Genomic DNA, 72,089 nt, shown 5'->3' on the forward strand with positions numbered 1-72,089 from the left:
ACGTGACCAAAGTAAATAGAAGAACTAGTGTCTCACTGATATAGCTGCAAGGTATTTAAATGTCATCATCTGGCTGAAGTTCACACCTATCAGTCTGAATATTAAACCTACTGATTACCTCTTTGCGTATTTGCAATGGAATAAATAACATGCAGTTGAACTGGTTCAGAGTACAGGGCAATCTGCTCCTTTAAGGGCCAGAGGGGCCAGGGATCAGCCAGCCCTATTCCAGGAAGAAGCATAGCAGGCAAGTGCTGGGAATCAGGTGATTGGTGTGACACCCTGAGACCCCAATATTCACCACTGTCATGTAATTAGGACATGTTTTGTACAAAGTATGCCTTGTGAGGTATCATTCTAAAAGTCTTGATCTGATAGACTCAGGTTTCAGAGTAGCAGCCGTGTTAGTCTGTATCCGCAAAAAGAACAGGAGTACTTGTGGCACCTTAGAGACTAACCAATTTATTTGAGCATAAGGTTTCGTGGGCTACAGCCCACTTCATCAGATGCATAGAATGGAACACACAGAAAGAAGATATTTATACATACAGAGAACATGAAAAGGTGGAAGTAGCCATACCAACTGTAAGAGGCCAATCAATTGAGATGAGCTATCATCAGCAGGAGGGGAAAAAAAACCTTTGAAGTGATAATCGAGATTACCTATAGAAGGTGTGAGGATACTTAACATGGGGAAATAGATTCAATTCGTGTCATGACCCAACCATTCCCAGACTCTGTTTAGACCTAAGTTAATTGTATCTAATTTGCATATTAATTCAAGTTGAGCAGTCTCTCTTTGGAGTCTGTTTTTGAAGTTTTTTTGTTGCAAAATTGCCACCTTCAAGTCTGTCACTGAGTGGTTAGAGAGGTTGAAGTGTTCTCCCACTGGTTTTTGAATGTTATGATTCCTGATGTCAGATTTGTGTCCATTTATTCTTTTGCGTAGAGAGTGTCCGGTTTGGCCAATGTATATGGCAGAGGGACATTGCTGGCACATGATGGCATATATCATATTGGTAGATGTGCAGGTGAACGAGCCCCTGATGGTGTGGCTGATGTGATTAGGTCCTATGATGGTGTCACCTGAATAGAATAGTCTCTAAGGTGCCACAAGTACTCCTGTTCTTTTATTAATATCTCATTGGATTGTATGTCTTATTGTCATATGTGAAGTTATGAAGTTTGACTATGTATGTGTTACTGAAACATGTTGTGAGGTTGAAAACACCCACAAGCAGCCTTGCAGGTACAACAGTAAAAAGGCCAAACAATGTTAATGGCTTATTGAGGAAATGCACACAAGCACAAGGATTACCCTAGGAACTGTGTACAATAGAAACCTCTCAGAGATAGCACTGCACAATGGAGACTGTTTGACCCAGGTCACAGCAAAAGAGCTTTCCAGCAAGTGGGAAGAAGATATAAAAGGGGGACAGTGACATCTTGAGGATACCTCACTCTCCCTGCAACAACACACCTGGAAATACCTGAGGGGCAAGGACTGAACTGTGGGAAGTGATGGTCCCAGGCTAGCAGGATCTTTAATCTGTGTATGAAAACCTGGGAAAACCAGGGCAACTTATGCCTTAAGAATCTGCTAGACTGTTTATCACTCAGGGTAAGAATTTGCAAATTTATATCCTATGTATCTAGTGTGTTAAGCTCAGTTTGCGTTTCTTGTTTATTTACTAAGATAATCTGCTTTGATCTGTTTGCTATCACTTGTAGTCACTTAAAAATCTATCCTTTGTAGTTAATAAACTTGTTTTGTTCTCTCTAAACCAGTTTGTGAAATTCATAACTGGGGGCAAAAAGCTGTGCATAGATTCCTCCACATTGAGGGAAGGAGCAAATTTCATGAGCTTATGCTGTACAGTTTTCTGTGCAGTGCAAGACAGTACAATTTTGGGTTTGCACCCCAGAGGGGGTGTGCACTTTAGTGCTGTGCAATCCCCTAACTCAGTGCTTTTCAAACCATGGGTCGCGGCATGTAAGGCGCTGGGTCACCTTGCTCTGGTTAGCACCGCCAACCAGGACGTAAAAAGTCCCGTCGGCGGTGCTGCACAGCTGCGGCAGGCTAGTTCCTACCTGTTCTGACACCGCGCTGTGCCCCGGAAGCGGCCAGCAGCGGGTCTGGCTTCTAGGCAGGGGGGCCACGGGGCTCCGCGTGCTGCTCCCGCCCTGAGCACTGGCTCCACACTCCGGCCAATGGGAGGTGGGAGGCGGTGCCTACAGGCAAGACTCGCGCAGACCCGCTTGCATGTTTCCACCAGAGGGCTGTGACCTGAAGCGGATGCCATGGTTCTTGGACCAACATACTTCCAGGAGCAGAAGTGACTGTGTGAGAGACACCACTAGATGAGGGCGCATTGGCTAGCAGAGCTAATCCCTGGGACAGCCAGCAGGAGGCACTGCAGTGGTGAGTGAACCATGTCACACAGCACTTAACATATTTGCAGGGCCGGCTCCAGGCACCAGCTGAGCAAGCTGGTGCTTGGGGCGGCAGATTGTTGGAGGTGGCATTCTGCCCAATCCTAGGGCGGCACGGCCGCTTTTTTGTTGTTGTTGTTCTTGTTCCGCTCCGGCCGCCCTGTAGGGGGCGGCAGCGCAGAGAACCAGAGCGCCCTGCAGGGCAGTCCTCTTCCTTCCCTCCCCGCCGACCGGAGCGGAGCCCTCGCAGCAGGAGGCGGCGCAGCGGGAGGGGCCGCGTGGCAGCGCCCCTGCTGTAGCCCTGGCCGCCCCCTTCTCTCTCTCTCCCACCCGCTCCCTACCCCTCCCCCCCCCCCCCGCCGGTCCCCCTGCACCCACGCTCCGGCCGTGCCGCAGGGTTTTTTTTGTTTGTTTTGGGTTTTTTTGCTTTGCCGTTCTGGCCGCCCCGTTTTTTGTTGTTTTTTTTTTGCTTGGGGCGGCCAAAAAGCCAGAGCCGGCCCTGCATATTTGAAGATGGTTATCAGGTCCTCTCTCTTTCTTCTTTTCTTAATAAGAGCTCAGGTACTGTGGTGATGGATGGTAATATTAAAAACTCTAAAGTAGAAAAACTCTAAATTGTTTACATTAGTAAGTGCTATCATATACCTTGAACTCAAATCAACAGACTATGAGTTAAGGTTAGATAACAAGCACAATATTATTTCTTGTCTCATTTTTATAGCAAAATCCTTTCAGAGCACCACAAGATCCTTGGTTCTTAGCTGCAAGCAAAACTTGGCAACTTGTCATCTGTCTCAGTCAGAGATGTGAAGTTAATCACCTTTGCATTTATTCATGCTGCAAAATATCCTAGAACCATGGCCTTTATGAGATTAAACTTTGTACTTTCCCAGCATTTCCATGAAAAACCTGAACATTGCCTACCAAGTCTTCGGGCAAAATGTAGCGGAAAATTCCCGTAAGCTTTTGAGTAGCTGGTGTGTGTTTTTTTGTTTTTGTTTTTTTAATAAACTTATTACAAGAAACTTTCCCTCTTACTTAATCTGAATTATCTTAATAACTTTCAGACTTGTTTTATAGCCTCTTGTATTTCTCCATTTTAAGAGGTGAGGCTAAGGAAGATTGAACCATTTGTCTGACATAAAACTCTACCAAATACTGCCTTAAACTTTTGTTGTTTGGTATGGTTTGATCCACACTGTTGAAATTTCTCAATTCCCCTGAGGACAAATGCACAAAACAACCTAATTTTCAGCTCTGGGTAGAGTAGCAAATTGATCACATACATGTATCTACTGAAAATACACAAAAATATTTCCTGTTTCACTAGCTCTGAAGATATTGAAAGCATGAAAATAAGAGATTCCACGTTAGCCTACATAACAGACTATACTGAGGCTAAAGAGGAAGTTGGGTCGCCTACAGTTTTTGTACTGTAATCACTCCTATTTAAATTGATCACTGTTTAACATGACCTGGTATTTGATTATGATCCAAATAATTATTTTGTACAAAAAAACCTCTAATTAAAATAGTCACTGTAGACCAGTATTATCTGAATCACTAGTTACAGAAGTTACCATTAATAAGAAGGAGGTTTAACATACTAAATAAAGTCAAGGAGGACCCATGGTAATGAAAGAGGGCTTAACTTGAAATTAGATGGTTTGCCACTGCTGCTGTTTTTTATTTATAAACAAAGCTCTACTGTGTTTTGCAAGCTGTGATGTGCCTCCTGGTGGTCATATGAATAATAGCCACTAATTTTGGCTTAAGTGTTTATAAGGGACTTTAAATCAAAAGTCCCAATATGTAAAACATTGGATCTCTCTTTCAGAAACAGTGGAAAACAGAAGGGAAATCTTTTTATATCAGTTTATCTGAGAGAGATTATAGAAGTAAACAATTTTGCCTTTTTGTTGTGTCTAAGAAAAAAATAAAAACGCATTTTGCTTTGACTTTTGATCTGTTTCACCAAGAGCGTAAAGGAAGCTGACATAACTTACTATGGCGTGGAGAAGCTGAAGGTCAAAAGGGGTGAAGTCACAAGATAAGCATTGTCCAGGTTCAACACAGAGAACTTGGGCAGAGAGAAAAAGGCACATTGGCCTCTTAAGAATTGTAAGTGTCAGGTTGCAAATCTTGACAAGCTCTGGTCTGGTGCTGACACCCATATCATCCAAGGCTGTAATTTAACATATATCTAAAACTGCAGAAGGTGATAGTGTAATATAAAGATTTTATTGACGTTCATTTGGGATGGCACATTAGTAACAAGTGAGTGACAGGGTGCAGGTCATTTAAAGAAGGGCCGATGCAACATTTACACACTCTATCTAGGTACGTATGTGATGCTCCTCCTCACTGTGCTAGCTGAGCTCATCTGTGGCATCGAAGTGCCTACCCACATTGTATCATCACACATTCGGTATAGGGCTTGGAAATATTCAGATACAGCAGTGGTGGGGGGCCATAGAAGTAGCTAGACAGAGTGTATAAATGTTTTGTCTCCATGGTTTGAAAAAGGTGGTGGTTTTTTGTTTTTTTTTGGTATTTTTGGTATCCCTCTGCTCATAAAGCCCCAGTGCTTTAATTATTGTGGGCCAGATTGCCCCCTCCCAGGGGAAATCCCACAGGAGGGAGTTCCAGGGAAGAAAATCTCTGAGGATCCCTCCACTGAACTTCTTTCATATTGGGAATGATCCTACGCCCGTGGAAGTCATTGGAAGTCTTTCCATTGAATTAAGTGGGCTTTGGATCATACCCATTGTGTTGTGGGAGGGCAGAATTTGCCAGTGGAAATACAGCTCAGTCCCCTTTCCACAGATGGAGGATCCCCTCCACATATATATCTGGGGCAAGATCCCTTCCCTTGCCCCTCTGCTTTGTTAGTCCAGCCTTAAAGGGCTAACGAGACCTAAAGAAACCCCTACAAATGACCTAATAACTCTTCTAGGCCTAAAAATATGTTGACTTTAAATTTTTCAACATTAGAAACAAGTGCTGTGTGTTATGTTGAAAAGTTAGGACTATCCCCTTTCCAGTGGCATAGGATTTCTGTTTCCAAATCAGTCCTGCACCAGTAATTGGCTCAATGTCTTACAGCTTTCTGAATATTGTTTGTCCAGTGTAATTTGGACATGGAGGCAGGTGAGAGGCAACAGGAATTCCACATTTGCCAGAGAAAAGTTCCCTCCTTTCTCTCAATCTTTAAAAAATAAAATGGAGGTTGTTTTGAAAGGCCTCACCTTCTTGGAATGTCAGAAGTAGTCTAATTAGTGGGTAGAACACAGGTGCAAAAGTCATAGGTGCATGAATATGTGCCTGGGTCTACACGATTGCATACTGTGGTCAAGATTTTTAAAAAGCACTAATGATTTTGGGTGCCTCAACTGGGAGAGTGGGAGGGGAATGTCCAACTCTGAGACATCTTAAAGAGGCTGAATTGTCTGAAACTGTTGAGCACCTGCCCTCTAAAAGCCTCTCAAGCTGAGCACCCAAAAATTAAGTCCTCCAAAGTCACTCATTAACTTTGAAAATCTTGGCAAATATATTACACACCAAACACTACATTAAAAGGAACATTAAGGTTGCCAAGTCAAGCACTCAAGCTAGGAAATGCCAGAATTAAGTTCCTGTGCAACCTTTTTTCAGTCCCTTTGTGTATAGCTACTAACGACGGCCGTGTCCAGAGATCTCTCAACAAACTTATCTGTCTGGCTCAGCTTGTACATTGAGAAAAGCTTGCCTTGAGCCAGGGCAGCCACCCCCATTTTCCAAATGAGTTTTCTCCAGTTACATGTGTATATAATGGGGTTTGAATTGCTTTTTTTCCCTCTGGGATAGCCTATTTAGGATATCAAGATCCTTAATGATGATTAGTAGTTGCCTTTCAAGAGCTCATCCTCCTCATAGATATTGCACCTCACATCTATCTATATTTCTCTGACCTAGCTACTTTCTGTTGTGTTCCATGAAATAAGTAGATTGGAATTTTCCCCAATACAACTCCCTCAACTCATTTTATGTTATGAACTATTAAAGACAAGGTCCAGCTATTAAAGCTTGTGCCACCTATGGTTAGATACCCACCATTTTCCATTCTGAGACCCTATTTTCAGCTGCTTATAACTTTTTGCCAAACTTTAACAGTACAGGATGAAATTTTCCATGCTGGGTGTCAGCTTCAGGCTTTTTTTTTTTTTTTAATTTTCAGCCAGAATGGTTCAGCAATTGCTGAGAATGAGGTTAGAGAAAAATACATTGTTTTGCCCATGTTAAAATGGTGTTACAGCTGTTTCATTGAGAAGATCTAGTGCCTCCATGCTTCATAGCTAGGGTGACCATACAGCAAGGGTGAAAAATCGGGACAGGGGGTGGGGTGGGTGGGGGTAATAGGCACCTATATAAGACAAAGCCCCAAATATCGGGACTGCAGCAACTGAGGACTTTTCCTGCAATTGTTCCTCCTGATGACCAGAGGATGCTGTGGAACCAGGCACAGGAACTGAGAGCAAGGAGACTGTCTATGCTGGCTTCTCAGTGCTTCCCCAGCTGGTGCCCAGGTAGCGGGGAGGCAGTCCACGTGGAATGCAGAGGGGGAGAAGCTGACCCTAGGGGTGACAAGGTGAAAATAGTTATAATGGAAAGTGATGGCCCGATTTAACTACAGGCATCACTACCTGCTCCTCCTTGTAACAGTTTGCTGAACTCTGCTATAACAACATTTATCTTCCAAGTTTGACAAGCGTCTTATTAAAGTCACCACCGATGAGTTCTCCCTCTTCTCCTCAGTCATGCAGGAAAATGGCCTCACAAAGCTGTGCCACCATGTATTTACAGCAAGAAGCTATGATGGGGGCAGAGAACAATTTACGCATACTTCCAAGGTTTGTGTTTTCAATGTTCTTTAAGTTTTGGGCAGTTGGAATTGACTTCTTGATTGACTTACAGCAGTGTTTCCCAAACTTGGGACGCCGCTTGTGTAGGGAAAGCCCCTGGCGGGCCGGGCCGGTTTGTTTACCTGTCATGTCCGCAGGTTCGGCCGATCGTGGCTGCAGTTCACTGCTCCAGGCCAATGGGAGCTGCTGGAAGCGGCAGCCAGTATGTCCCTTGGCCCGCGCCGCTTCCAGCAGTTCCCATTGGCCAGGAGCGGCGAACCGCGGCCAGTGGGAGCCGCGATCGACCGAACCTGCGGACGCGGCAGGTAAGCAAACCAGCCCAGGGGCTTTACCCTACACAAGCGGTGTCCTAAGTTTGGGAAACACTGACTTACAGTAATGTAGTGGTACTAGGAGACTGTATTAAGCATTGTGGCAGCTGTGATGAAGCAGAAGAAACTACAGTTATTTTAACACAGTGATTACCCCAGAAAAATGTTTAAACATTTTCATTTCTCCCAAAGGTTATCCATTTATAAGCATGATTCTTGTTTCACACAGTATGACTGGGGGGAAAAAAAAAAAAGAACTTCACTTACTGAGAATTAGGTCTTCATGTATTTGAACCAATAAGCTGGCTCAGCAAAGCCCACAAGCTGCCTTGTAATTAACTGAGCTCCAAAGATTGTGGATCAATCATTTAGATTGCCAGTTCAGCAAAGTTGCAAACTAGGGAATAATGAGGTTTAAGTTCTTGATGTGCCAAGGTAAAATAGTTCTTGCTTGAATTGGGGAAGGGAAGAATAGAGAAACTATTGATCATTCATACTGAGAAACACCATTTAAACCTGACAGGAGCATTTTTTTTTTTAATAATTAGGCCAGCTGGGGAGGAGATGGAGTGGTTAGCAGACCTCGAAGCGAGCCCGGCTTTGAGCTAGTGTAACAGTTGGGAGATTCTGTTACATATGCTTGCAATTCTAGCCTCAAGGTATCAGGGAAGGTAGAATGAGTTCTCTGAAGCATTTTATCTGATTCCAGATAAAAGTTCAAGGACTTGTTTTGCCCCCAGACATCAGGATGCTTCTGCACCAGGTCACGCTGGACAATACTGCCTTGTGTGTAGCTGTAATGGATTTTCAGATACCCACTTTGACTCCAGCAAGGGATATGGAGCTATCCAGTGTGAAGCAAGTCAAAAGCACCTCATTTTCTTTGTAGCACAAAAAGGGCCTCCACTGTTACCTTCTCACAAGAAATGGGCATATTTTTATTAGGGCCAGATGCTGATCTCTTACTTGACTGGGGCTTATGAGATCTGGGTTCTATTCCTAGGTCTGCCACTGGCCCGCTAGGTTTCTGTGTCTGTTTTCCCATCTATAAGAAAGTGATAATGATTTACTGATAAATGCTTTATAAGAGATGTTGTTGTTAATCTGACTACTACCTTAGTCCAGAAGTACTCCCCTTTAATGAAATGAGTTACTCTGCACTTTTAATTTAATTTGCAGAGTAGGTGATTTTATAATTCCAGGAAGGAGGTTCAGAATTTAGCCTTTAGATGTTGAAATGCTCCTCAAAGCTCAGATTTTGGTATGTGCCAATAATAGGGTGGCCTGCCCCTTTAAGGCCTGGAGCCAGCCAGCACTATCCAGTTAGTCCTGCCTGCCACACCTAGAATGGAGTTGTGGGGTGTAATTAGTAGAACCTGCTGGGTATGGAGGTCCTGATTGTCCCATGTAGAACCTCAGGAAACTGCAGAAGGGTGGTGAGAGAGAGGTTTTAGCAGAAGCTTGCTAAGACAGGCAATGGCTGCTGGCAGTGAATAGGCTCGAGTAAGAAGCCTTGAGTCTTCAGGGAGAAGGCTCCAGGAAGGGAAGGACTGAGAGTTCCCCCTGTCCCGCTGAGACAGACTGAACGAGATTTCTGAACTTTATTTTGGGAATGATTTTACTATTTTAATAAATCCAACCCCAAGGAGGAGTGTTGCTGAACCAGAAAAGAGTTGTTTTGGTGGGTTAATTGAGAGAGCCCTGGAAAGGGGGAAACTGAAGCAGGGGGCTGTTTGGCAGGACTGCCCTGAAGCCATGAGGTAGGGGGTGTTTGGGAGGTGGCCACCAGCTGACAGTTGTGTGCTCACCTTTAAACTGCCAGTGCAAACAATGAGGAAGCCACTGAAAAAAAAATTCTGCCTTTGTTTAATCTTGTTCTCTTTCCTGGGGAAGAAGAGATGCCTACAGAATCTTACCCCCTCTAGAGAAAGGATCTGAAGCACTTGGTCTTGGCAGAATCAGTGCTGCCAATTTTGAGTAAAATCACAGGTTCTTGAGGCAAAGGCACCACTGAAGGAAGAAGAATTGACACCTGGCTGATGAGGTGGTGCATTATCAGCATCCACAGTCTTCAAAATGAGTAGCACTGGCAAAGTGCTGCACTGAGGGAGAGCACAAGCAAAACTACCTTGGATCTCCAAAGGGATGCTTGCGTGAGGAAGCCCAATGAAGAAGAGAAATAGAGAACAGAAGCCAGGGAGATGGCACAACAAGTCATAAGCAGCACATGGGCCAAATTCATTCTTTGTTTAAATCCTTTAATGTTTTGGGCTCTACAAATTTAAAACCAGATAAATAATTTGCTTTTTCTGTTCCCCCAGAGAAGGTGATGGGCCATATTCTGCTCTCAATTACAGTTGTGTAAATCCAAAACAACTCAACTGAAGTCAATTAAATTACTCCAGATTTACACCATAACTGAGAGCAGAATTTGGTCAATAAGGACTTAATTGACTGCACACTGGATCTTTCCATTGGCTTCAGTGTACCTGGTTCAAGCCTTAAGTCTTTGCCTGCAACAATCTTGCCACTAAAGAGAGAGAATTTCTTAACATGACATAACTTTTGCTTTTCTCAGTAGGCTGGTGTAACTTGTCAGCTGCTCAACAGGGCTCTTCTTAATACAGATGTGGCTTGGAACTGTCACCTGCTGTGCTGAAACTACCTCTGAGCTGGTTTTCTTTGTCAGCTTGGGACTCCAGAACCCTGCCTTGTTGAGCCAGACATGCTAGCCTGCTGCAACACAGACCCAGGGTCTGAACCACGTCCCCAAAGTTGCAAATTTAACTGAAAACAGCTCTGCAAGTACTCCTCTCTCCAGCATCCAGATACCCAGTTCCCAAATAAATCAGTTTTACTCTGTATAAACCTTATACAGGGTAAACTCATAAATTGTCTGCCCTCTATAACATTGATAGAGAGATATGCACAGCTGTTTGCTCCCCCAGGTATTAATCACTTACTCTGGGTTAATTAATGACCAAAAGTAATGTTATTAAGTATAAAAAGTAGGATTTAAGTGGTTTCAAGTAATAACAGGCAGAACAAAGTAAGTTACCAAGCAAAATAAAACAAAACATGCATGTCTAAGCCTAATACATTAAGAAACTGAATACAGGTAAATCTCACCCTCAGATGTTCCAATAAGCTTCTTTCACAGACTAGACTCCTTCTTAGTCTGGGGCCTGGGCCCAATCCTTTCCCCTAGTACAGTCCTTGTTAGTTCCAGCTCAAGTGATAACTAGGGGATTTGTCATGACTGGCAGCTCCCTTTGTTCTGTTCCACCCCCTTTTATAGCTTTGGCACAAGGTGGGAATCTTTTGTCTCTCTAGATCCCCACCCCTCCTTCCAAATGGGATAGCACCAGGTTTAAGATGGATTCCAGTTCAGGTGACATGATCACATGTCACTGTAAGACCTCCTTCTTCATTACCTAGTAGCTGGGAGATGCATACACAGGAAGGCTTGCAGGTAAACAAACCCATTCACAGTTCATTAATTCTGAAGTGCCCTTAATGGCTTCCACTTAACGTGTTTGCATCAGTAATACAAGTTTATATCTTCTTCTCCTAATTCCAGACATAGAAATAATGCATGCAAACAAATAGGATGAACACACTCAGTAGATCATAAGCTTTGTAATGATACCTTACAAGAGACCTTTTGCATGAAGCATATTCCAGTTACATTATATTCACACTCCTTAGCATATTTCCATAAAACATATGGAGTGCAATGTCACAACAGGATTGGGTTCCCCTACCCTTTCTGTCTTGTTCGTCACTTTTTACTTTGCCCTTACACATTTCTGAACTGCAGCATGAAGTCCTGATTTGAAGTAAATTTCAAACTCGCTGCATACCACCTCCTTTCCTTGCAAGCTGATTTTAAAAAGGGGGTGAAGAATGGGACTGAATAAAGAGGTATGATCTTAAGCATAATCCTCCCCATGCTAACGAGTTGCATGGCTGTGTTCCCCACTTTAGTCTTGACTGTTGCTACTATACAGGAGTAACTTGGCAGCCACTCAGCAGCATTCTAATTTAATGCAGGACCAGGTACCCTGGTGCTATTCTACTTTATGCTTGTGCAAATCCCTTGGTCTCAGTGAGTTACTACTATGTAAATTGGATTAATGCAATGGCATAGCAGGGCCCCTGTTTTTAATCATTATGCTTTAAAGGGCAGCACTGAACACTTGTTCTATCAGGATCAAGCCCCAAATGGGTCTGAATAGAATAACTTCCACCAATTTGGCATTCACTGAGTGTGCAGATGAGAACTACTTACATGCCAAGGGCAGAAGGTGAAGGTGAAAAGCAACTATCACGAGGGTGTAAAATAAAACCGGGACTTTACTTTAATTTATGACTCTCCTGTGTTTAACCTTCCCCCTGGGCATACATTTAGCAGTGGTGGAATGAGTGTAACTCCATTGTTTTGAGGGGATCTTACATCAGGACTTTGGTCCCCTTGGAATACTAAAGCAGGGATCTACTTTGCTACTTATTCCTGTTTTATGACCATAGAAGACTAGGGTTGGAAGAGACCTCAGGAGGTCATCTAGTCCCACTGCTCAAAGCAGGACCAACCCCAACTGAATCACCAGTTGACACATGACATTTAGTTTACATAAAATGACCAGATTTTCAAAATCAAAACCAGGGACACTTTTGTGGTGACATTTTTTCAGGGTTGCAAAAGACTCACCTCCACCCAAAACAGCACTTAAAAAAAAAAAAAAGTGCTGTGATGGCTTCTGAAGCTGGCAGTCTTCCGGGCATATTTCTCAGAGTAACTTAATGTTGTAAATAAGTTTATCATCAAACACTAAACAAGTGTCATTAACGTTCACTTTGAGCAAAAGAAGAGCTTTGCTAGTGTCTAAACTCACTTGCCTTTTCTTCTCACTTCAATCACTCTTCATCACACTGAAGGGCTTATTCCATGGGACTGTTTGTTTCTGGTAAACACAGAACAAACTCTGCTTGGTGCAACAATATTTCTTGCACAAACCCTTTTTTAAATTATATAAAACTCTTCAATCTTTTGAATGATGAAATGGAAACAGTAGGACATTTCAGGCAGCACAAAAGAAGTTCTAAGGATATTGGGACATTATATGAAGAACCAGAACTGTTGTGTGGTATGTGTGGTTTCTTTTTGTTTTTTTTGTTTTTGTTTTTAAAGGTGCATAGTCTCTTTACATTTACATTTATGCTGAATTCAGCCTAAGGAATGCAATTCTGATATCCACTTCAGTCCACATGAGTCTACCCCTAATTCTCATTTACACTAAGGCCCCTTTGTACTTCCCTGGCTGGCAGTGAAAAGTGGCCTTATACGTGTAAACCTAATTGTAATTTATACCCCCATTCAAGGCCCTTTAAACTGCCAGAGAGATGCAAGGAGACCTTAATATAAATAAGAATCAGAACCTCCATATACCAATGGGCTGAAGTTGTCAAGATGCAGGATTTCTCTATTCTTGCCAATATTCCAGCAACATTTCTAGAGAATGGGTGATTCTAATGCATGCATATCTACAAGCGTTAAAGGGTACCAGATATTGTAAAAAGAGACACTGCCAAGACACAAGTCTTTACTTTCTTGTCTTACTGACACACCTTTAGATTGTTCATAGTGAAAGAAAGTTGCAAACCTAACTTACTTTTCATCCAATGGGAATTGAGGGCCTGAAGCACTTTGCACGGTCAGATTCCATATTACAGGTGAGGTTGGGATTTGGATGCTGAGGAATCATTTCAGTACTTCAGTCTAATCCTCCCTGCTGAGTAAAAGGGAGTTCCGAAGGGACCATGGGGGAGAGGCTGGAGAAAGAATCTGACTTTTCTCTAAAGTTTCCACACAATCAGATTTTTAGTGATTTTGAACTTGGCGCTGTAGCTTAGTGAACTTGAACACAATGGCATTGAGCTAGTATATAAAATGCTGGAGGCTGAAACTGACTGGAGGCTACGTGGGCTAAAAGTACTATTGTAAACGGAAGTCAGGAGGAGTGGAGGGTGTTCAGGATTATGCCCATAAACTTTACTGAAGTTCTCACGCTACCTGTAACATCTTTGTACAATGTCGTAAGCCTGTGTTCACCATGACCATGCTTGTCATGCCCTGTGTTCAGTTTTATGTCTGCTGAACAAAATTAAGTAGATGTAAAATAACATGCGTCTGACGAAGTGGGTATTCGCCCACGAAAGCTCATGCTCCAATACATCTGTTAGTCTTAAAGGTGCCACAGGACTCTCTGTTGCTTTTTACAGAGCCAGACTTACACGGCTACCCCTCTGATACGTAAAATAACTCTGACACCTACCTTTGCTAAGCAGCTCAGCCAATGTCAAAATACACTGCTGTATTTATTTTCTATTGAAGCAGATTTGCTACTAGCCATGGAATGTAAGTGTAAATTTGTAAAAAGGCTGCAGTTTAAACCAGCTATATTGATGATCACAGATTTATGGATTGTTTCTGATGCATTTGTACAGTGCCTAGCACATTGAGCACCCCTTCTGAACTAAGGGCTTAGGGCACCTCCAGAATGTAAAGAAGAATAATAGAAATCTTGTCTTGACCATTTCCTGTAAAAGCTGAGAGACAGTTAGGCAAAGAAAATAAAACATTTGCTAGCAGGAGACACTAATTCTATATGGACAGCAGATCTAGAAAACTTATCTAGAGAATGAATCATAAATTGCCTAATATTTGCCTTTCATCTCAAGTGCTAAATCATCTGTATTGTATTTCAAGGTTATCTCATATTGACCAAGTGAAATCAGTGGGAGTAGTCACCTGAGTATGGAGTGGATAATAGGGCCCATAATAAAATAGAAGAAATTTCTCTGTCTTTTGTGGCCAATGTTCACTTTAGAACTGGTATTGTCTAAAAGCCTCAGACAAGATGCTGTCATAGTGCTTATATCTGCATGTCCATCATGTGGATGGAAGTCCATCCACCTGAAGGACCACTGAGTCTTCATCTTTCACACTTTTAAGTTCCTCAGTGATCTTAATGAAGTACCATAAAATTACTATTGTGTTTATCTTCACTGTAAGGAAGTCAAAGAGCAGATTTTTCTTTCTGGAGCTTCGTAATGTGATGTGTGTACTTCTGGACAACTTGTCATTTAATTATTGCAAGTGTCTGACAAATGCACAAAGAATGCTAGAAAATAATGTCAAGACACATTAAAAAGTGTAATGACTGAGACGTGTATGGGCTGGTGCTAGGAGTGCAGTGAGTATTGATGAGATGTGGAATAACTTTCAATTTCCAGCTAAAATTTTTAATTTAATGGACTCAGTGGCAAAGTTAATGCACAAGCTTTTTACATCAGAAGTATGGGTCAAGTATGACATAGGTGGCTTTGTCTTTCAATAAAAATGCATTACTTACCTTAGTTCAGGTACAGTCATTGATTGAAGAATATTTAGGTTTCTGGTAAGGCTGTTAGTTATGCCTAAGTATCTGGCTGATCGGGATAGTGTGATAGAAAATGTGGGGATTTTTTGGGGGGGCGGGAGGGGGCGTAAATGTGTTCCCTTTCCTGATCAGCTTTATCTTTAGTACTTTGTGACTAGAACCAGTGCTAGGAAGGTTGCATGTGGCACCCCTTACAAAGGATGCCTAAGCACTCTACCTTTAACCACATGGTGGCAGAATTCAGAGCCTATACTTGTGCATCAGTGCCTCTCAGCGTAACAAGTAATGTAGCAGATCATAACACATTTGCCTACCAATGTCAAAGAGAGGATAGGCATCTGTATGTTCTATTCCTTTAGTAAAAATCATGATTTTCCTCTTGTTCGTTTAAAAAAAAAAATCCTTTCAAAAATCTGTCCTCTGATCCTTAAAGGACAATTTAACCTTGTTCAAGGCACCGGAAGCTGAGAAAGTTGGTAGCCTTAGTTGCCGTGGTGATTCTCAGCTATACCTTTATGCAGTGTTCCTTGTCACAAGAGCTAGTAGCTCTCCGTATATCTTGGGAGATCAGCATGTAGCTGGCTGCAGCATAAATCTGAATTCACCTGTCTGATGCTATACAAAAAGCATTACGGATATGTCTACACTGTTCCGTAGTGTGAATTAATGCTGACTAGTGCGGCTGTAGTTCAGGAGAGATAAGATCAGCTAAAATATGATTGCGCCCCATAAGCTGTATGTAGTGGAAACCCTCTGCACACACATTCCTCCTCTCCTATAACACAGTGGCTCTCAAACTTTTTTTTACTGGTGACCCCTTTTACATAGCAAGCCCCTGAGTGTGACCCCCCCCCCTTATAAATTAAAAACACTTTTTAATATATTTAACACCATTATAAATGCTGGAGGCAAAGCAGGGTTTGGGGTGGAGGTTGACAGCTCGTGACCCCCCACGTAATAACCTCGTGACCCCCTGAGGAGTCCCAACCCCCAGTTTGAGAACCCCTGCTATAAAAGGATATGGGGGAAAGGTCATCTGCCTGCTTGGCACTGTCCTCTCTTCCCCCTGGCCCTATGGTGCTGCCTGAGGGAAGGGGGCAGAGACTGTGTGAAGAGTGAGTTGGTTGAGAGTCCAATTGTTTGGTTCACAGAGGGCTCAGATTTGAACTAGCCATTGCACTGTTATCCAAGGACTCTCTGCATTATTATATAGCGTGTGGCGAGTGGAGTTGGGGAGTGAACTTGCAGGCTCTTCTACAGCTCGGGGGCCAGAGTAGCTGCTGCAGAGCTTTTGTGCAGGTGCCCTGTGGCCTTGGAGGAGGATTCTATCTCCCCCGCACCCACCTTTTGGTGGGGTACGAGAATTTTCCTATCTGAGCTATTATGCAGTACCCCACAACAACATATTTGGGGTTTGTTTTTTTCATTTAAAACAAAGGAGATATTTACTGCTGTCCAAGAAACGACATTTTAAAACCGACTTACAGTAACTGTCACAGCTTTAAAAAGTAAATCATTTCACCAAACCAAAGAGGAATGAACACTGTTAAGCTAAATTTGCTAAAAGATTGCCCAAGACTATACTTGTTGTTGAAAATATTAGGCCCCATTTGAATCTGACTGTTTTTACATTAGTTTAACTCCAATTACTTCACTTACAGCTCTGAATTATAACCGCTGGGTACACTTTTTAAAATCCATCTCTGTTAGTGACTGTGATAAGTGTGCATTTCTCTTTTTAATTATTTCTATCCTCTGGCTACTTCTCACTTGGCTCAAGGAGTTCCTCACAGGTGTTGTCTGCAGGTAAAAGCTGTTTGTTCATTTTCATAAATGTCAGTCAGGACTCACATTAGTTGCTCTGTAATGTGGTCTACCCTACAGAGTTAGGTCCACTTAAGGCAGTTTACGTCAAACTAATTATTTCAATTATCAGGGGGTAGCCATGTTAGTCTGTATCTACAAAAACAACAAGGAGTCTGGTGGCACCTTAAAGACTAACAGATTTATTTGGGCATAAGTTTTCATGGGTAAAAACCTCACTTCTTCAGATGCATAGAGTGAAAGTTACAGATGCAGGCATTATATACTGACACATGGAGAGCAGGGAGTTACTTCGCAAGGGGAGAACCAGTGTTGACAGGGCCAATTCAATCAGGGTGGATGTAGTCCACTCCCAATAATAGATGAGGAGGTGTCAATTCCAGGAGAGGAAAAGCTGCTTCTGTAATGAGCCAGCCACTCCCAGTCCCTATTCAAGCCCAGATTAATGGTGTTAAATTTGCAAATGAATTTTAGTTCTGCTGTTTCTCTTTGAAGTCTGTTTCTGAAGTTTTTTTGTTCAATGATAGTGACTTTTAAATCTGTAATAGAATGACCAGGGAGATTGAAGTGTTCACTTACTGGCTTTTGTATGTTACCATTCCTGATGTCCGATCTGTGTCCATTTATTCTTTTGCGGAGGGACTGTCCGGTTTGGCCAATGTACATGGCAGAGGGGCTCCCAGCCGGAGTGAGGGAGTGAGGGACCGTCCGCTGAATTGCCGCCGAATAGCTGGACGTGCTGCCCCTCTCCGGAGTGGATGCCCCAAGCAGCTGCTTGACAAGCTGGTGCCTGGAGCCGGCCCTGCAAGGCTGGTAGGCTCCCAACCATGAAATTGAGCCTCGCAGTGGGCTCACAGTGCGCTTCCCCGCCCCCCCCCCCCCCCGCTGTCAGTTGGGCACTGGGCACACAGCTGGAGTCCCTAGCCCCCACCCCGGGTGATAGCCCCAGCTGTGAGCCCAGTGCTGGGCTCAACTCAGGGGCGGCTCCAGGCACCAGCGCACCAAGCGCGTGACTGGGGCGGCAAGGCGCGGGGGGCAGCCTGCCGGTCTCTGTGGGGGCGGCAGTCAGGAAGCCTTCGGCGGCTTGCCTGCGGGAGGTCCGTCGGTCCCGCGGCTTTGGCGTACCCGCCGCCGAATTGCCGCCAAAGCCGCGGGACCGACGGACCTCCCGCAGGCATGCTGCTGAATCCGCATGACCAGCGGATCGCCCGCAGGTGCGCCACCGAAACCCGCCTGACTGCCGTGCTTGGGGCAGCAAAATACATAGAGCCAGCCCTGGCTCAACTTCACAGTAGGGAGCCTACCAGCCTTTTTTGTCAATTTCATACCTTCAGCTGTTGGCCCCAGTGCCTCCCTGAGCCTGAGGCAGCAGTGAAATTGACAAGAAAGGCTGGTAGGCTCCCTGCTGTGAACCCTGCACTGGTCTCACAGCTCAAGCTGTGACGTTGGGGCAGGTGGGGGGCTCCAGCTGTGAGCCCGGCTAGCGCCCAAAGCTCTCAGCTCCCTGCAGAGCTAGCCAGCTGGAGCCAGGCTGACACCAAGGCTGTTGGCTCCCCGCTCAGCTAATCAGCTGGGAGTGAGAAACTGAGAGTCTAGGTGGCAGCCGGGCTCAGGGAACTGAGAGCCCAGGCTCTCAGCCTCTTCCCTCCCCACTGCCCCTCTTAAGTCAATGCAAACGCTCCTGGTGAGGACACGCACCAACAAAGAGTACTGTGGACATGAAAAACTACTGTATGTCAATTTAAATTAAGTCAACTTAAGTTTGTAGTGTAGACATTGACTCAGACAATTACAGTTGTGTCGGATCATCTATACTGTATCATATCTATATTCTGCCTTTATTATTGCTTCTGAATGTCACTCGTTTATTACTGAGGATGCACTCCAAGTGCATTAGTGCTAGGGAGCACCATATTACAATAAATTAGAGAATAACCCTTGTATTTTCAGATGAGATGTTATTTTATTCCAAATTCCTTAGTGTTCTCCACCCACTTGTTATGAACCAATATTTTTTGCTTTTCCCCTTGTTACTTGAAGCTTTGCATCAATCAGCTACCTGCTAACAGCCTTACATTCATCAGGCAGGCTGTTTACATCAGTAGCCTAATTCATTTATTGCCATATAGAACTCAAATTTATTCTTGCTTTTATTAACCATAGATCAGCTAAGTCTTAAATCTTCAAAGCTGTTGTCCTTTTAAAGATACAACTATGACCATTTCGGTAAGGTAGCATAACACAAAGTACCAACTGGTGAGATTAAACAATACTGTATTTGGGACATTTTACAGATTAAGACCCAATTTGACCTACCGCTATACCTTTTCCTCCTGTATCTGTTTGCAAAGTCCAGGTAACTAACTTTTTCATTTGTAAGTTTTCTTTAAAATAAAATAACCAAAATAGCTGAAATAACCTTACAGTAACAAATCAGTGTGTGCAATGGAGCAATACATTATCTGTTGCATAGATGTTCTATGGTCTTCTGCTGGATGTAATGTCAGAAGTACTCAGGGATTATGTTGTCGTTTAGTGGTTGGCCAACAAAGGGGATTTAAGCCTTAAAGGTAAACTTCAAATGTGAACTGATTATTGCCTGAGTCTGTGACTGAACGATGCCCCTGACTGCACAGAGCCAACAAGGGAGACCTATTTATACAGTATCAGTGGGAATTCTGCACATGGACTGAGGGCAGTGTGTGGACTTCAGCTATGGCCACAGTATAAGACCCATAGACTTTTTCCCAAAGTTCCAGTCACTTCCAAACATTACATACTTAGTAAAAATATTAAAGGGTTCTAGTTTACTAGTCAGATTGTATTTTCCAAATAGCTGAATTAAATAGTTTTGAAAATTAATGTTTCACGTTGCAAGCATTTGAGTAGATAGGGATGAATTATTTTCAAAGTACTGAACAAGAGGAATGGGGATATTTCTTTCTTTAACAAGAAAAATAAGGAAAATATGAGTATTTAGATCCCAGTCCTGCAAAGACATATGCGTATGCTTGGCTTTCAATAAGTGAGTCATCCCACTGAAGTACTTTCAAGTATGTGAGTAGTTTCATTAAAGTTAACCACGCACAATCATTGCTGGACTGGGGCCTTATTTACCATGGAAGACCTTGTAAATAGCTGTTGATGAGAAGCCAGTGAGAATATACTTCTCTGCAGCTGCAATAGGGGCACAAATTATCAGCATATGATACAGAAGAAAAAATGTCAGATTTCATCCTAGTTACTATTTACTGCACAATGACCATTTACTTAAGTATTACTGCAAACATCAATGCAGTATCTTGCAGCTCCTCACTGCGCTATATCCTTGGACAAGTCATGTATACTGTTAAAGATGTTTGCTTCAAAAAGAAAAGAGGGGAGCAACATTTTTGTAGCGTGTTCCATAAATGTCAGTGAAGACGTAAATATGTCAACCACATGTTCTTTGATTGTGATGTGCCTTTGAAGCCACACTAGTCACTGCTAGTTTGACACAGCATAAGTGGCATGCCACAAAAAGCAAGTATGTACTATGCCATTATCTTTAATGACATGCATACAACCTGCTAATTAATGCTGTCAACCTCACTCAGATTTAGATCCCAAAATGGAAAAGAACCCAAAAATATCAAGTAAAACTGGCAGGGTATAAAATTGGATTAGGAAAGCTAAAGATGATGATGAGAGGATTGCCTTAGAAATTAACAAACAGTGTGGGTATTTTTAAATGCGTTTTGGTGCTTATGATAAGTTCCGAATTGACGTCTCTAGTGAATGAAGTCTTCTATTTATCCCCAGGACAGCTATAGAAGAGGCAGTAGAAATTCAAGTTTGCTCACAATGCGCCACTAATGTACCTCCATTCTAACCTAGAATCAACATTTCTAATGATGATAGTATGTCTATGACATAGGCAGGCAGGTCTCCTTGTCCATTCAATCTTGGCTTTTAGGTTGAAGCTATCAATACAGATGTCAGTTATTTATTTCATTGATTTCTATAGCTCAATGCCCGCTGTGTAATATCGTGAACTGGAATAAGACCATCAGTTCATTTCACCTACAGCATGGAAAAGAAATCAGCTGGCAATGATTTTCCCTCACTACCACCATTGGCCAGGTTTGAACCAGTGACTAAGAAATAATATTTTACTATGAAATTATTATTATTGTTATATGTATTCATTATGTTAAGTGTCACCAATGTAGTTGGAGCTGTGCAGGATACAAAATGAAACAGTCCCTGCCCTACACAGCTTCTGGTCTAATGGAGAGACATACAGAAGATGGGATACACTGGAAGACCAAGGGGTGTTGACGTAGGGCAAGATGCTGCTCTCAGTTACAGCAATGTAAATAAGCATTGACTTCTATGGAGATATTCTGGATTTATATCAGTGGCACTGAAAGTTACCCATAGTATTTTTTATAACCTACTACCAAGTTCCCTATGCCGCTCACTTTGTTATGATAAGCAATTCTTTACATGGATAAGGGCTGGGGTGGGGGCAGAAGCGATGAAAGAATCTATTAAATGTTAAAAAGATAGTCAAACTTACAGACAAGATAACTGAAAAATTAATGTCTACGCTACCCGCCGGATTGGCGGACAGCGATCGATCCAGCAGGGATCAATTTATCGCGTCTAGTCTAGATGCAATAAATCGACCCCGGAGCCCTCTCTCGTCGCACCACGAAAGGCGCAAGCAGAGTTAACGGGGGAGTGCAGCAGTTGACTCACCGTGGTGAAGACACCATGGTAAGTCGATCTAAGTACGTCGACTTCAGCTACGTTATTCACGTAGCTGAAGTTGCGTAACTTAAATCAATTCCCCCCCCCCCCCGCCCCTGCAGTGTAGACCAGGCTAAGAGAAAAGAGGCGTATGTTGCCAAAAGTGCAAATATTCTGACAGAGAGCAAGACAAAGGCATTAGCAGTTGCACTAGAACAGGATTGGTACAAGTTAGAATCAGTAAAGACAGACCAAGCTCCTTTGCCAGACAGGCTTCACTAAGAATCCTGAAGGAGATTGCGGAAAAGAAGATGAGATAAATGAGGGATTTTTAATAGCTCTCTGGAAGGAGGGCCATTACTGAAAGAGTGCAGTTAAGCAAATATAGGCTTCAGCTTTTAAAAAAAGGACTAGGATGGAGCCAGGAAATTATAGAGCAGTTTGATCTCAGAGGTAGGCAAGATCCAAAAGATATTGTGAAGAGATGAGATCACAAGGAATGCAGACAGGGTAAAGTGAGTAGTGGACATAATCTACTTGGATTTCAAAAAGGCATTTGACACAACTGCACAGTAGACTAATGCATAACGCTGGCAAGCATGACATACAAGGTGCTGTGCTTGCATGAATAATGAAAGTGGAGTACTACAAACTGATATGGAGGCTGTAGTCTTGTAGGTAATAACTTAAGGAGGGGTCAGAATTTCTTGACATGTAGCCTGCAAAGTCATTACTGATTTAGGCTATAAATCACTGCTATCTTAAGATGGTTGCCCTCTTCTGAAGACGTATTGGGGCAGATTTTGCTCTGTCACACTGGTGAAGTCAATGGAGTTGCTCCAGATTTACACTGAAATAACTGAGAATGGAATCTGGCCCACAATGCTGCCTTAAGTCACTGATCGTTGACTAGCTGGCATGCTGTAGAATTCTTGCCATTTCCTATATTCATTTTAGAGCGAACCACTCTGGCTTTTGTGTTTGGTTTTTAACCGCATTGCACCAGTTTTCTACATCCATCCTTATTATCCCATGGACGGAAATGCTGATAATACATAGAGTTCTTAGTGTGTACAGAAGGTAATGTGACAATTTGGTGTGAAATTCTACTCTCTCACTGGTGTAAATCTAGAAGAGCTCTATTGATTTTGTTAGTGTTACTGTGGATTTACACCAGTATAACTTCAAGAAGAATTTAGCCCTCCTTTTGTTTTACTAAATACTATGTGGGCCACATTCTGCTCTCATTTACACTGAGATGCAAATCCAATGAAGACACAATGGAGTTAAACCAGCATAGGTGCTGGAACTAGGTGGGGGGTGGGGTGCTGCACCCCCTGGCTTGAAATGGTTTCCATTATATACAGAGTTTAAAGTTGGGTTCAATGGCTCTCAGCACCCCCACTATACAAATTGTTCCAGCACCCCTGTACACGGGTGCTGGATCTAAATCTAGATTTAAGCATGCTAAAGACCTACATTGACTTTACAGCAGCAAGGATTCTGGCCCAATGTAGCTGCACCAATTAACAGAGAATTTGGCCCATGTGGCTCCGTAACTGCCAATCCAATACTTGGCCAACAGGAAGGCCCATGCCCTTTACAAATTGAGCTGCATGATATTGGAATCCTCTGGGATGTTATAAGACTCCGTTTGAAACCGTCAAGGCCGATAATTATGGCAAATATCAGTGACTGCTACAGTACAGTGGTTAAAAACTCTCGCTCCTCTCGGAGAGGGGAGTTGAAATGGTAAGATAAAATTGCCACTGGCACTTGTGGTGTTACTTCAGTTGGCTGAGTTTGTCATTACTGTGTGTGAGATTGACAGTAAACTGTCAGTTTGTGATGAACAAAAGATAATGATAGAGGATTAAGTTCAATTCCACAGACTTGCCACCTGATTGTGATATTATACGCACTGGGCTGTAACATCAATGGAAGAATCAGAGAGGAAGCTGATTACTAGAGACCTAATTCTGTAAAGACTATCCATGTTTCCACATCATAAAATCTCATGGAAGGAGAGGGGAACTGTATTGTCTGCTGTTTGTGCAGTCCTGCTGCAAGGGCATTTGGAGAACAACCCAAACTTTTAAATACTGAAATGGGGGTGAGTCCAAGATAAACTGGTGTTACCAAGAGCAGAATTTGGCCCTATGTCTGTCATTGCCGGTGACATATGTGCAGACAGGCACAGCTGTATGGGATGTGGTCATTTATTTTGTGAAGCACAGAGGTGTTTGAATTTATTTTTTGAATCTGCTGGGAGCACTAGTGTTTCAGAGTGAGACAGTTACATTAGATCTTATTTGCATTAGACACACTACCAAAATCCTTACTTAGCAACACATTGTCTGGCTTAAGAAAAAACACTTCGTCTCAGCTGTTTACCTTTCTGACAGCAGTACTCAAGTGTCAAATCTCACCCATTCCTTTCCATGCTGCCATGAGGAGAATGGCAGATGATATCTGAAACAGGCCGGAACATCTTTATGCCTGCTTCTGTGGTCTGAGTGTGTCCCAAGATCCTTGCAAGTCTTGGCATTGCTGATCTTTGGGCACAAAGCCCATGTCTGCAGGCCCCACTGATTATGAATATAAAGGAGGATCTCAGCTTTCATTTTTTAAGTAAGTTCCTACTCCTTTTTCTTGCAAAGATAACTTTGAAGATATGCATTGTTATAAAGCAATGTAAATGAACTACAGTTGCTAAGAGGCTCTTGGGTGGGAATGAGGAAACAGATCAAATGCTCCTTCTTCCATGTTCCACTTACTGCTGATATTAAAGATGGATTCTTACTCCCCACCCCCAATCCGATCCAGGGACAGCACTCTGGTAGATAATCTCAGCACCTTCCTCTTTCCCAGCAGTTGGAGGTAGGGGTTGGCTTCTCACTGGGTTGGTGTTCCCCTCAATCTTACACTATACTCCCTGGCTGGTAGATGTAATTCTCTAGCTACTAGTTGTCCGCTAAAATTCCTAAGCCCTATGTGAGAGTAGATGGAGAGGAGAAGATGGGTGTGAGTTGTTAGGTGGAGAGAGGAGGAAAGTCATGGGAAAGTTAGAAAAGAGAACCATGGTGGGACAAGAGTGGAGAGACCTAAAATCTAGGGCAAGCAGTAGAGAACACAAGCAAGGGAGAGAAAGATGAACAAGTGTATGGGAGAGAGAAGAAACAGATGCTGAGACAGCACAGGAAGACACACACGGATCTACTTTTTTCTTGTAAACAACATTCCTATGCCACTCTTCATTCCTCTCTATCATTTGCTGTTGCTTCCATTTGCTCTATGGTAGAGAGATTAACTATTCTGCCCTCTGTGCTAAGGGTTCTTCTTAAGATTTCTTTTGGGTTCCCTCTTTTCTCACATCAGTTGGTTTCCACTTGATAGCTTCATGTGGGAGTCTGTATGTTGCCATCCAGAGTACATGCCCCAAATGTGTCCAGTGCTTCTTTTGAGTCTGGTGGAAATGATCTGTTGGTTGATGATTTCTCAGATTTCTTTGGTGATGAAATCTTTCCACCTAATGCCCAGAATCTTTCATAGGCACTTATTAGAAGGTATCTAGTTTACTAACACTTTAATAGAATTCCAGCTCTCACAGCCATGTGTTAGCACCGAGATTACATTTGAATAAAAAAAATTGTTTTGTTCTCGTGCTGTTTATATTTGATTTCTATATGTTGTGTTCAGTGAATGCTGTGGATGCCTTTCCTATCCTTGATGTCACTTCTTTCTTGAGATCTCCATTGGCAAATATGGTGCTGCCAAGGTAGGCAAACTGTTCTACTTCCTTGATTTTTTTCCCCCTTCTACTGTGATGTTACTGCTTGACATCTGGGTTTGAAGGATGTTTTAGCATAAATAATTGAGCCTCGCCTGGTCTGCTGTTTTTGCCAAGTTGTCGGTGTTCATTTGTAACTTTTCAGGGGGTGTTGCTCAGTAGCGCAATGTCACCAGCAAAGTCTGGGGATTTCCCACATACTAATGCTGTACCAGTATTTGCATTGCTAATACACTTCTTCATTATCCAGTCTAAAGCAATACCAAACAACAAGTGGAGTGAAACCAGAGAGGGTAAGAAGGTCTAAGAAAAGCAACAGATGTCATAAGTCACATTTAAAATATAGACTTTTCAGAAAGTTGATTGACAGTTATATACTGTACACAATGGGAGGGGTATATGGCCTTGTGGGAGGGGACATATCCTTCTTGCCAGCATGAAAGATGCCTTAAATAGGCAGGTAGATGAGAAGCTATTTTTCTAACCCTATAGTTTACTCTTCACAGAATCCTTAAGCTGATCATGTAAACAGTGGCATAATAACGGTGGACATGAATGGGTCATGTCTGCAGGTATGGGAGGGATGGAATTGTTTCACATGCTAAGACTGACTCTTTATGTAAGGATTTCCATGAGTTCACAAGCCTGAAACACACCCTGCAGACATTTCCATGAGGAATAAAGGCCAGCTTAGAAGTAAGGTGTCCGTCTGTCTTCATTCATGCCTGTGCACTTCAATGACTTCAGCAAGGGGACAGAAGTGTAACTGAGGGTGAATTTGGCCCCATGACAGCAATATTTTGAGAAGAGTATGGTGGAGGTGCAAGAAACAGCTGCTGCTGAGTTTAGTTCCTTAAGTCTAGATGATCCAGGACTGTGGACCCACTTGAGCAGTAGCCTGAGGGACTTCCTTGTACTGCATGGGCCACAGCAAGTGAAAAACTTCATGTTCCCCAAAGACAATGAAAATAGAAGTTTCCATCCAACACATTACTGGCGTGAAATCCCCAAAGGTGACAAAGTGGAGAGGCCATGGCTTATGTACTCAAAAACGCAGAATGCTGCATGCTGTTTTTGTTGCAAACTCTTCCAGTCTAATGTTCCAGCCACATTGGGTTCTACAGGAACAACGGACTGGAAAAATCTGGCTAGAAATCTGGCATGCCATGAGAAGGCAGCAAATCACCAGAGAGCATTCCATAGGTGGAAAGAGCTTGAGCTGAGACTAAGGTTAAAGGCCACCATAGATGATCAGCATCAAGAGAAGATTGCATCAGAGTCTCTTTACTGGCAAAATGTTCTGAAAAGTCTCATTGCCATTGTGAGAATGCTTGCTACCCAAAACCTAGCACTGTGTGGCACTTCAGATCAGCTGTATGTGCCAAACAATGGAAACATTCTTAAAATTGTGGAGCTGATGGCTGAGTTTGATGCTGTACTCCAGGAGCATCTAAGAAGAATCACCACCCAAGAAATGTACACACACCACTACCTTGGAAAAACAATTCAAAATGAGATCATACAGTTACTGGCAACAAAAGTCAAACAGAAGATTGTGGCAGATCTGAAGTCAGCAAGATATTACTCTGTAATTCTGCACTGCACACCCGACATCAGCCATACGGAACAAATGACTTTAATGGTGCATTTTGTAACAACAACAGAACCTAGCGAAAATGTTCCTGCAATGGTGACTGTCAGAGAGCATTTTCTAGAATTTATTGACATTGATGATACTACAGGAGCTGGTATGACAAATGTGCTTCTTAAAAAGCTGGAAGATACGGGAATATACAATACGATAGCTGACATGAGAGGTCAGGGCTACGATAATGGTGCCAACATGAGAGGAAAGAACAGAGAAGTGCAGACACGGATCCGAGAGTTAAACCCTCGAGCTTTTTTTGTCCCAGTTCTCATTCATTGAACTTGGTGGTCAGTGATGCAGCATCAGCTTCTAGTGAGGCTGCTGAATTTTTTAATATAATTCAAAGCATCTATGTATTTTTCTCTGCATCAAGTCCTTGATGGCAAATTTTGAAGCAACATCTGGGAACATCCTCTCTGACACTGAAACCACTGAGTGCCACATGATGGGAAAGTCGAGTGGAGGCGATAAAGCCTATCAAACACCAAATTGGGAAGATAGATGATGCCATAGTTGCCATTATGGAGGATAATGCTACGACAGGAACTGTTCGTGGGAGAACAGTGGCAGAGGGAAATGGAATCACCAGAAACATACATAACTTCAAATTTCTGTGTGGCTTAGTATTGTGGCATGACATACTGTTTGAAATAAATGTTGTAAGCAAGAGATTCCAAGGTGTTGGCCTTGATATATCTGTAGCAATGGAACAACTGGACAAAGCAAAGTCATACCTACAGTCTTACCGGTCAGATGAGGGATTTCAAAATGTTCTGAAGAGTGCACAGAAGTTGGCAGAGGAACTTCACACTGAAGCTCTTTCCCACCCATTCAAGAATACAAGAGTCACCGAAGAAGAAGACATTTTGATTACGAGGCACGGGATAATCCCATAAAAGACCCCAATCAACAATTCAAAGTTGAATGCTTTAACCAGGTGCTAGATTGTGCAATACAGTCAGTTGAACGTTTCATGCAGCTCAAGTAACACAGCAGTATGTTTGGGATGTTGTATGATATTCCAAAACTCCTCACTATACCTGAAGAAGACCTACACCAGCAATGCAGGGCACTAGACACAGTGTTGACATTGATGACATGTGCGATATTGATGCGAGTGATTTAGGTGATGAACTGAAAGCCCTTTCAAGATACATTTCAGCAGGATCAACTCCAAAGGCTGTTCTGGAATATATGTGCACAAATGAGATGACCACCCTCTTTCCAAATGCTTTTGTTGCTCCGCGCATACTTCTAACACTTCCTGTAATGGTTGCTAGTGGAGAACGCAGCTTCTCCAAGCTGACGTTAATAAAAACACAGCTACGCTCCACAATGACACAGGAGAGGCTGGTCGGCCTTACAACCATCTCAATAGAGCATGAGCTGGCCCAGACTGTGGACCTTCAGGAAGCAGTTCAAATATTTGCAACCAAGAAGGCACAGAAAGCACCACTTTGATTATCCAAACAGATAAAAATGCCAGTGTTTACTATGCAGACAAGAAAAGTTACATTTGCTGTTCAGGCGTTTGAAAGTTAAGTGTTACTTAAAATTTTTGAACAAGGCATTTTAAGTTGTTAGTTCTCCTTTATTGGGGTAGGTAGCAGAGCAGTACCATGAGAGGAGTAGAATAGGAAGAAGGCAGAATTGAGACCTTTCAAAGTTTTGGCCCAAGCGAGGGGGTATGGAGGCATCATTTGAGCTCCCGCCTCAGGTGCCAAAATGTTGTGGCCCGGCCCTGAGGGTTATGTGTTGAAGGGAAGTGTAATGGGTTGTGCTCACCACTGTGGCACCTCCTGATGGTTGCTCAAGAATTAGCTCTGTCCATCAGCAGGGCACCCTTTTCTTGTGGTGTTTCACTTTCCGTCACTGCTTCTCCACCATCTCTGCTGTCTGTGGGGACCCACATCTCTCCCGGACCACGGCATCCTCTTCAGGGCACAGGTCCTCCAGCTGTGCCCCAACTCCACTGCCTCCCCACCCCCCTTCCGGGGGAACCGGCAGTCCTTTGCCCAGCCTCTTGCCTCAGTGGCAAATTGCAGCCCCTAGTCCAGCCCCTTGCTCAGGGACAAACTGCAGTCCTTTGGCTGGCCACTTCCCTCAGCGGCCAATGGGGCAAAGGGAGGGCCCAGGCCTGCCTGCTACTCTGGGCCCCGACCCAGGGACCCTATAGCTGGCAGCCGCTCACTGCCTCTCCTTCCCCTCTGCCACTACCTGCTTTCCCTGGGCCACTTCCCCGTAGCCTGGGCACCTACTCGGTCCCTGTATCAAGGCCACAATCTGGGAGCCAGCCAGGCTGGAGCTCTGCTTGCTCCCGTGACCTTGCCCAGCACAGCTCTGTCCCAGGTACTTCTCTTAGGCTTTGTCTTCACTACCCGCCAATCCGGCGGGTAGCAATCGGTTTTTCGGGGATCGACTTACCGCGTCTAGTCAAGACGCGGTAAAATCGATCCCTGATCGCTCTGCCGTCGACTCCGGAAATCCACCTCGGCAGGAGGCGGCAGCAGAGTCGGCGGCAGCGCGGCAGCGGTCGACTTTCCCGCGTCCTCACCGCTAGGTAAGCCGACCTAAAATACGCAACTTCAGCTACGGTATTCACGTAGCTGAAGTTGCGTATCTTAGATCGGAACCCCGCTGCAGTGTAGACCTAGCCTTACAGGCAGCTAGTTCTTCTCCCTCAAGCTCCAGGAAGAGGTTGCGCTCCTCTTTGCCCTGCAGCCCTTCTTATAGAGCCCAGCCTGGCCCTGATTGGCTGGGTTCTGCGCAGCTGCTCCAAGAGCTGCTATTAACAACCCTTTGCCAACCAGTGAGGGGCAGCTGCCCCCATCACAGGAAGGATTTGCTTGTAAGCATACAGTATATTTTCAAAATCCTACACAAGGATTTTGATGAACAAAGCATATTCAAATAGGGTGTCATTCTGCATGGTTAGTATTGTGTGACTAATTGAGCATCTTGCAAAATGAAACTAGAAAGTGGGTGGGAAGAGCAACCATCTAAGCATAGAAATTAAATTATTAAAAAAAAAAGTTGGGCAACTTTAAACAATATAAATCAATGATTGTAAGAACATATTGACTGTATAATTAAACAAAATTTGGCAGGAATGCCTCTAATTACCCATGCTCATTACCTTCTTAAAATGCTTTTGGATGGGAGTTTGGATTAGAGTAAGAAAGACCCCCTTCAGCATATTGTTTAGGAAGCAGCGGAACTATTTCAGACTACAATGAAGACCAAATTTTAGCTGAACGTATGACCAAAAGAATATTTTGATTTGACAGTTTCTCAGGAGTAGCTATATTTTAACTAAAGTGGCAAAATAATGTGTGATAATTCAAACTAGTTAATAACACACAACCTCACAAATCATGGGCCAAATGCTGAACTCAGTTACATGCATGTAAGCCCATTGGTTGCACTGAGGCTGCACTGGTGTAACTGGGGCAGATATTTGTCCAACTATTCAGAGTGAAGGCCTGATTCTCCACTTTCTTACACAAGTGACTACACCCAGGGCAAAATGCTACCATTCTGGTCCTGGGAGCATTACACACACTTTGATTTCACTCTGCACAGGTGTAAATGATTACATAAGGTGCAAGACAGTGGAAAATAAGGCCCTAAATACATACCATTTATTCTGTCCTCTTGTATAGGATCATATCTTCATCAGGTATAGTTCAGCATCACTCTGCTTTGGCTTCAGTGTGCTGGTTTACATCAGTTGATGATCTGGTCTGAGATCTTTCATTACCTGATCACACAAATCTAGGCAATGTGATGTATTGTTTGGCAAATAATACGTTGCATTTGGGTCCCAGCAAAATGTAATGAGCAGAAGAGCCCCTGGGCCTGCATGGAGCCCCACAGAAGTTAACAGGGACTGTACAGGTACAGCAGTTCGGGCTATGTGGACCAAGTTGCAGGATTGGGGCTTTTAATTGACACTAAAAAAAAAATGAGGGAGAAAGATAAGAGAGACTAAAACATAATTCAATCAAAAAGGAACATTTTGGAGAAAGTTATGAATGGATGAAAAGAAGGCTTTTAGACTAGAATGGCCATCTCAGTCTTAACTACAGGGCTTCTCATGCCAATATCCTTTTAAACTGAGTGGACAAAAGCCCTTGTTTTAGTTAAGATTCCAGGATACAGTCAAGATAGTAAAAGGAAAGTGATCTAAATATAGAGACTTTTCCTGTTCTTGGACTACTAGATACACAACATCAAATTTCAAATAACGCAGCCTCTAGTAACCTAGACCTAGAGAGCAACTCTGCTGTTTTGGTATGTTAACAAACTTTAATAAGTCTACAGGTCTTTTCAGACACTGTTGTGGTCATTTGATTTCAGGGGGATTGGTCTCCTGAGAGTGTCACAGAGAAACTTGGATAAATCTCTCTGCCCACAGTGATAGCTGATTCTGAGAGAAAGAACTGAAAACAAGTAAATGACACTTACAGGTGTCTCTCTCATATCTAGGGAATTTGTCACTGGCAACTAAAAATTACACAGCAATCACAATATTCATGTTGTCATAATTCAAATGAGAGAGAGCTCACCTGAAAACTAAATAAAAAGAAGGATTTTCTACAGGAACAAAAATGTGATTAGCAATATTTTGAATTCTCATTCATAGAATATGTCTTGCTTTTCATTCTTCTGTCAGTGATTAAGGCCTAGACCCAGTGTCCAACAAAGTCCATTTATGTCAGTGGTTGAATTTGTTGCAATAAATTTCTGGATTTTGAAATCCACAAAATAGAAAAACAAATCCCCATATGACTGCTTTCAGTTTTAAATGTCTGTACATTATAAGCACTTTATACTGTTACCTTTTTAAAAAAATTAAGTGTCCAAAACTGAGTATATACAATTATTGTCCTATAATCACCTCATTCTTAAATATAACCAAATGGTTGGAGAATCCAAGCATAAATTACACAGTCCTTGTAAATCCTGTTGACTTCAGAGGGAGTTCTGTGGGTCCTGCAGCTTCACTCAGACAGAAGCTGGTATGATTGACTTTTGTTTATGTAAACACCGGCAAAGGCACCCATTGGTGGAAAAATTGCAATGGGGGAGGAATTTGAGAGGGTACAAACTAGCTCAATCTCCTCCCTGCTGAAGGGTCCCAAGAGACTGATGGCATCATCCAGGGAGGGGATGTGGGCAGTGATTTGGGCCACCCCTTAGGAAGTGTTGCAGTGGTATCCTGACTGCAACTTAAAGCAGCCTGCCCACCCTTCCACATGAATTTCTTCTGGGTTGCAGGAGGAGTAACTTGTACAATGAGGTGTAATTTATGCACCTAGTGCCAGCTTAAGTGCAAGTGGCCCACGAGTTCAATGTAAGCAGGATCTGGCCCAATGTGAGTGAGTCTGAAACGGTATTATTTAAACAAACTGATCAAATGACCTATCGATTTTGTCCTGGTATGTACTATGTATACCAAAGAAGGCAATCCTATCAGTCTTGTATTGCCATGCTGTGTGTTCCAGCTCACAAGCCATCTCTCTGTCCAGGCTTCTTACTTTTAGAATTTTTTCTTTTCCAATTTAGAATCTGTAAAAATTTTAAGAAAAACTGCAGGATTTACACTACTCTGTTCAAGGATGAATAACGTCACTCCATGTACTTATTCATCGGTTCTCAAACTGTGGGTTGGGACCCCAAAGTGGATCGCAACCCCATTTTAATGGGGTCGCCACGGCTGGCATTAGACTTGCTGGGTCCTGGGGCCCAAGCCCATGGGCTTTAGCCTTGGGTAGTGGGGATCAGGTTTCAGGCCTCCTGCCTGGGGTGGTGGGGCTTGGGCTTTGGCCCCCCTGTCCAGGGCAGTGGGGCTCAGGCAGGCTCAGGCTTCAGTCCTCCCTCCTGGGCTAGTGTAGTCATTTTTGCTGTCAGAAGGGGGTTGTGGTGCAATGAAGTTTGAGAACCCCTGGGTTAGATTTTCAAAGGCTTCTAGGTGCCTGGTGCATAAGTGCCATTTAAACCTTTGAAAATCTACCCTGATCCAAAAAAAAAAAAAAATGGGGGAGGGGAAAGAGAGGTTGTGAACATTTTGTCAATTGTCCGGTTTTCATTGAAATTTGAAATTTCAATGAATTTTTTGTCAAAATTTCAAAATTAATAAACCTTTGACCAGCTTCAACTGTAGTAGTTACAGGCCAGGTGCTCCCCTCTGCTGAACAGTGCTGAGAAGAGGAAAGGGGCAGGAAAACTAGAGTGGACAGGAGACAGAAATAGCAGAAGGAAATTGGAGGTAGTAACTGTTGCATGTTCACTCCTCCGGCCAAGCATGTAGAAGTGCCTCCACAAAAACAGTTTGTAGATAGGGCTCCACAGGAAGTCAAGGCACATGGGTATGGTCCTCCCTAGCTGCGGCCCCGACTCTAAGAAGGAGTAGCTGCTACTCATGGTATAGGTCACATATACATATTTGCAAGAGAAAAAGTCCATGGATGTTGCATGTTGCTCAGAGTAACATGAAGTTCCGCTCTATGCATTTGGAGGGAATAGGTGTCTGCAGGCAGAGGCAGGAGGACCAAGGGTGCACAGGTCTAGAATGAGACAGATTGTCATGGAAAGAGGTGACCCTAATCATCATAGTTTGGGGACAGAATTTTCTATGGATCATTAGCCTGTGACCACACAATCTAACTCTCAAGGTGGTGGCTTACTCCTCCCGGCTAAGAGTGCTGATCCAGCCCCCACTGAAGTCAGTGGCAAAGCCTCTATTGATTTCAATGGGTGAAGGATTGGGCTTTTAGATAAGAATCTGTTGGGTAAATCATTAATGCTCCCTCACCCATCACCCATTGTATGTTTCATTGTGAAAGGGAAGCATTTGGCCCTAGGGTGGGGAACACAGATAAAAATAGGTACTTTCTTTCATTTTTGCACCAAAAATGAAAGAAACAAGCTGGCTGTCAGAAAAATGTTTCTTGCAGTGTTGCAGATGATCTCTCCTATTTGACTGCACACTGCTTTCTCTGTTCAGAAATGAACAAGTGCCTCATTTTACATTTGATTGAGTGGCTTGATGAAGAGAACATTTCCAGGAGTAGATGGGGAAAAGACATCATGATTATTTTAATCTACAACAGCATTAATGACGATGACAAACGAAATGGTAAGCACAAATTAAACAGAGTGAATGTGTTTGTTCTTGTGCTGGTACAAACTTGGACATGAGGGAGAATGTATCACCCTCCCTTTTTTCATCAGTGGAAAGCTGCATCTCAGGGTGAAAAATGATATTTACAAGGTGCTATTTTCCTGCATTATTTGTCTGCAATACTCCATATTCATTTTCCCTTCTCCCAATCACAACACTATGCTTTTGAAACTGTTGGCTGGGAGAATACCACCTATGGCATTTGTGTTAGTGTTACTCAACAGCGCTAATATCTCCCCTTCCTCCTTCATTGCCCCATTACTCATGAAAAAGCTGCCAGAAAGCTAATCAGAACATATTTCTGCACCCTTCTGACCTGTACAGAGGAAAGTCACACACGGCTTGGTTGTGATAGCATTGAGTAGCTTTCTTTCGTTGTATCTGAGCACCTACTGTAATGAGAGATTTCACGCTGAATGTTCTGAGATACCTTGCAACACCTTAAATAGAGGCTTGCAGAAAAACCTTGGAATGGGTTTAAATATCAGAGCAATTTTTACCTTTCCCAATTGACATAATTAAGGTGGTGACAATGTCAGGACACTTTGACTTGCATAAAACAGTAGTTAGTTTTAAGATTGACTTTAATTAAGTAGAAATTAATGATAGTTCAAAATTAGGAAATCTAACATGGAAGATCAAAATGGTGGAGACGGGGATGATAGTGGAAAGTTCTAGATGGCGTCAGGGGGAGGAGCTTAGAAAGGTCTAGAATCCAAGATGGCATCAGGGAGGAGCTTTTCCTATCTAAAAATAGGAATGATGTCAGGGGGAGGAGCTAGACAGGAAGTACAAATATGCTAATAAAAAGGGGAAGCTGATTTGGCTGAGCAAGGCTAATAAATTATGTTAATAAGCAGACCTTGAGAGAGCAACTAGTATATATGGCTGACAACCAGTAGGCTTATGTGTGGGATTTTGGGGGTTTGTGAAGATCAGAAGCTTCAACAAGCAGCAAGAACAGCAGCCAGGACAACTGCAGCAGCATCCTAAGAAGATTCTGGAGCAGCAGCAGAACTTTGAGGTTGCCTTGGCAACGGCCCTCAGAACAGCTACCTGCAGAAGCAGCAGCAGTAGTAGACCTTCCAGAGGGCAGCGGCTTTAGAACCTATTAGCTACAGAAGCCTCTAAGGCAGCAGAAACCAAGGCTTCTGAGACAATCATCACTGCAGCTTCCATAACAACCAAGCAACTACCTGCAGGCAGCAACCGCCACTACCTGGGGTAGCAGCAGCAGCTGCAGTTGAATGCGCCACCCTTATCTTCAGCTTGTGTAACGTCTTATTGACAAAACAGAAGGCCCATCAGATGTAACAGAGGGAATTTAAGAAGAAAGCGTGTAAGTCTTGATTTTTCTATATATTACTCAGGAATGATTGAGTCTGTCAATAAAGCTGGACGCATGTGTTTGAGTGAGATATACCGCACCTCATTCTGCGACCAGCTGATCACTGCTCACGGAATGGTAATATTAAAATATAACATCATTTAAAAGTAATTACATTGTAATTATTGTATCCTCCAGAAGTGATATGGGAATATTCTATAAAATCTGTCTTTTATTTTGCTGTGCCACTTTATTGTATAGTTCTTAAATATAATTCTATTATGTTTTATTAAATCCTATATATCTTTTCTTGCTCTATTAAACTTTTTTTTATTTCTGTTAAATAAATGTGTTCTGTTTTTGAAGAATTTCTGCTTGTGTGTGTCAGTCCTTGAGTGGAAGGCTGTATCTGTGTCCTTTCAGGGGTTAGCAAGACTAGCTTGCTCTGGGGAGCCCCCTGTGGGTCGGAGACACGCCCCCTGCCAACACCCTGGCAATTCCTTTAGGGCGGGCCACAATCTTGTTAACATACTGTTAAATTAAAAGCGATATCGTAGGCTAACATAATTGGCGTCTAAAAATTTAGGGTAACACTTTCATGTAATAGCAATAGCAAAGCCCCTAGCAGACTTCGTGGAGTCTCTGGCCCTTCTCACTTTATGGGGACAAAATTCTGGTTGGGTCAGGGTTTTTTTGTTTTTTGAAGGGGGTTGATAAGAGTTTGGAAACAGAAGGCGTGTTTGTACTTTGAGCATCACTTACGGTGGAAAGGCTTTCTCATAGAGGCATACTTTGTAACATTTCCTAAAGATGGTAGAACTGGATTCTCCTCATCTCCTCTGGAAGATTGTTCCATAGCTCGATCCCCAGGCCTGAGCAACTGAGAATGCTTTGTCCCTGCTCTCACATGGTTCATCTTGGGCTTTGTGATCTGCATTGTCCCAGCAGAGCAGTGGTTCATAGGTCAAAATTTAGTCTCTAATGTAGCTCTGGCTTGATCCATTAATTGCTTTGAAAAATAAGAACCAAGCCCTTAAAACGGCACCAGAAGTGGAGAGACTTGAGCATGATGTGTTGACGGTGGCCCTGGAGAAGGTGGACAGCTTCTTCCTATACCAGCTACAGCCTGTGCAGCATCTTCACATTCAGATATAGTGACTTACAGTAATCCAGTCTGGAGGTGACAAATTCATATATTACTGTGGCCAGGTCTTTGCCAGAGGAAAGGGATGAAGTTTCCTAGCAAGCTAGAGGCGAAAGGAGGCATTTTTGGAAACTAACCTCTCCTGCTCATCGAAGCTCAGTGAGAAGGCCTCACACAGCTTTGAGGAATGGGGGTTGAAGCCTTCAGTGGCCAACATCTTGGCCAGTTCTTTGACGTGTTTCTACTTTTTGACTACATCACTTTGGTTTTGCCTGGATTCAGCTTGAGCCAGCTGCCTTCATCCAAGAGCTAATTTCTTGGAGAGATGGTGGTTGCATCAGTTGAGAATGAGATATATAGTTAAGTATCAGCAGCATACTGGTGGCTAAACCCATGGCTTCTCATTATCTCTCTCAGTGCTCTCTTGTAGATATTGAAGAGAAGTGGGGATCGTCTGGGTCCCTACAGGTGAGGGTTTTTGAAGAAAAGGAATAGTTACCCATCACCACTATAAGTTCTGCTAGAGAGGAATGAATAGAGCCACTATGTGCTGGTCCATCTATTTCTGCAACGTCATGTAGGTGTGTTAATACATTCCAAAAGGTACTACTAAAGGCTGCAAAGAGGCCTGGCAGTATAAGATCTGAGTTCATGGCCATGAGGAGATTATCTTTTAGGGCCACTAGAGTTATATCTGTGTCCTGCTCTCTACCAATTGTAAGGCATCCAGGATGTTGGCTGACATTACATGTTGTTGGAGTTTGGTGGTTACTGTTTTTTTATCAATCATTGCCCAGGAAAAGGAAGTTGGACATGGGATGGTAGCTGGAGAGATCCTCAGGATCAAGTTTTAGCTTATTATTATAGATTTAGTTTTAGCTTATTATATTGGGCCTGATGCTGGTCTCCTGTGAAAAGTCTGAGTAAATGGCCCTTGCAAAGTGGCTTAGAACAAAATCTTCCATCCAAGTTAGCAAAATATATGAGACATGCATGTAGCCATTCTGCAACCACTATTCCAGCCCATGTACTGTAACAGCACCTAAAGCCTCTGTACCACTTTGGTGGATTTTTTTTTTTTTTTTTGGCTGATTGAATCTGCATAGTCTGCTACTGTCCCTCCAACAAACCACTGTTTGGGCCTTCCCTATGAGACTCTAATAGCAATGAAACCATAGGAGTTCTACAAAAATGACTAAAAAACACAGTAGAATTGAATAGAATGTGAGGGTTTTTTTTTTCCTTCTGAATCATTGTATAGAATTCTACAGCAGGCTTAAAATTTTCTCTTGATGTTTTCTGTTAAATTCTATGACTTTGCATAAGATTTACAACACCTAGTCTGAAGGTCCTGTCCACAGCCTAAGCATTCTGCTCCCAAACCTGCAGTAGACCCACACTGGTTGCACCATACTTTAGGTCTTGTATGCCTGCTGGATGTGTAGGGGAGGGAGAGAAACTATGAGAAACATTTGGTCCTTAGCCAAATAATGTTCCTCTTTGTTTCTTGTGCAGCACCTTTCTACATGGCCAGAAAAGTTATATCTTATTTCCTGAAAGTACTCTAGTTAAGACTAGATTTGTAATGGCATTTCACTTATACAGCTTGTGTGTTTCTGGCAGGTTTGGGTGTTTCTGTCTGAGATTTCTCTCCCCACCAAGCAGACATGATGCTACTGTATGTGATGTGTTGATCTGCTGGCTGCCTATTTTCATGCTTGCATATTAAACTGGCATTGTGCCTACTCCTAAGCTGTCTAGCCAGTTTGACTAGGTCATAGATGGTAAGTAATGATGAGTTTAGACAGGCAGTCAATACAACTCAGAAAATACTATCTCTTTCAAATGCCTAAACTTTCACATCTCATGAAAAATCTTCTGGATGGAAAAGCAGTGTCACCAAGAGAACAACTGAGTCACAACTGAATCCCATTAAAGAAAAAAATAAAAATAATATACTGAGTGGATGGCAATCCATCAAAGTCACCTAAGATATGTGGTTAAGAACAGGGCATGTGATGTTCTTTCATGATAATTTACAAATATATAATACCTTTCATCCATGAGGATTTCAAAAGGCTTTACCAATATATTTTTCACATTACAAATCCATCCATCTAGATACATCTGTTTAGTCATAAGTTGTTTAGCCAGTCTTACTAGGTCACAGGTGGTGAGATGGATATACACACAAATCATTTCCCCCCCCCCCCACAGATGAAGTACAGCCACCTCTGAGGAAAGGTGGCACCTAGTTTTATAGTGCACAATAATACCACACAACAACATTAGAACAGGAACAGTAGAGTAACATTTCCAATTTAAATTATTGAAACTACAGGGAGAATTCAGATTGTCATTACGTGAGTTGGAAGGGCATTTGACCAGGACACCAAGGTCAATGAAAAGTGCAAAAGGGAAGTCTGTCAAGCATATCCCACCAAAACCAAACATAAGTTTCATGTAGGTCAAAGGCAAAACCTCCCATAACAAATCCTCAAGTCCACAAGTCCTTTTCCCATTGTTATTACAAATACCTGTGAGCCTGAGTATAAAAATGCACTGAGACATAAGCAAGAAACATGTCTTTTTAGGTTTAGTGGTCCCTTTAAGAACATTGTGACTGCCAGTAGTTCAGACCTCTTCCATGCTACCCACCTTGCTCAGATAATCAGAAAATACTCTTTATGCCACCATGCTTCTTATTTTATAAGAATCGTTTTATAATAGTTTCATTGTCTTGATTTACCAATGTTTCAGCACAAGGTAGTGCTGGTGAATATGACTGTGACAAAATAGTGGCAATAATGCTAGTTAAAATCAGTAAAATAAACATGCCAGAATAACTAAGGTTTCAGTTTTTCATATGTTTTGGGGGGTATGTATTTGTCTGTAGAGGGGATATATTTCTATAATGCCTCCACCCTTCAACATGTAATGCTAGAAATGTATAAGGAAGCAAAACCTCAAAAACTATACACATAACGAAAAAAACTGTAATGGAGAAAATGGGGCCTGGAGCTTTTATAGGCTCTGCATTTTCTTCCCTTCTGATACATGAATCAAAGCCCAATTAAAGGTGTATGCTGGCACCACCTTTGATGATCTTTGCAGTGTCTCTTTGGTAATCTATGTCAAAAGAATACCTTCAAAACCAGAGCATAGTGCTGTCAATGCTTATTGCCACTCTGGGAAAATTAGTTACAGACCTGAAGAATACCAAGGTAAATCTTGGAATCTTTCCAGTATATATATATTTGACATTGTATACTCCTTGGAGCTGAGGCACAACAGAGATATGGCAAAGATAATTAACAGTGGAGAATAATACCACTCATTTACTATGAAATGATATTATGTATTATATTGTGTATCCATCCGCAGGGCATATCAAATGCCAGTTGCTTTCGACTTTCAGTATGATGGATGGAGAAGAATCCTGTACAGGAACAAAACAAAAAAATTAGGGCCAGGGCAATCTTAAGAATCTCTTTCACTTTCTCACAGGTTTTCTTGGACCTCTCTACTTCTGTTGCTGTGTTTATTCTTCCATGATAGAACCTCTGTGATCTGCATTTTAAAAACAGAACCTCTTTAACCCATGATCACTCCTAAACAAGAGAGAAGCTTTTTCTTCAGTTCCCTCAAAGTCACATAAGTTGAAATGAAAAAATAGTTAAGGCATCTGTCTTGGTTGTAATGCTCTTACTTCAAAAGGAAAAGAGGGATATAAACAAAAGTTAAGATTTGACGAAGTCTTTTAGGGGATTTCACTCAAACTTATTGTCTGAACGGTACCAAACACTGTCAGATATTAATAACCAGAAAACATCAAGGATATATTTAAAATGGAATTATAGTAATAGAAATGAATGCTTTTATGGAGCAGTCCAATAAGATTTAATATAGAATGATAAACTGGTCTGAGAATTTTAAAAGAAACTTATAGTAGAGATATAATATAATATAATATAATATAATTAATATGTAGGTTGGTTTAAAAATTCTATAGAAAGGATATTCTTTATTGAAAACTCTAGTACTATAGAGTTGTAACTAAAGGACCCTATTTAGGCCCCAGTCCTGCAAAATCTTGTGTGTGAGTGTATCCTATTTTAAGTCAATGGGGCTTCATGTAGGCACAAGGATCCACCTGTGTGCAGAATGTTGCAGGACTGGGTCTTACTTTTTGTAGGTTTCATCCCGATTCATTTTTTTTTTCATTCAGATATGAAATGGTACCTTCTGACTCTAGAAATCTTCTCCATGTCTTTTTGAATGAGGCCTGCTTAATTTACAGAGGGGGGAAAAAGGTTTTACTTCTTTTCATTCAATAAAGTCAAAATAACCATGGAAAAGTAGGTATATTCTGTTCTGCTTTTTGCATCATCAAATAAAACTGTGAGCCAAATTCCAGTGACAGAATCTTTATTACTAGTCATGATGTAATGGGCAGAAACAACTCACCTTGATTTCTCTGATTCCAGTTTCAGTTTGCTGTGCTCAGTTAGAAAATTAATCTTTTGATTTGTAAACTGAGCTAATTCAATATGTACTCCTGAGAACATTCTGCGCACAATATTTTAAAATTCTGCAAATTTTATTTGTCAAATAAATGTGGAGGCTCCAGCAAGGCATTGGGGAGCACAGGCCACTGGCTGCACAGAAGTGGGAGATCACTGTGCAGCTTCCTCGGGAACACGGACTCAGCGGTGAGGCTGCACCTAACCTTGACACAGTGCAAGGACTAGGCCTGCCCCCAAAACACCCCAGGGCCCTGCCCCTCTGTGCCAGGTGCACCAGGTGGGGGCAGGCAGGCTCAGCAAGGCAGGATTCAAGAGTGGAGGGGTTAGAGTGGGAGGATCCAGATGTGGGTTGAGAGGGTTCTGTGTGGGGCAATCAGGGTGCGGGCAGCTCATTGGGGGACTGGGTATGGGGGGGATTTGGATGCACAGGGGCTTGTTGGGGGCTTCTGAGTGCAATGGTAATGAGACTCTACAGGGGGGTCCAGGTGAAGGTAATTGGGGCTCAGCAGTGTGGGGTCTGGGCGTGGGGGGCTCAGTGGGGGAGTCCAGATGCTAGGGGAGTGGAGCTCAGTGGGATGGGGATCCAGGGGCAGCTGGTTGGGGCTCAGTGGGGTGGGGATCCAGGTGCGGGTGGCTCGTTGGATTGGTCCTGATGCAGGGGGAGTGGGGCTCATCGGGAGGGGGGTTCTGAGTGCAGAGGGGTGAGGCTCAGCAGGAGAGTCTAGGTATGATGGCATCTGGATGCATGGTGGTTCGGTGCATGGGGGGGCAGCTCCCTGTACAGGGATCCCTCCCCCTGTAGCTGAGGACCAATGGGTGCAGGAAGCAGGGGGTGCAGAGTTTCCAGAACTTCCTGCAGCTGGGGGAGAAATCTGGGAGTCGGTTTGACCTGGCCCCAGATGCTGTGTAGAGGAAGAGGAAGTCCCGTCCTCCCCGGCCCAGCCGGGACTAGCAGCTGAACATGGCGCAGGGTAGGAGATACCAGCCATGTTATCCACAGTTCCACCCCTGCCCCACAGTGCTTTACCTCTCTGCTAGCTGCCCTGGGCACCCGAAGCATACTGCTGGGAAGAGTCGCGTGACCGTTCTTGTGGCTTCCCTTTGTTTCCTCATCAGAAAGTCATTTTTCTGCAGGAGAGCAAAGCAATCTGCGGGGGACATAAATTCTGCGCATGTGCAATGGCGCAGAATTTCCCCAGGAGTAAATACGGAAATCATTGAGAGAAAATAAAAATGGATTGGTATAATGTCATTTTTATCGAGTAACTTTTCTGACTGTAATTCTAAGACATGAACATGCATGAAATTGCTTTCTTCCAAAATAGGAAAATGGGTCTTTCAGACTGCTATTCAGTAAAAGGAAAGGGAAGCAGAACTAACTACATTTTTGTTCTGCTTAAAAATGAAGGGAATATGGAATTTAAATCCCAACCTTTAAAAGGCTGGTGATAATTACTGCCATAAGTAATAAACTCAAGGGTATTTTCATCTAGAAGGTCTGGTTTACTATAACTAGATTTAACAGTGAATTCCATTCTCCTTTCAGTTACCTGTTTTAATATTAAGTATTGATGCATACTTTTTCAAAGTATAATATATTTTACTTTTTTAAACACACACTAACATATTTCAGACCATTGTTTAATGCACTAGCTTTTAAACAGCTGTTTGAGAAGAACTGGCTGGTGACACAATACCAGCTTTCCTTGTTTCCAGCTGCTAAATCACATTAAAAGAAGCTAAAATATATATTCAATGTTTTCCTAATATTACTTTTCCATGTAATCAATTGCTGTAGTTGCCACATGAATAGGAGAGGAAGTGGTCTGTGCACTCTTGCAGGGGGGAGGAAGTGGATCAACAAGACAAACTTTCCTTTTAAAATGTGGTCCACACAGTGTGAACATGTCAGAACCCTTTGGCTAAGTGCCTGAGCAAGGCATGAACTCCTAATACCTAATCCTGGCTTTGTTGCTGATTCACTGTGGGACTAATTAACTTGCCTCAGTTTTAACAGGAACCTAAACCCCAGTGGCAGAAAGTGTGAGGCACTTGCCAGAGAAGCCAGAAGGATCAGTCCCTACCCTGTAGGGCTCACAGTCTAAGGACAAACAAGTGCTATGTATGGCTCTATATCAAGAATAAGAAAAGCGTGGGCTGATGCCCTTTAGAAATTAAGCCGTATCCTGTGTTTCTCGCACAATTGTTCTTTATGTCTTTGGGCCCAGGTGGCCACCATGCACCCTGCAATAGCAGGAACCTCATTATGACTCTTTGCCTATGCAAACACTCTGGCCCCATTACAGCACACAACATAAGTAGGTGGACAAATATTATTACTACGGCTAGAGCCCCATGTTTTCCACAAATGCAAAATAACACTGTGACAGTGTACCCCATAAGGCTTTATGGGGGGGTGCTTATAAATGTATGTATGATATAACTGGAATAGGGTTTTGCTACATATGCCATGTAACATATCTATGTAAAGGTTATGATCTACTGGTTATGTTCATCCTAGTTGTATGCAGGCACCATTCATGTGTTCAAAGTTATGTATACTTGCTTGATTTCTAAGTAAGCTTTGTAAGGCATTTGGTCACTTCTTTAGGAAGGAATTCGCAAGGTTAAGTACCCGACCAGGAAGCATTTGGGGAACAATGCATCTTGGAATGCTCCAATCCACATAAGAAATCTTCCTGGAGACATACAAGATACCATGTGGACAATGGCTTCTGCCTGTAAAGACTGAGTCATGCATGGACATGTGACTTGCCCAGGTGACTCCAGAACTCCATCTTGGAGCTGGACTTTGCATAGGAATGAGGAGGGGGTCTCCACCCACAAGAGAAAGTCTATTTAAACCCATGGGAGACCCCTCCATTTTGTCTTCAACTGGCTAAAGAAGGAGCCTCTCCACTCCCCTCCCCCCCCGGATACTTGAAGGAAACTGGAACAAAGGACAGTAACTACAGGGGGTGTGAGTGATTGCTGGACCCAGGCTAAAAGGAGATTAGTCTGTAAAAGGAAGCATTCTTGAACTGGTGAGGATCTTATTTGTATTTAGTTTGATCAGACATAGATGTGCGCATTTTATTTTATTGTGCTTGATGACTTACTTTGTTCTGTCTGTTACTATTTGGAACCACTTAAATCCTACTTTCTGTATTTAATAAAATCATTTTTACTTATTAATTAACTCAGAGTATGTATTAATACCTGGGGGAGCAAACAACTGTGCATATCTCTCTATCAGTGTTATAGAGGGCGAACAATTTATGAGTTTACCCTGTATAAGCTTTATACAGGGTAAAACGGATTTATTTGGGTTTAGACCCCATTGGGAGTTGGGCGTCTGAGTGCTAAAGACAAGCATACTTCTGTGAGCTGTTTTCAGGTAAACCTGCAGCTTTGGGGCAAGTAATTCAGACCCTGGGTCTTTGTTGGAGCAGACGGGAGTGTCTGGCTCAGCAAGACAGGGTGCTGGAGTCCTGAACTGGCAGGGAAAATAGGAACAGGGGTAGTCTTGGCACATCAGTTGGTGGCTCCCAGGGGGGTTTCTGTGATCCAACCCGTCACAAACACTAAATAAGAGATTGTATAGTTTCTGCAGCTCCTGTCCTGTGGGGCTGGGCCTGGCTTCCCATTCCAGGAATCGTGACTTGGCGCATGGGGTCGCAGCGCTGCTCAGGTGTGGCCCAGCCACCTCTCAGTCATGCTTGCTCTGCAACAACCCTGCCCCATGGCCTCCCACCGTTGGGGGCAGCACCTGCTACCCTGCCTCTCCCAGGGTTGGGATGCCAACAGACCTGTGTTGTAAGGGCCACCTGTAATTTTAATGAAAAATTGGCTGCCCAATACTAAATGAGCACAGAACTCCTTTTATCCCATATTTCAACCCGTGCACTAAGTCACAACACCATTCATAGATGGACCAAGAGCGAACAGCCAAATTTGAGTGGCACCAGCAGCTCTTCAGCTGGGAAGGGTAGAGGAGGGTCCCTTTCCGAAGCTCCACATATGCCCTGTGCCTGCCATTCCGAAGGATCCCAAGGTCTTTTCCGACCTTAGTTTCAGTACCATTTCTATAACCGCCACTCACTCAAAACTCTCACCGGCCTCCGTGGAAGTTTCTCCTCAAAAAGGGGTATTGGGGTTTGTCTCAGGAGGGACTTTGTTCACCTCCAAACTGCATCTGCTCTGGAGTGGAACATGTCAGCCATTCAGCTACAATACCATATAGTGATTTAGGATGGGATGTGAACAGGGAGCTAATTATGCAATAGCAACTGCAGCAGAGGGGAGGAAGGAGATTTAGGGATCTCGAATGTAATTCTCCATATTGGAATTTAGCCAGGACAGTGGGATGAACGCTCCAACTTGTCACGTCCAGGCTCAGTTCCTGCAACTCTGTATCTACGGGCGGAGCCACCCACGTAGAGAAAGCTCCAGTGGGACCAGATGCAGCAGCCTGGCTGCCTTGCAATATTAGTGGGAACTTCAGACAGTCCTGGGCCTAAACAGAAGAAAGTGAAGAGACTATATAAAAACATCAATGGGAAGAAAAATACAGCTGGGTAAAACCTGTCAGTAGCAATTCTGGTAAATCCTTTTGTACTTTGTACTGGCATACATTCACTGATGAATTCAAATGAATTCATCAGGCATAGAAGCAAAACTTATAGGAGAAAAACATACAAATTAAAGGTCTGACAAATATTAGCAAATTCTTTGTCTTTTCAAACACTGAAAGAGACAGAATTGCAGAGTGTGAAATTGCAGCTGTTTACCACACAGTTAAACACAGCCTTAGTTAGAAGAGCATGGACTATGGCAATAAGCTTGCTAGCGAAATATTTTTGGGATTCCTACGTTAACAAATTGTCTTGTGGAAGAACCAAGGCAGGCCTATTAGTGACTAATGTTTTGGTCCCAAAGTCTGTGAGGAATTGTTTATGGGATTTATTGCCCTCACTACCAAAACAGCCTATGTATTTTGCAATAGCAACTGACCCTTCAAGTAAAGAGAACAGAAAGATGTTTCTGATGTGCTTGCAATACTTTACCATATCACATGGTGTTCAGTCAAGTTGCTCAATTTGTATGAAGACTATGATGAATCTGCAAGAGGCATTCATTGTGTTATAAAGACCAGCCTAGATAAACACTAGCTTAACATTAATTGTATTACTGCATGCTCTGATAATGCAAATATGAACTATGGTAAACACAACTTGGTGTATCAGTTGTTATGTGCTCAAAATGATTGCATTGAGATGAACTTCTCTATACGCATAGCCAATCACTCACATTTGCAAGTATTGTGGGCTATCAATTGACACAAAAATGATTTTATTGAAAATTTACAACCATTTTTCTGTCCCTGCAAAGCTCAGAGAAGCATTCAGGTTTTTTTCTTTGTTGAAATTGAATGGAAAGAAATATGGTGACATGTGAATACAAATTGGCTATCCCTTAACCCAGCAGTCAACTGACTTTTGAGAAACTGGCCAGCAATTGCAGCCAACTTCAAGTCACTAGGGGAGTCTTGCCCAGTAGCTTAAAAGAAAATGTCCACCAAAGATGGCGAGTATTCCTGCATTATGGACATTTACATATGTTTTTTTTCACAATGTGGCTTGTGTCTTCAACTAAGTTGGAGGAACCAAAGTTATGCATTATAGATGTGTATATAGATGTCCCATGTTAAGATGAAGATGCTGAACCTAAAGAGGACCTTTTTTTTTTATTCAAAGCCAAACAACTGACAGCAAAACTACTACCACACCAAAAAGTGAAGGTAAAGCAAGACTTTATTAAGTTTTATGACTTTGCATTTGTACATTAATAATTGGTTCAGGGCCTCTTCTAACATCATTATGATGTTAGAAATTGGCCTCCATAAGAAGCTTTGTTTGCCAAATCTTGAGTTGTAACAGAAGCACTCAGAATGAAGGAAATCATTAACATGGATCAGCTCTATAAGGAATTCTGCAACAATCAAGATGCAATTGGAACATCAAAAAATGACATTTCCAAACCTGGCAGTGAAAACGGAAAATGTGGAAAAAAACATCTGAAAAACTTGTTCTAAAATTGTGCCATTTGCACTTAGCATACCAGGCTAAAGCACAGTTGTAGAGAGGATTTCTTCCTTTAATGAGGTATAAATGGTCTAACAAATGGAATAGATACAGGATACATTTAATTAAAAGCAAACTCAAAATTTGCATAAACTTCAGTTAGCCTGCAAAGATTTCATTTCCAGATCCACACACCAAGGCCAGAAGGTGCTGAGTGCAGCAGCAAGTGATGGTTCTGGCCAATGTAGGTGAGTGCAGCTTATAATCAGCTCTGCCAATGTGGGCCTGCAGCTGGGGCGGGGCTGTGTGTATCACACCTAAGGGAAGAGAGTTGCCGACCCTTCCCCAGCATAAAATGGAAGAAAAAAACAAAACAGCGAGACCCCCAGGCTCTGCAGGGCCCAACGCGGGAACCGCAATTCCGCTGAACGAGGCCTTACAGCTGCTTCACTCGCACGTGATTTTTTTCTGGACGGGCTACAACTAACACCCCCCAGCTGGCGCGGCGCTGCCCCCGGCAGCCGCTGTCCCGCCGCGCAGGCAGGGCGCGTGCAGAACGCAGGGCCTTCTCCAGGCTTCTTAGCCCAACGCTCTCAGCTCGCTGCGCCGCACGCGCGCCCAGCCAGCCCCTGGCCCACCCCTCACATATTTAATTATCCCCGCTGCACGCCGCCGCTGGCCCTTTTCTCGTCCAGTCTCGCGATATCTGGGCCGGCGGCCGGCCGGCCTGGGCGGCGCCATGTTGGCGCCTGGGTAGAGCGGGCTGGGCCCCTCCCCTTGTCGCCAGGCCGGCGGCCCGGATCCCGGAAGCGCTTTACGGCCGCGCCCAGCGTTCCACAGCCCCCCCCACCCCGCCCCCTCTTCTGAGCTCGCGCTGCCTGGAGACCAGTTCCCCCCTCCGCGAGCGGACAGGGGGGACTCGCCCCCGCCGGACCCAGGAGGAGGGGGGCGTCCCGGGCAGCCCCCACCCCTCCCCCGTGTAGAGCGAGGGGGAGCCGGGCATGCTGCCGCCGCCGCCCCCCAGCGCACGGTAAGGGGGGGGGGCGGGGCGAGACTGTGCCGGGAGGGGGGTCCCGGGTGCGAAGGGGGGCGAGGGCATCGGTGCCTCGGGGCTGGGGCTTCGGGGGGGAACCGGGGGCCGGGCTGCGGTGACTGTTCCTTGTAGGCTCCGACCGGGGGGGAACCCGCCGCTCCTTTGACGGGCTGGGGAGGGGGCGATGGGTGCGTGGTGCCCTCCCCCCCCCCCCCCGGACAGCAAAACTTTGGCTCTGTGTGTTTGGAGGCGGCGTGGGGGTTGCCTGGTGATGCCGCGTGGGTCTGTGACCGGGAGGTGGCTTCTTGCGCGGGGCCACAACTATTGTCTGGCTGTTTCTGGTGTAAGTCATTGCAGGTGGGAGAGTTGCCACCGCCTCCTTCCACCCTTCGGCATGCTGACTCTGCAGCCTGCTGCTGTTGTGGTTTTGGCTCTGCCATAGAAGAGGTAACAATGGCCTGGTTGTGCTCTGTCCGGACTCCTCTCTCAGAGCTAGACTTGAGCTCCTGTGTGTTGTGTTCTGTAATCAGTCAAACATATCAGAGACGCTAATTACGCCTAATATAGATGCTTTGCTGCTGTTTTGAAATTCCTGTTTGAGGGTGTGTTTACACTTCCTTCAGACATGACTTGTAATCCCATATCAGCTTTTCCCCCGTCTAAGATTTTTTTTCCTTTTTTTGCTCCTGTTAAATATGCCCAAGAGTGACTGTGTTTTAAAGTTTCATAAAAGTACTGTATGGTTCCTTTATCTTTGGAAAAGTGGCATGGCCTAAATGTGCCAAGTTAAAAGGTGGTTCTTAATAAAGTAAAGCAAGACACTGTACTACTGTTTCTATAAGTCTACATAAAAGCGGCTATAAAGATTGTTAAATGATATTGTCAGTTATCATTGTTTGCTAATTGTCTTATATCCTATTTTAAACTGAGGAATCCTTTAAAACTGGTAGTTGCTTTTCTAATTATTACAGTAGGCTATGCAGTGAATGTTCGTTGCTGAAGCCTTGTCAGTATGATTTTCTACAATGACTTTTTCATTTTACATAAACATTAATAGGACAAATCTCACTGCTGATTTATCAACTATCAGTAGAGAATCTTTGTTTTTAGCTCGGGCATACAGTACTACAAGAAAAAAGTATGAATTGTCAATTGGTAGACTGGTAGCCTATAACTGGTATATGAGCAGTTTATGTTTTGAGTATTTTTTAAATTAAACCCTCTTACAACGGAAAACATGCCTTTTTTTTAAAAGGAGTTTATTTTGATAGTTAAACTACTGATTTTTTTCTACTTACAGTGGAATAACATAAAAAGCTTTCTTTTCCTAAGTAAAACTCCTGAAGTTTCTGTTTGCAAAGCTTCTATTCATTTTATAAAATATGGTAGAAAAATGGTGTTTGTATTCCATGTTTTAAGTATCTATATTATAAAGTGGAACTATGGCTTTTACTTGTAAAATAAAAATTCTCCCTCTCTTCTGTTCGTGTCATTTTATACTCTGCAGGTTAAGTTGTGAATTGCACTTGTGATTAGTGAGGTTGCAGGCATGGTGTACTACTATTCTGTCTGCTGTGCATTACCAAGGGATCCTTGCTGCCTTGTATAATAGTGGTGTGGCTTATAAGAAAAAATAACTATTGACTTGACTGAAGCTGTGTCGTTACTGCAGAATGAGAATGGCCACTGTGAAATGTCACACTACCTAACTCAGGTGTTAGGCTATGTCTACACTACCTAACTCAGGTGTTAGGCTATGTCTACACTACCGTGGTAAGTCGACCTACTTTGCACAACTTCAGCTATGTGAATAACGTAGCTGGAGTCGACGTACCTTACATTGAGTTACTGCGAGGTCTCCACTGTCCCGTCGACTTACCTTACTCTTCTCGTTGGGGGTAAAGTACAGGGGTCAACTGGAGAGCGATCTGCTGTCGATTTGGCAGGTCTTCAGTAGACCTGCTAAATCAACCGCCGGTGGATCGATCTCAGTGTGTCGATCCTGGCTGTGGTGTAAATGTAGCCTTATTGTATTAACAGCTGAGAGTTGTGTTAGCTGGAGCCTATGCCCCTATCAAGCCAGTCAGCTTGAGTTAGTGTTTTTTTGTGTGGTTGGGACTTGAGTTAGGGGCAACACTCAATTTACAACTTAAGTTAACTCTGCAGTGAAGACAAGCCCTGAGACTATTGGTTTGCAAATAAGATGAAAAAGATGCTGAAGGAGCTCTTGAAGTAGGCGACATTGAAAAGTCTTGATAGCCTAAATTGTATAGCTAAAAGTGATTTTATCAAACTGGCACTTCGTCTTAGGTGTTGATAAACTTGTCCATGCTTATTGATCTAGAAAGTCTCCTAAAAAGCAGGTTTCTTAGTTTAGTTCAACTGTAACAAAACAACTTCATATTGGGGTATTTTATCACAGGTGGTCTTGGCAAAGATTTTTCAGTATCCAAGAAAAGTAGTGTATTATAATGGTAGACGGTATTGGAGAAATTATTAATCAAGACAGGTTCTGATATGTTTCTAGTTCAGGCTGTTAATTTTCTGAATATGATGCAGGACTTAATGGGTGAAGTTCTATAGCCTGTGTTATGCAGGAGGTCATATATAGGTAGTCATAATGGTCTCTCTCTTGGCCTAAAAATCTACCAATATTAAGTTGAAGCGTGCATAGAAAGTCATTTTATGCTTCCGTTGTTTTTTTCAAGCCTAAAACACAGTTCTAATCTGAAAAGCAATTCCGTAAAAATAGCAAGTAGTGTTTTGTTTGTCTGTGATTCTACATTATATTTTCTCAGTTTACAAATAACAGGTTTTTTTCCTAAGCAGAAACTTGTCTTGGAATCTGGCAAGATTCCTTTCTTGCTTTTTGCATTATCGTAGATAATAAAGATTCTGCAGGCCAAATGTTTTTTCAATATTGCCTCCTCTAACCCTGTAGCTTTAAGTGGACTTACTTAGAATGTAACTGAGTGCCATGATTTCAAGACAGCTGCCCCAGTCCTGCAAAGATTTACACTTGTACTTAACTTGAAGTAGGTTGAGTAGCCCCGTTATAGTCTGGCCTGCTGAAACTATATTAAGGTGGCGGGACACCATCCAGAAACAAACCAGTCAGGTTTTTGAGTCCTGTAGTGTATTATTAGGACTTGTCAATGTCACCTTATGTCCCCTTTGATATGGAAACACAATAAATAATAAACATGAACCCCCTAAAACCGTTTTTACTGAGCAAAAGTTCAGAATAAAACTTGTTCTTGTAACCAGTACATCTCTAAGTTGGGTAACATTGAGGTTTTAAAAAAAAAAAAAAAAAAAAGTTTTTACTTTTACAGCAACAGGTCCATAACAGCCAACAATCAAACTACTAACTCAATGTTTTCTATGCTTAGTACATTTTTTTGAAACCTAAAGCTGGTAAGTTTTAGTGAATGTTCAAAACGAATGAGTATAATATAGTTCCAAATTTAATAAAATTTGGGTATGTTAAATGTGTTGTGTACACTTTCTGTAGTTGAGTCTAGTGACCTTTTTACTTTTAGATACATCTTTCCAAAAATGTAAGATGACCTTTAATTAATATTAAGAATCTGGAATAATTTCTTGTTGTAGTTGAACCAGGTAATGTGTCCAGCTTTAATATATCAAGAAAGACATTGATTTTTGTCAAATAATCCAATAAAACATATACAATGGAGAATAAACCCTATGGAGAGGTTTCCTTTTTGTGTATCAGAGCCTCCATATTATTTTTTTCTTGGGCACCTTTTTGAACTTTTCATTGGGGGTAATGATACAAATGTACAAAACAAAAATGTCTGCCAATGTTTGTGGTTTTGCAGTTATATTTTCTCCCCCCTGCCCTCCTTTGGTGTGTGGAAGGCTCACAAAAACCAAACGGGCAAATTATACAGCGGAAGCAGTAAAGTTACCTAGGACAGTGTAACCAAACTAATATTGAATGTTTATTTTCAGCAACAAACAGTAGCAAAAAATCAGAGGTTAGTGACTTTTTTTCAGTTGAAGGTGCCCTTTTAATGGCTGTGTAATACATATCTTCTGCATGCTCCACATTTTAAACACAATATATATGTTGTGCTATCTTGTCTCCATAAGAATATGGGAAATGAGACTTTCTTGTGAAAGACTGATGATAACCGTTTTGCTGAGATTGCATACAAATAGATGACAAATGCCAATTCGTGTGTGTGAGGGATTACAGCTAAATGAGGAGAGAGTTAGACAAAATAAAAATTCCTCTTGGAGGGTGGGGCAGAAATTTATTTCGACTGTCAGAAGTGCTTTCTCAAAATTATTTTCAGAACAAGATCCTCAAGAGATTCTACTGAACCTCAGATAATTTATTTAAAGCAGGTCTTGCAAAGGAGAGCAAATGCTGAAGATGCCAGCAATTGTCTGCAAATTTGTTACATACCTGTCCTAAATAGAACAAATTCTGGCCTGACATACATGCAGAAACCTCTGTGGTATTGAATGTCCTGTTCTGTCTGCTTATTCTTCATGAAGTAGATATCTTGGCTGTAGCCTCATTCTAGTATCAATAAATACTTAGAAGATGGGGTTCTGATGTTAACATTTTAATGCAGTGGCTCTCAGTCTTTCTAGAGTACTGTACCCCATTCAGGCATCTGATTTGCCTTGTGTACCCCGAAGTTACACCTCACTTAAAAATTACTTGCTTGCAAAATCAGACATAAAAATACAAGTGTCACAGCACACTGTTACTGAAAAATTGCTTGCTTTCTAATTTTTACTATATCATTATAAAATAAATCAATTGGAATATAAATATTGTACTTAATTTCAGTGTATAGTATATAGAGCATTATAAGCAAGTGATTGCATGAAATTTTAGTTTGCACTGGATTTGCTAGTTCTTTTTATGTTGCCTGTTCTAAAACTAAGCATATATGTAGATGAGTTGATGTATCTCCCTGAAAGACTTCTGAGTACCCCCAAGTGTACATGTACTTCTGGTTGAGAACCACTGTTTAATGTCTACCATGCACTTTGATTTCAGAAGTTTGCCACTGATGCAGCTTTCTTATTAGTGGGATGAAAAACTGAAAGAAATATGCTAAAGTTGAAGAATACATAGATATTCTGGATAAAGAAGAAATGTATGATGCTGGTATAGGTATTACAAAAATTTTGGATTATAACACTGTATCTTTAGTGTTTTACCTTTCTTTTCCCCTTAAGCTTTTCCCTTGATCCTGTCTCCTCTTGTACATATATTAGACCTGATAGATCCCACTACATACGTCTGTTCTTCAGTTTACTGAATGTTTTAATTGACCCAGATCCAACAGGTGAACAGACTTTTTCAAAAATTTAAAACAAGTTTTTTAAAATGATAGAATTAGTGCACTAAAGTTCAATTGCTTGCAAATATAATTTGCATAGTAAGTAGACTTGGTAAAATCATGTGTCAAGTTTTACCAAATACGTTGATTCAATAAGCTGGGATTTTTTTTTATTTACCCCTATGTACTGTCTTACAATGACCAACATAACACTGTAATCATAGTTCAGTAGTTTGACAGTATAGTATAAAAATGGAAGATTGGTTGTGTGATTGGATGAGAGGATTCTTAGAGCACTTTATTAAAAACCTGAATTGTGATTTTTGTGGACTTCCTAAAGTCCACCCTAGAGATTGCTATCCATATTCTCAGTTGCTGTAGGGATTAGATGCCTGGGAAGTGGCAGTAGACCGTTGACAGGAAAGCGGCAAAAGAAATCAGACTTACTTTTCTTTTTATGAATGCAGTCCAGGAAAAAACATCTCTTGCAGCAATTTTTATATGCTTTCTATATTTTTTGCACTTCCCCTCCTGTTAAAATAAACACAAGTGCTTCAATCTGCCTATCTTTGTCTCTAATCCACTCTAAGTTTTTATTCTTCCTTTGCTTTGAATACCTTGTTTCCCACCCATTACATGTGTTTAGAGACATGTCCTAAAGACAGAGCTTTTATCAGTCCTGATAAAATGCTGTGAAAAAACTGGCTCACACTCCATTTGTTTTATTCTTTATTTACTTTTTTATAATATGTGATCCAGGAAAAAACATAAAAACTGTAAAATATGTGGATTTATGATTTCATTATGCTAAGAAATATAAATCCCCAATAGTATGAACATGTATTAAAAAGAAACTTCTGGTCATTTCCCTTTTTTGTACGGTGGTTGTGATAAATGTGTTAGGTGAGTGGCAGACACCACTGATTTGGTCAACTTAATGTATCCTCTCTACACACATGCACATCATACATCATTTGAAGGCTTATTGTGTCTTCTTCAAGATAAGGTGTGATGTGGAGCAGTCAAATGGTGCCGTTATCATAGAAATAGGGATAACCAATGATACCATCAACACGTTAAAATGACCACTTTGGAATATTTGCATTCAAGACATAAAATTGGATTTCTTCGTGGCCTCAAAGCATCACAACAACTGTCTGGTAAAACAAAATATGATAAGTTTGTACAGGTATCACTGAAATGTAATAGGGCTGGTGATATTTCTAGTCATCATTATTATCATAACTAGGGCCCTACCAAATTTATGACCATGAAAACCGCATCACAGACCGTGAAATCTGGTCTCTCCCCATGAAATCTGGTCTTTTGTGTGCTTTCACCCTATACTATACAGATTTCATGGGGACCAGTGTTTCTCAAATTGGGGTTCCTGACCCAAAAGGGTGTTGCGGGGGGGGTCACAAGGTTATTTTAGAGGGGTTGCGGTATTGCCACCCTTACTTCTACGCTCCGCCAGCAGCAACACAGAAGGAAGGGTGGCAATACCATACCATGCCACCCTTTACTTCTGCGCTGCTGCCCTTGGAGTTGGGCGACCGGAGAATGGCGGCTGCTGACTGAGGGCCCAGCTCTGCAGGCAGCAGCGCAGAAGTAAGGATGTCAGTACCATGCTATGCCATCCTTACTTCTGCACTGGTGCTGACGGTGACTCTGCCTTCAGAGCTGGGCTCCCAGCAGGGTGGATTTGATTTAAATCAAATTGATTTCAGTCATGATTTAAATCACTAGTCAGGAAGACTTGATTTAATCATAGATTTCTACATAAAAATGCATTCTTGTTGGTTGTTATAACCTTCATACATATTCTTCACAACTCAGATAGATGTAGGTTTCATTTTTAAGGGTACCCACTATACATTTTTAAAGTGATTTATTTTGAAAACTTTTCAGGTTAGTTTTACAGCTATATCAGAAAATGAAAGATTGTTTGGTTATTTCATTTACCAAAGGTAATTGAAGCAGATAGTTCACCTCCCAATGACTTCATAAATATCTCCAATTCAACAGGTTAATCATTAATATTTGGAGGATTTTCTTGCCATGCTGTATTAGGAGGAGAACATCACCAGACAGACATTTAAATTATTTTATTTAACTAAAACAACAATATTATGTATTCTGGATTTTTTTCTTCAACAGCAAACATATAATATTTTAACAAAACAAGCATATGAATTTTTGACTTTAGTTAAACATTCAAGTTTTTAAAATCAGGTTTGTTTTTGTTAAGATTATTTTTAACTAAAATAGTTAAATGAAATATCTTAAAAAAAATTAAATCGACATCATCAGCTAGGTCAACACGAGAAACTTAAAATATTGGCTTCTGCTGCTAACTCAGTTGTCTTCACCTTCATTTTCCTGTTTGTTCATAATCTGGAAAAGAAAAACAAGCTTTCCTGCTTTTTCAGGTCCCAAACAATTTCTGAATTTGGAATGAATTAGTCCAAAGGAAGAAAATATTCTTTCTACACCGGCAGAAGAAGCTACTGCTATTAAAAGTGAGATGATCACTTCAACAGTCTCTTAATCCAAGTGCTTAAGTGACTTCCACCAGTTCACTGGTGTGACTTCTTTTAAAACATCATCAGCAAACATATATTTCATGAATGGTTCACCCTTAGCTCTGAAGTTTATTATAGTTGGCATTATGGAGGGATGATTGCTGGATGTCCATGTCGTAGCCAACTCCTCTTCTTCAGCAGTTAAGGTTTGACACTGTCCCATTCGTTTTTTTTTAATGCTTGTAATTTAACTCTATTGCATATTTCTCTTTTTAAGATCTCACTGAGTTCTTTCCAGATTTCAACAGTGTCAGCAATAAAACAGCTATTTCCCTGCATTTTGTTCAAGGCTACAGAAATAGGCTTCAGGGTATTCTGCATGTGTTCAACATTTCTCTTAAGCCCAATGTTCAGAACTTTGGCTGTGACAGTGCCATACATTTTTTTTCACGATTTTGTTCACAAACTGTCATCAGATTAGGCCAGTTCCTCATATAGTGCTCAAAACAGTCCACTACTGAGTTCTATCACATGTCTTGTGGGAGAGTTAACTTGATTCATCCCACGTTTTTTCAGAGCAGCTGCGGTAAAGTGATTGTTACGGAAGTGTTTTGCAATTTCAATAACATTAGCCTTTATTTCTGGAACACTGAAGTCTTTGGCTAGGAGGTGCATCAAATGAGCCCTGCAACCGTATGTTATTAGCTTGGGACTCTCTTCTAAATAATTTCTTCTCATCTTGGATACATTTGCAGCGTTGTCTGTGACCAAGCTGCGTACTAGACATTTGAATTTTTAACAGTTTGTTATAGTTTTTACTGCTACTTCTTGTAAGTATTCTGCTGTGTGTGCATTTCCTGATGTATCAATTGTTTCTGTAAGGAAGACATTCCCTTCTTCTGTTGTCACACAACACATACAACAGGATCATTGTGGACATTGCTCCACCCATCAGGACTCAAGTTAACAATTTTACCCTCTAGACCTTTTGCACACTGCTCAATTTCTCTTTCATACACTTTATCCAGCAATTTGGCTGTGACATCTGCTCTTAATGATTGAACCATGTTAATGAAGTGTGGGTTCTCAATCATATGGAAAGGAGAGTTTGTTGCATAAACAAACCGGGCAATTTTTTCATCAATTACCTCTTTTTGTAATCTTGCTGGTTCTTATCACAAACTTGTCTATCGTTGTTTCTGGATGATGGAGATTTTTTTTCTCTTTTTGCTACAGGTGATATACTGTGGCTATGTGACATACATGATACTGAAACACTATCATTGGCAGATAACTCTGAAACTATAGAAAATGATGCTGATCTTGAAGGTGGATAGTCTTCAGAATCCTGTATGTTGAGGATGGATTCTCCTAAACAAAATAAGTCAATGCAGTTATTTAATTATTACCATATTGATCATTTAGTATTACTTGTATTCACTGACACTCAGTACTACTTTAAAAGTGAATTTGTAAAAGGAAGATCTGCCTATTTCAGCTATGTATTTTTTTTATCACAACTGCATCTAAAATGATAGTACCATAAAGTAACAACTATACTTTTTGCTCAAACATGAGAATTCAAGAATAGTCCAGAAGGAAGACAGACAGTCTTTACGAAAGAAATATGAAATAAAAAAGTTTAGCAACCTGAAGATCCTGCATGTTCAGACATGTTCCTTTCATCATCTTCAACACAGCTTCCTCCTAAGAAGGAACACTTCTCATGATGTTGTTTCATTCGGGCAACTAGGCCTTGCATTTCTTTGTTGCACTGTTTGCATTTTGCACACATACCTGTCTTACCCACAGGTAGAGGAACTTCATTAAAATATTCCCAAACTGGGTCTCTCTTACAGCCTGCTGCCATTATAGGTTTTCCCTTCTAGTGAGAGAATGGTATGGTAGATCTCAAATCAATGAAGGCTACACTCGCAAAGACTTCAAGACTTCAGGAATATGCTGCTCAAACAGTTTCACTTTTGTTTCTACTGCTTGTCCCTCCCTTTTCACATTATCTCAAGACTTCTTCTCCTTGTCCAGATCTATTCCGCCCCCAAACAATCTACTATTCATTGAACTTTTTGAAACTTTGCAATTTTAGAGAGAGGTAAGGGATTGACTCTGTGTACACAAATTTGCAGAGGGACAATAGGGTTGAGGTCTGTTATTTCTCACCTCTGTATATTATTTATTTATTTTAAAAACATTTTTGTTGTTAACAAGCATGTTATCTCTGGAGACACAAATCCACAGTTTGAGAACTGCAAAACTAAGCATCTCTGATGGTATCTTCTAGACTGAGCACTGAGTCCCATTGGGTAGATAGAAAGATTAACCGAAATAATCTATACAGAAGCCCCTGGAACCCCATAAAATTGGGTCCCTAATCCATGAACTATTGGAACTCACAAAACTTTTCTTAAACATTACATGAATATATTGTCTCATACTATAGAATTAGAATTTATAATCCCTATTCCATGATGAGATATCTGAGCTATAATGTATCTTAATCAAAACTATCTTTAGATAGCTTCTTTCCTCAAAAAGCATTTTATCAAAAAAATCTGATTTAAATAAAAAAATCCAATTTTTTTTTTAAATCGTTGATTTTTATCCATCCTGGTCTGTTCAGAAAATGAACACTCATGTAGAAGGAGAATATTTGGATTTAAGACTTTTTCTCCCCCATTCCTGGGCCTTTTGTGTTCTAGAAGTGTCTACATAATAGCAGATTTTAAGGTAGCCATTCTACAACACACAAACTTCAGGACCAGACTTCAAAGCGAAACTGCTGAGCTTCAGTTCATTTGCAAATTTGACACCATCAGCGCAGGATTAAACAAAGACTGTGTATGGCTAGCCAACTACAAAAGCAGTTTCTCCTCCCTTGGTGTTCACACCTCAACTGCTAGAAGAGGGCCTCACCCTCCCTGATTGAACTAACCTCGTTATCTCCAGACTGATTCTTGCCTGCATATTTATACCTGCCTCTGGAAATTTCCATTACATGCATCTGACAAAGTGGGTATCCACCCACGAAAGCTTATGCTCCAATACATCTGTTAGTCTATAAGGTGCCACAGGACTCTTTTGCTTTTTACAGATCCAGACTAACATGGCTACCCCTCTGATACATAATATTGTATATCATATATCAGTACTTGGGACCCTTTGTCCTATGCTGCACATGAGACCCAACTTGTATGGCAACATCTCTGTGTGCATGGGAGCTGTACTGAATTATGTGGCATAGTTAAGTAATAATTTCAATAATTTTCAGTTATACTGAAATATTTCTAAAATACTTGAAGGTGGAAGTTAGTCTGGAAAGTATTTTACTGATCACTTGTCTATGGGAATTTGCGACTTCAGATTTGATAGTCTGCATATCTTAATTGTCTGATAACCTGGTGGTGTTTACAGTATTAACAGTAAACAGGTACTGTACAAAATATTTGATGCTTTATAATATTTTCAGTAAGCGTTCTGAAGATAGTTTTTTTTTTTTAGAGAGTATATCAGGGATCAGCAACCTTTGGCACGCGGCCCGCCAGGATAAGCCCCCTGGTGGGCCGGGCCGGTTTGTTTACCTGCCACGTTCGCAGGTTCGGCTGGCCGCAGCTCCCACTGGCCGCGGTTTGCCGTCCCAGGCCAATGGGGGCGGTGGGAAGCGGCGGCCAGCACATCCCTGGGTCCGCGCTGCTTCCCGCAGCCCCCATTGGCCTGGGACGGCTTACCCTGGCGGGCTGCATGCCAAAGGTTGCCAATCCCTGGAGTATATTATTGAGAGATGTTACTGCAATTCCTTACTGGTATTTATCCAAGGTTTCTAGACATGTAATTTTAAATTGATTAACAAATGGGAAGTTGGCGGAGTTATGAAAAGCATAATAGGGAAATGTTTAATTGTATACATCTTACTAAATAATAAAATTGTGGAAAAATTAGGAAAACATTAAGCATATGTTGGCTGCACACATTTGCTTCTCTGTTTTATGAAATAACTTACTTCCATGTAGCTGAATTGGATGTGCATTCCTTGTTATAGGCAGTAGTGCTGATGGAATCCTAACCATCTGCAGTGGATAACCTTCTGGTGGTATTTTTTTCATCATCAATCAGGAAAGTAAACTTGATTTTTTTTATTTTTATTTTTTGTAATGCTACTTAATAGTATTCTAAAGCTTTTCTGATGATGCTGGATTTTAAGTTTATTAGCTCTGTATATAACTTGTTAAAACACAAAATATATTGGTTCTTATATGTTTCACATGACCCACCTTTTGTAATCATTCCAGAATTATGCAGCGTAATCATTCTTGCTTGCTTCAGTTATTTCCTCCCATTCTCTAAAATGGAAACATTTTCTGCTTCTGGCTGGAGCTCATGCAAATGACCTTGTCTCAAACAGATGCTGCAAGTGAATCAGCAGAGATGCACTCCTGGAAATAATGACTTTCTAAGAAGATGTTAAGGGGATTTATTCTTTCTTTAAAGGATACGTATCTGAGGGCTAGTTTACACTGGCCATGGCAGCGCTTTAACGTGGCTCATCTAGTCATGGAACAGTGCTGTCTATACTGGCGCTTTACAGCGCTGAAACTTGCTGCACTCAAGGGGGTATTTTTTCACACCTGTGAGCGAGAAAGTTGCAGCGCTATAAATTGCCAGTGTAGACAAGCCCTTAGATTCTTCTTCTTGTGCACTGTGTACCCCTAAAACTCCTGTGATGTATCCAATAGAACACATGAACAGATTTTTGCATTTTCTGCAGTCAGGCGCTAGTGACCATAGCCACTTCCTAGAGTAGAAGGGGGAGTAGTCTCGGTGTCCTTTTGATCCCTTCTGATGTGGCAAAGATAAAGTGGGAATAGAGAAAGGAGGATCTGTGGAGCAGTGTAAAATTTTCAAAAGCGCCTTATGGTAAGTCTATATTGCAGTTAAACACCCGTGGCTGGCCCGTCAGCTGACGTGGCCTCACAGGGCTTGGGCTGCAGGACTGTAAAATTGCAATATAGACATTTGGGCTTGGGCTGGAGCCCAGGCTCTGGGACTCTCTCTCTCTTCACAGGGTCCTAGAGCTTAGGTTTCAGCCTGAGCCCAAATGTCTACACATCAGTTTTTCAGTCACAGAGTCTGAGCCCCATGAGTCTGAGTCAGGTGACCCTGGCCAGCCATGGGTTTTTTAATCCTTGTATAGACATGCCCTAAGTCCTATTGAAAGTCAGTGGGACATAGGCTACTAAATAATTCCCATTATTTTGAAAATGGGACTCAGGAACTTTTTGAAAATTTTACCCGTGTACTTCCCTAGCCTGGAACACTGACCGGGTGGCTTATCGAAACAAAGCCAAACCTGCTTTAGCAATCTGGGCCTGTAGTACAGCTACTGTTGCCTATTCACTATCCCCAATGGGAGAGCACCACCATATGGAGCCCCAAGGATTCATGAAATACTACTAAGGACCTTCAGCAGATGCATGAAATACTATAAAGGGGCCTTCATCTCCACCTGTTGGAGTGGCCCACCCCAATGTCCTTCCTCCCCTTAAGTGCAAGCGATAGGTCATCGGTCCATCAACTGGGATCCCTCCATTAAGACCTTAGTTTCAGATCCATGCGTTTAGAAGTGGGAAATATCTCCTAGTGTAAAATTTCCTTTTCTATGGGCAATCTCTCTCCACTAGCTCGCATCCCTAAGTATCTCATCATGGGAACTACTTACCTGAGCAAAAATCCTTTTTCCTCCAGTGCCTCAACAGGGGCACCTATAATCCAGACATTCTTCAAAAGGCTGGATAAGCAGGACCTCAGAAGGGAACCAAACCTCCAAGGAAAGCAAGTTCTGAGAAGTCCAGGCACTTCCAGACCTCTGACTCTCAAAGGGATCTATTAGAATAGTCTCTGTTCAATCTCCCTATCTCTGCGACTCCGAATAGAAATGGGAAGTAAACTGAAGTCCTCACACAAGTGGAAACAATCTTGCAGCCCTCTGCCAAAGAATTCAGTAAGGAGCTGGATGTGTCTAGTTCAGGCACACTATCTGAGCAAGAAGCAATAAAAAGCATAAGAGTTATCCTGGATTTTGGTATAAAAAAAGGCCAAAAGTCCTTCCTTCTCTTCCTTGAAATTTAGGATGCTAGGTAACTCTAGTGTATACGTAAATGAGAAACCGTAGTACTGTGGATCATCACAATTTACTCTTTATTTTAAGACTTCCTAACTGAATCCTAAATTGGATGAGATCGTCTCTAATCTGGAGTCATGTTTATCTGATGAAACAACCTTTTCTGTTAGCAGTAGTGGTGGAGTTAAAAATGTACAGCAGTTAAATAGGTGTTCCATTATTTACTCAAATGTGTAGTGAGAAAATATTCTCATATTTGCCTCTGAATATATCACAAAATTTTAAATCCCATTACTGTGATTTCTGTTGTCTCCTAGCTTGAATTCATAGATTCTAGGACTGGAAGGGACCTCGAGAGGTCATCGAGTCCAGTCCCCTGCCCTCTTGGCAGGACCAAATACTGTCTAGACCAGGGGTCGGCAACGTTCGGCACGCGGCTCGCCAGGGTAAGCACCCTAGCGGGCCGGGCCAGTTTATTTACCTGCTGACGCGGCAGGTTCGGCCGATCGCGGCCCCCACTGGCCGCGGTTCGCCGGCCCAGGCCAATGGGGGCGGCGGGAAGCCGCGGCCAGCACATCCCTCAGTCCGCGCCGCTTCCCGCTGCCCCTATTGGACCGGGACGGCGAACCGCGGCGAGTGGGGGCCGCGATCGGCCGAACCTGCCGCGTCAGCAGGTAAATAAACTGGCCCGGCCCGCCAGGGTGCTTACCCTGGCGAGCCACGTGCCGAACGTTGCCGACCCCTGGTCTAGACCATCCCTGATAGACATTTATCTAACCTACTCTTAAATATCTCCAGAGATGGAGATTCCACAACCTCCTTAGGCAATTTATTCAAGTGTTTAACCACCCTGACAGTTAGGAACTTTTCCCTAATGTCCAACCTAAACCTCCCTTGCTGCAGTTTAAGCCCTTTGCTTCTTGTTCTATCCTTAGAGACGAAGGTGAACAAGTTTTCTCCCTCCTCCTTATGACACCCTTTTAGATACCTGAATACTGCTATCATGTCCCCTCTCAGTCTTCTCTTTTCCAAACTAAACAAACCCAATTCTTTCAGCCTTCCTTCATAGGTCATGTTCTCAAGACCTTTAATCATTCTTGTTGCTCTTCTCTGGACCCTCTCCAATTTCTCCACATCTTTCTTGAAATGTGGTGCCCAGAACTGGACACAATACTCCAGTTGAGGCCTAACCAGCGCAGAGTAGAGCGGAAGAATGACTTCTCGTATCTTGCTCTCAACACACCTGTTAATACATCCCAGAATCACGTTTGCTTTTTTTGCAACAGCATCACACTGCTTACTCATATTTAGCTTGTGTTCCACTATAACCCCTAGATCCCTTTCTGCCGTATTCCTTCCTAGACAATCTCTTCCCATTCTGTATGTGTGAAACTGATTTTTTCCTTCCTAAGTGGAGCACTTTGCATTTGTCTTTGTTAAACTTCATCCTGTTTACCTCGGACCATTTCTCCAATTTGTCCAGATCATTTTGAATTATGACCCTGTCCTCCAAAGCAGTTGTAATCCCTCCCAGTTTGGTATCATCTGCAAACTTAATAAGCGTACTTTCTATGCCAATATCTAAGTCGTTAATGAAGATATTGAACAGAGCCGGTCCCAAAACAGACCCCTGTGGAACCCCACTTGTTATACCTTTCCAGCAGGATTGGTAACCATTAATAACAACTCTCTGAGTACGGTTATCCAGTCAGTTATGCACCCACTTTATAGTAGCCCCATCTAAGTTGTATTGCCTAGTTTATCGATAAGAATATCATGCGAGACCGTATCAAATGCCTTACTAAAGTCTAGGTATACCACATCCACAGCTTCTCCCTTATCCACAAGACTCGTTATCCTATCAAAGAAAGCTATCAGATTGGTTTGACATGATTTGTTCTTTACAAATCCATGCTGGCTGTTCCCTAACACCTTACCACCTTCCAAGTGTTTGCAGATGATTTCCTTAGTTACTTCATTATCTTCCCTGGCACAGAAGTTAAACTAACTGATCTGTAGTTTCCTGGGTTGTTTTTATTTCCCTTTTTATAGATGGGCACTATATTTGCCCCTTTCCAGTCTTCTGGAATCTCTCCTGTCTCCCATGATTTTCCAAAGATAATAGCTAGAGGCTCAGATACCTCCTCTATTAGCTCCTTGAGTATTCTAGGATGCATTTCATCAGGCCCTGGTGACTTGCAGGCATCTAATTTTTCTAAGTGATTTTTAACTTGTTCTTTTTTTATTTTATCTGCTAAACCTACCCCCTTCCCATTAGCATTCACTATGTTAGGCATTCCTTCAGACTTCTCGGTGAAGACTGAAACAAAAGTCATTAAGCATCTCTGCCATTTCCAAGTTTCCTGTTACTGTTTCTCCCTCTTCACTGAGCAGTGGGCCTACCCTGTCTTTGGTCTTCCTCATGCTTCTAATGTATTGATAAAAAGTCGTCTTGTTTCCCTTTATTCCTGTAGCTAGTTTGAGCTCATTTTGTGCCTTTGCCTTTCTAATCTTGCCCCTGCATTCCTGTGCTGTTTGCCTATATTCATCCTTTGTAATCTGTCCTAGTTTCCATTTTTTATATGACTCCTTTTTATTTTTTAGATCATGCAAGATCTCGTGGTTAAGCCAAGGTGGTCTTTTGCCACATTTTCTATCTTTCCTAACTAGCGGAATAGCTTGCTTTTGGGCCCTTAATAGTGTCCCTTTGAAAAACTGCCAACTCTCCTCAGTTGTTTTTCCCCTCAGTCTTGATTCCCATGGGACCTTACCTATCAGCTCTCTGAGCTTACCAAAATCCGCCTTCCTGAAATCCATTGTCTCTATTTTGCTGTACTCCCTTCTACCTTTCCTTAGAATTGCAAACTCTATGATTTCATGATCACTTTCACCCAAGCTGCCTTCTACTTTCAAATTCTCAATGAGTTCCTCCCTATTCGTTAAAATCAAGTCTAGAACAGCTTCCCCCAGTAGCTTTTTCAACCTTCTGAAATAAAAAGTTGTCTGCAATGCTGTCCAAGAATTTGTTGGATAGTCTCTGCCCCGCTGTGTTATTTTCCCAACATATATCCGGATCGTTGAAGTCCCCCATCACCACCAAATCTTGGGCTTTGGATGATTTTGTTAGTTGTTTAAAAAAAGCCTCATCCACCTCTTCCACCTGGTTAGGTGGCCTGTAGTAGACTCCTTGCATGACATCACCCTTATTTTTTACCCCTTTTAGCCTAACCCAGAGACTCTCAACACTTCCATCTCCTGTGTCCATCTCCACCTCAGTCCAAGTGTGTACATTTTTAATATATAAGGAAACACCTCCTCCCTTTTCCCCCTGTCTATCCTTCCTGAGCAAGCTGTACCCATCCACACCAACATTCCAATCGTGCATTATCCCACCAAGTTTCAGTGATGCCAACAATGTCATAATTGTATTTATTTATTAGCACTTCCAGTTCTTCCTGCTTGTTACCCATACTTCTCGCATTTTGTATATAGGCATCTAAGATACTGGTTTGATCTTGCCTCCCAGTTTCGCCCTGACCCTCCTTTCTCTCTGCCATTATAGCCCACGCTCCCTCTTGTTTCCGACCTATCTCCCAGGTCTCCATGTTCACCACTTACCTGTGGGCTTTGCTCACCTGTCCCCTGTTCGAAAGAAACATCTGACAGCTGCTTTATTTGCATGTTGTTGGATCCCCTAAATTTACCAGACAGTGTCATAGCTGCTGATGACATTGTCTTGTTGGCTCAGTTTGGTCAATCCCTGCAGCTGATGGCTGATCTGGTTGGGCAAGAAGCAGTGTGCACTGGTCTGGTTATTAATCTGGATCAAGGTAAGAACATAAGAATGACCGTACTGGGTCAGACCAAAGGTCCATCCAGCCCAGTATCCTGTCTACCAACAGTGGCCAATGCCAGGTGCCCCAGAGGGAGGGAACCTAACAGATAATGATCAAGTGTAATTACCATCAAGCAGCCTCCAGCTCCAGATTACAACCAGCTCAATATTAACTTGTCTGGAGGAGACATCGAGTAGATGGCAGCTTTCAAACATTTGTGCAGCATCATAGACAGTGCTGGAGGTTACTCAAAAGATATGGATGTGTGAATAGCTGCAGCTGTGCCATGTTTCGGACCCTTCAGGGTCCACCGTGGGGATGTTGTGACATCAGGTTTGCTACAAATTTGTCGAACTAAAGAGCCACAGTTATACCAACTCCATTGTATGGTAGTGAAATGTGGAAGGCTGAAGAACACTTGATTGATGTTTCTGATTCTTGTCATCTTCGTCAGCTGTTCCATATCAAGAACAAGATTAGAAATGAGATAGTTGAAGTCAAATCCAGCAACCGCCTCCATCAGCACTTGTTTAGTTTCAGTGGCTTTCTTGATATGGATACATTAATAGAACAGAGGATCAACAAATTCTGAAGTGTGTACACCAATAAATGCTCCTATGTGACCAGTAATTGCATGGGCGTCAAAAGCTTTAGTGGCATGACAAGATTGCCAGTGATTGGACATAAGCTGAATATACAACCAGACCACCTCAAGCACCTTGCCAGAGAATGATCCGGGTGGAGCTCAGTTTGTGAGACCGTGTCCCTTTCGGATTTGCCATGATAATGGATTTCCTAAATTTGTAAGACGTTTTATTAAAATTTACAGCATGTTGCAATACAATTTAAGTTTAGATATTTGCTGTAATTGTCTTTCACAATGGAGTGTGCTAATTATTGCCAGGTTTGATGTGCGCAATATAGTGCTTAACAAAAGATACAAATAAGAAACATGGCTTTTGTCAACACTGTAGTTCAGAATATGAAACTGTGACCTAAGCTAAATGACCACGTATTTACTTGTGGACTCTTGGTTCTCATGCCCAGTTATTCTTAGAAGTTGTTAATGTAAACATCAGAAGGAAAAACTTTAATGCCTGTTTGGAAAACTGCAGTCTTTTGGGCAATGACAGCACTTGGAATATATTTATTGATTATGTTTTGTTTGTTTTGAAAACTGTGTAGCAAATTGCTCTTCTAATCAGAGTAAATGTTTTAGAACCAGAGAAGAAATGAAGGCCCTGCTTTTGCAATCTTATTCTTCTGGGCAGATCCTGGCATCCATGCTGAGCACCACTAAAGTCAATATGGGCCGAGTGAGCAAGCATCTGCACGCATCGATCTTGATTGCAGGATCAAGGCCTCACTGAATTTTTTTTTTCTTTTCACAACATCCATGTGAAAAATGTTTTTACTAGGGCTGTCCACCGATTAAAATAATGAATTCAGTTTAATTGCGCGATTAAACAATAATAGAATACATTTATTTAAATATTTTGTGATGTTTTCTACATTTTCAAATATATTGATTTCAATAATAACACAGAATACAAAGTGTACAGTGCTCACTTTATATTTATTTATTACAAATATTTGCACTGTAAAAAAATAAAAATACCGTATCTACTCATTCATAAGCCGAATATTTTTGGTGGCATCAAAGAGCTGGGGTCAGCTTATAAATGGGTCAACACCAAAATTTGATGATTTAAAACTCTATGGAATCATTGAATTGAATATCTATTACATTGTCTTTTTGTTTACTTGGAGCATCTGCAGGCATGGAGGCCCTCAGCTCCCTGTGGCCGCGGTTCGCTGTTCCCAGCCAATGGGAGCTGCAGATGCTCCAAGTGAACAAAACGTCCCGCCAGCGGCTTACCCTGACAGGCTGGGAGCCAAAGTTTGCCAACCCCTGAAATATAGGGTCGGCTTATGAAAGGGTCATACGGTTTTTGCTCCTTTTACCTAACCATCTTGGGGGGTTGGCTTATAAACGAACAGGCTAATGAACGAATATATACGGCAGTATTTTTCAATTCACTTAATACAAGTACTGTAGTGTAATCTCTTTATCATGAAAGTTGAACTTACAAATGTAGATTTGGGAACAAAAAATAACTGCATTCAAAAAATAAAACAATGTAAAACTTTAGAGCCTACAAGTCCACTCAGTCCTACTTCTTGTTCAGCCAATCGCTAAGACAAACAAGTTTGTTTACATTTGCAGGAGATAAAGCTGTCCGCTTCTTGTTTATGATGTCACCTAAAAGTGAGAACAGGCATTCGCAAGGCACTGTTGTAGCCAGCATCGCAAGATATTTACATGCCAGATGCACTGAAGGTTTTGAGTGCAGTTATGTAACAAAAAAATCTACATTTGTAAGTTGCATTTTCATGATTGAGAGATTCCACTATAGTACTTGTATGAGGTGAATAGAAAAATACTACTGTATTTCTTTGTTTACAAATATTTGCACTGTAAAATGATCAAAAATAATATAAAGTGAGCACTGTACACTTTGTATTGTGTTGTAATTGAAATCAGTACATTTGAAAAATGTAGAAAAACATCCAAAAATATTTTAATAAATTTAAATTGGTATTTTATTGTTTAACAGTGCAATTAAAACTGATTAATTATGACTAATTTTTCTAATTGTGATTAATTTTTTTTCTTAATCACATGTGTTAACTGTAATTAATTGACAGCCCTAGTTTTTACATTAATTTTTCTGAGTTGAATCTTTAAAATATTTTTAATGAGGTTAACTTTTGCATATATCACATTGAAAAAGTAGGATATTTTCACAATAATGAACAGCTCCCCTGATGGTGCAAGCTCCTGTACACACTAGCTGACTTCATTGAGGCTCCATTTGATGCAGGTGGGCTTATAGGGTCAGAATCAAAATGTGTAAATGTGGAAAATTTACAGATGATTTGGTTGTGACTTTGTAGTTAAAGTTGCATGTGGGTGTTAAGAGCCTCATTTCAGGGGCAGCGAGTTATATGAGGCTGTGTGCCCGGGCTCCAGCAATATTCAGGCCCCAGGAGCCTGGCTCCACCAATGTTTGGGGCCAGGTCTCTCCCCCGGCCCCACCTGCTGCCCCCATGTGCCTCCCCGGAGTGTTCCCCGGCCCCCACTTGCTGCCCCTGGGGAGTGCTGGGGAGAGAGAGAGGGGGCCCCTCCCCAGAGCTTGCTGCTGCCGGCGGGGAGAAGGCTGGGGGGATCCTCCTCTCTGGCCTGCCTGCACCCCAAACTCCTGATCCCCAGCCCCGCCTCACCCTAGAGCCCGCACCCCCAGCCAGAGCCCTCAACCCCTGCACTCCAGCTCTCTGCCCTAGCCCTGAGCCCCTCCCACACCCCAAACTCGTCATCCCCAGCCAGAGCCCTCATCCCCCTTCACCCTAACCCTCTGCCTCAGCCCTGAGCCCCCTCTTGCATCGTGAACCTTTCAGCCTCACCCCTGCACCCCACCCTCTGCCTGAGCCCCTCCCACACCCCAAACCCCTCATCACCAGACCCACCCCAGAGCCCTCACATTTTTACATTATTTAAAAATATATATATATATTGGCTTACAAGACAGGTGGGGGGTGGAGGGAGGGTGGGACTTGGACCTATTCTGGGCGCCACCAAAAATTATACAAACCTGCCACCTGTGCCTCATTTAACACTCTCCTCACCTACCTCCCTACTTTGAGTTAGGAAAGACTTTTCTGGTTAATGTTGGGGAGGACTAACAATGTTTAGTCTTGGAGTCATCGTGGATAGTTCTCTGAAAATGTCCATGCAGTGTGCAGAGGCGGTCAAAAAAGCAAACAGGATGTTAGGAATCATTAAAAAGAGGATAGAGAATAAGACTGAGAATATATTATTGCCCTTATATAAATCGATGGTACGTCCTCATCTCGAATACTGCGTACAGATGTGGTCTCCTCATCTCAAAAAAGATATACTGGCACTAGAAAAGGTTCAGAAAAGGGCAACTAAAATGATTAAGGGTTTGGAACGGGTCCCATATGAGGAGAGATTAAAGAGGCTAGGACTCTTCAGCTTGGAAAAGAGGAGACTAAGGGGGGATATGATAGAGGTATATAAAATCATGAGTGATGTGGAGAAAGTAGATAAGGAAAAGTTATTTACTTATTCCCATAATACAAGAACTAGGGGTCATCAAATGAAATTAATAGGCAGCAGGTTTAAAACAAATAAAAGGAAGTTCTTCTTCACGCAGCGCACAGTCAACTTGTGGAACTCCTTACCCGAGGAGGTTGTGAAGGCTAGGACTATAACAGAGTTTAAAAGAGAACTGGATAAATTCATGGTGGTTAAGTCCATACATGGCTATTAGCCAGGACGGGTAAGGAATGGTGTCCCTAGCCTCTGTCTGTCAGAGGGTGGAGATGGATGGCAGGAGAGAGATCACTTGATCATTGCCTGTTAGGTTCACTCCCTCTGGGGCACCTGGCATTGGCCACTGTCGGTAGACAGGATACTGGGCTAGATGGACCTTTGGTCTGACCCGGTACAGCCTTTCTTATGTTCTTATGTTTACATTTGGTTAAATTCTGCAAGTGACTTTTGGATTATAGCTGTTTAAAAATGGCTGAACATTTTTAAAGACTTAACTCTTACTGGAAAGAAGACCGGTACCTTATGGAACTCTCAAACAATATTTTCACGTTTCTCCAGCAGTCATTAAGGAACAGAAAATATTTAGCTGAATTCAGTAGCTGCTTAACATACTGCTAATACTGAATACGTATTAAAGTAGTATTGCCCACAGTGATACCTGCCCTCTTGTGTGGGGAAACAAAGTACTAGCCAGGGATGGAAGGACAATCCTTTCATGGTTTTTCAGTGTTTTCTTTCTGGTGTTTTAATGAAAGTCTGTAGCTGTTATGATGGCACATAAAATCTAAAATTGTGACATAAATTACAGTGTTGTGAGAGTTTGTGGAGAGTCTGAAGCAATGAACTCACCCTCTTATATAGCTGCGTGCTAACTCACTAACCAGTAATGATACTTTAAATGCCAACATTAGTAAATATTTCCCTGCTCATCAAAACATGTAAGAATGAGAGAGTCATGTTATGCATATCTACACCAGCGTTAGCCAAAGTGAGAGTAGGTAGCCAAAGGGGGGAGTAGTTAGGGCAGCCTAGAAGATATTAAAATCAATGTTTTAACATGGTATCACTGCTGAAGATAAACGTGGCTGTTTGTCAAGTGGTCAGTTTAACGGGGGGGGGGGGGGGGATTTTACCTGAAATAGTGGCCTTTCACAGGCAACCAAGTCTAGACAGCAGGGCTGGCTCTAACTTTTTTGCTGCCCCAAGCAGGAAAAAAAAGCGCCGCCCCGCCGAGCCCCCCCCCCCCCCCCCCGCCGCGCTGCTGGAGCCCGCCACGCTGCCAGAGCCCGCCCACCCCACCCCCCCGCCGAGCGCCACGCTGCCGGAACCCCCGCTGAGCACCGCGCTCCGCGCCGCCCCCCCGCCAAGCGCCGCACCGCTGGAACCCCCCCCCCGAGCGCCGCCCCCCCCCGCCAAGCGCCGCGCTGCCAGAGCGCTCTCCCCCCCCCCCAAGATCGGCCGCCCCTTACCAGGTGCCGCCCCAAGCATGTGCTTGGTTGCCTGGTGCCTGGAGCTGGCCCTGCTAGACAGGCAGCATCTCAGTGCCTTCATTTGGGCATGAAAACTCACGAATCATGCCAACAAAAATAAACAAATCTAAACTGTCATCTGACACCCTGAGTGCCCCAGTATGTTTTCACAAGCAGTACTGCCAGTGGTGGCCAGTACTGCAAGGCTGAGTGCCACCTAAAGATCACATGGCCCATTCATTGAATGACACAAGTCCTGTGGGGAAGAAGTATGTGATC

The sequence above is a fragment of the Emys orbicularis genome, chromosome 1, assembly GCF_028017835.1.
Source record: "Emys orbicularis isolate rEmyOrb1 chromosome 1, rEmyOrb1.hap1, whole genome shotgun sequence".
NCBI lineage: Eukaryota > Metazoa > Chordata > Testudines > Emydidae > Emys > Emys orbicularis.